This window comes from Tinamus guttatus, unplaced genomic scaffold (genome assembly GCF_059628265.1).
Source record: "Tinamus guttatus ecotype Peru unplaced genomic scaffold, ASM5962826v1 Tinamus_guttatus_pri_ptg000190l, whole genome shotgun sequence".
Classification (NCBI taxonomy): Eukaryota; Metazoa; Chordata; class Aves; order Tinamiformes; family Tinamidae; genus Tinamus; species Tinamus guttatus.
Window position 1 is genome coordinate 1,000,003 of NW_028288724.1, and position 69,957 is coordinate 1,069,959.

Below are 69,957 nucleotides of genomic sequence, written 5' to 3' on the forward strand. Positions count from 1 at the left end.
ACACTCTGCAAGGGCCTGATTTTCCTGGTGATCTCATCTTGAATATACTAGAAATGTGGTTGTCCTATCCTATATGTGTGTTGTCACATCCTATATATGTGACATGGCCCTTGCAGACCTATTGTTACTGCATTAAATCAAGTGTCTGCTCTGAATTACAGAAGCTCTTACATAAGCCTGGGTTTGCATAGGCCTGAGCTTCTTTTTGAGTGATGTTCTAGGGAATGCAGGCATCAAGGGTCACTGCATGTTGTAAAGGAGATTCTCCACCCAGCCCTTAGGTAATAGTTTAGAAGACTGTGAGTCTCACAGCTGCTGCATCAGAGCAAGTAGACATTTCTACATGTTGGACATCTGCCCCTTCAAAAGTCAAAATGTGTGTGTATGCCTGGATGGCTGGCTTCCTCCCTTCATCTCCACTGACTGCAGTGGGAGCTTAGACAAGCTTGCGTGCCCCATAGCTTGGTCAAGGAAACCTCCTGAGTTTGTGGAACACACAGGAAGGAACTGAATCCTACTCCATCCCAGAAGCTTCTTATTGGACAATATATTTATATATTGAGTAATACTATTGTGGAGCTGGGCCTGGCCCCCTGGGACCCATGGGACCCCATGGCAACCTGGCAGGCACTGCAGACAGACATCTCTGTCCAGGAGCAGCTCCTCTTAAAGGAGCAACAGGTCTCAGTGCACTGCCTGCAGGCACCAGTATGAGATGACAGTAAATGGCAAAGCGATGTGAGAGCAGGGTTCATCTCACTGGGATAGAGATGCAGAAAAAAGGTGAGCTCAGCCCTGCCTGCACTGCACCGTTTCTCTGCCTTGGCAGCCAGGGAGCTGCTGTGACGGATTCCAACACAAACATCTCTGTTAAGGATAGCAAGTCTGGGGGAAGAGGCCTCACAAGCCTCATGTCTCCTGCATGGTAAAAAGAATATTCCTACTGGGGCTGCACAACAAATCCCCTTCACTCAGCTCTGGGCACACATCCCCAGATATCCCCACCGACACACATGGCAGTTTGACATCTCCATTTACGCACCCTGGGAGGGTAGTACTCATTCCTCTGAAGTCCATGCAGAGGCCCCTGCACACAGCACAAACCAGTGGTAAGAAAAGGGAGCTGAATGAAGGTAAAGGAGAGGGGGAATGTGGGAGATAATGTGAGGAGTCAAAAGGGATTTGCTCAGAGAAGGCCTGTCATAATTTGTCAATGCTTTTTCCCCCAGAACAAATGTCTAACAACAGCTTCCCGGATGTGTTCCTCCTCCTGCGACACGGGAGTGGCAGCTCTTGCACTTCACACTCTTCCTGGGCATCTACTTGGCTGCCCTCCTGGCCAATGGCCTCATCATCACAGCTGTAGCCTATGATCATCACCTCCACACTCCCATGTACTTCTTCCTCTTCAACCTTTCCTTTCTTGACCTTGGCTCCATCTCCACCACTGTCCCCAAATCCATGGCCAATTCCCTCTGGAACACTGGGGTCGTTTCATACTCGGGGTGTGTTGCCCAAACATTTTTGTTTACTTTTTTTTTGTTTCAGCTGAGTATTCCCTTCTTACTGTCATGGCCTACAACTGCTTTGTTGCCATCTGCAAACCCCTGCACTACAAGACCCTGATAGACAGCAAAACTTGTGTCAAAATGCAAGCAGCTGCCTGGGGCAGTAGTGTTCTCAGTGCTGTCTTGAACACTGCTAATGTATTTTCAATAACATTCTGCCAAGGCAATACTCTGGACCAGTTCTTCTGTGAACTTCCTCAAATTCTCAAGCTCTCCTGCTCAGACTCCTACATCAGAGAAGCTGGGATTCTTGTGGTTAGTATTTCCTTAGCTTTTGGGTGCTTCATTTTCACTGTACTGTCCTATGTGCAAATCTTCACTGCTGTGTTGAGAATGCCCTCTAGGCAGGGCCAGCACACAGCCTTTTCCATGTGCCTCCCTCACCTGATTGTGGTCTCCCTGTTTGTCAGCACTGCTGTGTTTGCCTACCTGAAGCCCCCCTCCATCTCCTTGCCCACTCTGGATCTGGTGCTGGCCATTCTGTACTCAGTAGTGCCTTCAACCCTAAATCCTCTCATCTACAGCATGAGGAACAAGGAACTCAGGGACACGCTAAAGAAACTGATCCAGTTGGTACTAGTTCAGCAGCAATGATGTGCCCATCCCTCTTCACAAGGGTTTTGTAATATAATTCTGGCCACTCTTGTGCTATGGGCACACTCTCAGTGATAGTACTTGAAGAGAGCTTGAATTCATCCCACTGCCCCAGAAGTACAAATCCAGCCTGTCTGACCCAGAGGCCTGCAATAAATATGTCTGTCTATCATCATGTCAGAAATGGCCTTTGTGTAATAAAGAGATTTTCTGTGTAGAGTGCTTGAATGGTTGTTTCTTCTTCTAGTGATGGAACCAAGAATGCCTTCCAGGATGTTGACCCTGAAAGAGCCTGTTACTTTTCCGGGGCTCTCCATGAGCTCAAGTCAATGAGCTCATGGGGTGATGTGTTAGGCAATGAGGACTGGATTTAGGTCTCACTTGTGGGTCCCCAGTGCTCCTGGAAGTGGTGACAGGTCAAGTGGTATCTGCCTGGGACTGTCCCCCATATGACAGGGCTGGTGACAGATGCCCACAGTGGGGACCCTGTGGGCACAGGGGCGGGAGCCTGGAGAGTGTTTTATGTTACCTTCAATGAAGAACCACGGGCTGGATCTAGGGACACACCTGAACACCATTTGAAATGCTCTGTGAATGCTCAGAGCACCATCTATGGCCACACACTCCTTGGTGCGGGGCTGTCAGGTACAATGATGGCCCTCCAGCAGGGTGTTCTTCCCATCCAACTCACCATGGTCAGTGCATGGCCAGACCTTGTGGCCTCAGTGCACCACAGCCCACTCACTCTGCAGAACACTACCAGCTCAGGGCCGTGCAGGGAGCACATGGGAGGGTTCAGGAATAGCCAAGAAGACCAGCGCTGATATGCCAGCCTGGAGAAAGGCTTTCTGGGGAGCAGGGATGTCCCTGGCAAAGAGTAAAGGAGTAATTGTGAGACTGAAAACTTACACCTTGAATGTTGATTGGGATGCCACTTTTGCCTCAGTACACAGAAGACCAGCAGCAGGCACAAGGCTTGCATGTTGCTCATGAGGTCACTGCTGACTTAGTCCCTGATAGGCCAGTAGCAGGGACCAACCTTGGATGAAGACTGTGAGATCACTGCTGCCTCACCACCTGATCTGCCAAAAGCAGGGATGTGATGTTAATGCTGATCATGAGACGGCATCCTTCTCTGTAGACTTGATCCCATTAGCAGGCACTTGGTTGCTGAGGGTTCTTGCAAAGTCACCCTTGGATTCCGTGTAGATTGTGAGGTCACTTCTGCCCAACTATTGGTTAGACCAACATCAGTGAAGTGCCTGTGAAGTCACTTCAGTCTGCGTGGCTGGTCAGCAGGAACTGGGCTGTGACATGGACTGTTAGGATGCTTCTGCCTCTGAAGACAACAGGGCTGTTCCCTATGGGGCTCAAGCTCTCCAGGGAAGCCTGAGCTGCCTCCATGCCGGGTTCGGTGGGGGGGGCTCATGATAGGTCCTGCTGCCATGGATCCAGAATGGAGCCCAGAGTCCACTGAATAATTCATCACCGTGTTCATCCATGCAAGCAGGGTTTGGTTTGGTTTTGTTTTCCACATACTGAAGTCTTCTCTTGATTTTATACCAAGATTTCTCAACTGGTACTTATGAAGTGCGTAACACATAGTTCATGCACTTATGTGGTGACCATGTTCTGCCTAAGTGCTCTGTCATGATATATAAATGTATACAGGTATACACATATTATATATATTGTTTTGGTGTTGCAGAACTACATAAGGCATTCCTGACAATCATTTTTCTTAGGAGGAGTTTTCACTATTGCAGAAACAGACAAATCATAATATTCAAGAGTGCTTTGCAGAGACTGGTACAGTCTCAGATGTGTGGTAGGATAAAGTTTCAAGCAAATAGCATGTTCCCATTAAAACAAGAAATGCAAGATCATATATATCAGCACTCATTTCAAAGCTGTGCTAGTGCAAGTGAGGAATAGGGACTATTCAGGGTAAATGAGCATCTTTGGTCTTTCAAACAATACAAATCCTATCATAAAAGATGATGCATTCAGTAGTATTGAGGCTTCTTTGAAGATGAGTCTCATCACATGCCTAGTAGACAGAAGGAAACACTGCTCGACTACAACAGGTAAATACGTGTGTCAAACTCTTCAGAGTGCTGGGTCTTTCTATACAGCCTTGGCTGTTTTAAGTGTGAGTGGATGTACAGCAGAGAGGAGAGGAAAGAAAAAAAATTCAAGGAGGCTTTTATAAACATGTGCAAGAAGAAAGCACGAAGATAAAAGTAGGAATTATAGTTCCAATGAAATACATTGTAATCATTGATCAAATTGACTCAGCTTCTTTTTCCCACACAGAAAACATCCAGAGAGTATTTGGGTATGTTGATTTAAAACACAGCATGTCTTAAAACATTAAGGACCAAATAAAGTGTTGTGTATCTTTTTAGATAAAACACACACACATATATATACATATACATATATATGTATATATGTATGCGCAGGGCACAAACCCACACACATATATATATGGGTTTGTGTAGTCATCTTTGTCCTTCCAACTTGCAGGATCATCAAAACAACAGTGAGTTATGTCGTGGGAATAAAATTTGGCAAGAGCTTGGTAAAAGCGCATAACAAAAACCTTAACACAATGTTGGCATTTGCTCCAGTGACAGGAAGGCAGGCAAGAAAGCAGTGGATACTGGCAGAGAGAGACACTCAAAATTTGTGAGGGGTTAAACAGAACAGATTTAATAGAAGACTTGGACTCCAGGTGGCATGGGGAGCCCAGGGAGGCATGCAGGGTGGTTGCTGACAGGAGGATGCTGGACGCATGAGTTGGATGAGCAGTTGCAACTTGCCCAATGTAAACCAAGGGCTCCCTTTTATCTGCTAGAACAATTTCCTTACCTCAGCTGCGCTAAGCCAAGAAGCAGCCGGACGTTGTTGACAAATTGGATATGCCTGCCTGGTCCAGGTGGGAATTTGGCCAGTGGGTAGTTTCACACACTGGGGCTGCTTCCATGTTCTCTGCCAGACATTGCCTCCTCACCAGGTCTTTCCAGGTGTTATCACCTATTGACATTTAAACCACAAAGCTTATGTTAATCCTTTGCTATTTCAATGTGGAAATCAGTTAAATACACAGGTGCAAAGGGAGGCCAGGTTGTCCGCACTGCGTCACTTTTCTCCATTTCTATTTTTGTTTCTTCTGAACTACTAAACTCAGTCATGTCACTTGGATTTTTGTCAGGAGGCTGCAATGCTATGTTGGCAAAGAGAAACAGTGTCCACAAATGTGTTTCATAACCCTAAAGTGAGATCAGTGGGAAGTTTATTTGCAATCTGGGACAGTTAACAGCATATAGGGTAAGATGAAACCAGTGGTACAGCTGAACAGCATAAATATCTTACATGTCCTTGTGGCAACGCTTTAACTTTATTTTCGCATCCAGTTTGGAGTTCTTTAGATACAGCCCATGACTTCCAATTCCTTTTTTCTCCCAGAAATGCAATTCTTCTCCTCTCTCCCTTCCCATTGTCTTTGAAAACTGCTGGACAGTTCCAGCTGAACTCAGCACGTGCAGTGCCCCAACGTTTCACAGTGCTGGCTCCATGGCGGTTGGTTCCAGGCACTGCTACCATCCCCAGAGCTGGGGGACAGCAGAGAGAGGAGAAAAAGAGGAAGGAGGCAGAAGGCAAAGAGGCAGGAAAGGAGCTGTGTGAGGGGAGGCTGAGCAGAAGGACAGAGCGGAGTAGGCAGGAGAGCAGGGCGCAGATATGTGGGACGGTGCCCGTGGTGCCTGTGGACAGCACAGCACAGCACAGCACAGGGCGGTGTGGCTGCTTGCTCACTCAGGGCATGGGGCAAACAGCCCTCGGGCAGCGACGCCAGCAGTGAGGCAGCTTCCTGCACTGGCAGCAGGCAGGGCAGCTTCCTCTGCAGCCTGGGCCTGGAGGCAGGGCCCACGCTGCAGCTGCCCTGGGGGGATGGAGGCCATGTCCTGAGTTGCAGCAGCTCCTGGGGAGCCAGTGCGAGAGAAGTGCAGAGGATTTGCTGTGTTTGTGCCGTATTTTGGAAGGAACCGCAGTTGGGAGCTGAGGGAAGGCTTACCCCCGGACTGGGACAGGAGGCCCTGCTGTCTTCAGTTTCATCGTCTCTGCTCCCATGCAATCCTCCCATTAAAGTTAGTGCTAAGAATTACTCACAGGCTTTTCTCCGATTCCTAGTATGTCATAGACCAAGGTGTAGGTAAGACCTAGGCAAAAGCTCTTTTTAATTTTTTTTTTTGGTGTAGTAGCTGGTGTCTGTTGGCTGTTTTGCTCACTCTGAGCCTTGGGAAGCCATAAGGTGAATTGGGGAGGTCGTTCAGGAGCTGGCACAGCCTTGGAGGAAGACCGGGGGAGCTACAGGTGGCAACAGCCCCATGGTCAGGGTACAGAGAGTGAGGTCACCAGTGTTTATGAGAACTCTGACAGGATAAAAACAGCAAGTCCTTGTGAGTAGCTGAGCAGCCAGCAGAAGCCTCATGGCTTGACTGTTGATGAGGTCCTTTCTTCCTGAGTACCTGATGGGCCAGCAGCTGAATGAAGGCTTGCCTGTTTTCCTTGTGATGTCCCTGCTGAATGAAGAACTGATTGGATAGCAGCAGAGCTGCAGCTGGAAAGTGACTGTGAGGTCACTTCTACCAGAGCACAACTAGGTCTGTGCTTCTGAGATCACATCTGCCTGAACAGATGATACATCGGCATTTGTCTTAGGGCTGAAGAAATTACAGTGAGGTTAATTTCTTTCTCAGAGGCTTACAGGCCAGGAGCAAGAACATGACTATGACAACATCTCTTTTTGGGTCCCTGATAGACCAGGAGCTTGCACCTGGTGAAGAATGGACTTTGAGAGATCACCCCTGTCCCAGCAGCACATAGGCCTGCAGTGTTAGGAATCTCTGATTTCCAGGGTTTGTGGGCTATGGAAATGACCCCTGTCCGGCAGCAGGGAGCTTGCTTGGTTTTCCTGCATTGTCTGTGCTGGGTTTCTCCATGTGTACTCCTGCTCTAATATCACCTTGGGGACTGTAGTATGTCAGAGGTTTCCAAGCATGTTCTGACTGGAAATTGAGTGCAAAGGCTCTTGGAGGAGAAAGAGTTAATTTCACCCCCAAAGAAAGGCATGATAAAAATGTCCGCAGATGCCTCTTTTTGGTAAAAGAATAGGCGCAAGAGAGAGGAAACATTCAACAAAGTGAAGCCACTTAGGACTGCTTAATTTGCTTCCTTAAGGTGGAAAGGGAACATGAGCAATGATGAAAAGGGATGCTGTGAGAAAGCCCATTTTCAAAGTCTTTGGGGGAATAAAAACTCCTGCCCTGCCTGGTCCTGTCCCCACTGTGTCCCTCATCCACCATGCCAGTTAACAGTCAGTGAGCAAGTCATGTCCTTGCTCCTTGCCCATGAGGTACTCGAGCACAAGTGACCTCACAGTCAATTGCAAGCCATGGCCATGCTACTGTCCTGCCAAGACCAGAAAGAAATCAGCACCTGAGCCCTGTACCCATGCCTGGCCTATGAGGCACTCAGGGAGCTGTGGCCTCACAGTCACCTTCCATCTCATGTGCATTCTCACAGTCACCTTCCATCTCATGTGCATTCTAGTGTCCTATCAGATGCTGAGTCCTCACAGCAGGACTGCGACCTCACAGTCAACACTCCTGCCACGTGGCCACGTGCCTGCTGCTGGCCTATCAGGCATTCCAGCTGCTGCAACCTCACAATCAGCACCAAAAGTTATGCGCCTGCTGCTCATCTGTCAGGGTCTCTGGGGGAAGTGAGCTCACAACATCCAAGGCATTTACCTGCTGCTGCCCTGTGAGGTACTGAGGGAGCCCTGACGTGAGGATCAGCATCCAAGCCATGAGCCTGCTGCTGACCCATCAGCTACTGCAGCTGGAATGACCTCAGAAGCATATATCCCATCCATGCGCCTGCTGCTGGCCTATCAGGCACTCAAGCAGCAGTGACCTCACAATCTGCCGCCAAGTCACAGACTTTCTGGGAAGGTGAAGATGAAGAAGCTAAAAGCAGGGTGCTCCAGAGAGGATAAGAATAGCATCCCATGAAAGCATTTTAAAGTAAGGTGCTAAAAAGAAAAGAAAGACACAAAAATATTTGAAGTATCTAATAAAATGCCCAGCATTTCTCAATAAAAAAGAGCACTTGTTCTGTTAAAAAAGTAAAATACATAACCATACATGAAAGCCTAATGTAATGGAAATGTATGAAAGTGTGCAGCAGCAGCAGGTGGAGTGAGACGCAGCATCACTGATGAGAAATTGCACTGCACTTCTAGGACTTGCACCCAGCACCCATGAGTGCAAAGGCAACAGGAGCTGCCCCTGCAGCCCAATCCCTGGGAGCAGGTCCTGGAGCTGCCACAGTGGCTACATGCAGTGACACTGCTTGGGGCACTGAGCCCAGAGAGAAACCACTGTCTTCCTGGTTCGGTCGCTGCTGCAGGGAGAGCACGGCGCAGGCTGCCGAGGTCACGTGGGCTGTGGTTTGTGCACCTGCAGGCGAGGCTTTGATCTGCCGATCAGCCCCGGCAAGGGAATAACGGGCTCTTGGGTGAACACTGTGAGAGCTGGGGGGCTCTGAATGCCTGGGCTGCCCTGTCTGATGTCAGAGGAGTGAAATGTCCCAGCTCCCTTCTCCTGACCAAAGCACCAGCACCAGGCTGTCCAAGAAGGGATGGACGAGAATGCACTCATGGGATGTGTCTCTGGCCATGGCAAAGAGACCTTTCACTGCTGCTGCTCCCAGCTCAGAGGGGCTATAGCAGGATCAGGGGCTGTTCCTCCTTCCTTCCCTTCCTGACACAGCCCATCCCAGGGACAATCCCAACTCCACAGTTCTTATGGTGTGAGGGAAAATGGACACTTGCACTTTGGGCACTCGGGCAAACACAGCATGTGAGATCCCCAAAGTTCCCAGTCACCTGAGTGGAATACAAAGTGTGACAGACCCATTTCCCTTCATGATCTGCCCTGTCCCACTCAGATAGGCCCCAGGATGATGCCCCAGAGCAGTGGCCATGACATCCGCAGTGGAGCCGTGCCACATATATGGTCATAAACAGCGCTCGAGAAGTTCATTGGAGGGCTAGGTTGTGTCAGAAGGGAGATTACCCCCGATAACGTCTAAAAAGGTGCCTGCTCCTTCGATTGGCTCGCTGGGGAGCTGGGCCAGCACCTGCAGATATATATTTGCCTCCCATCTTTTTTGCCCTGCACAAGTTCCCCAGGATTTTTGGCAGGGACAAGGTGCATCAGGGCAGTGCCGTCAGGGCAGGAGGCTGCGGATGGAGGCAGAGGGACTCCGCATTTCTTGGGTGCTGTGGCTGCTCGTCTGGGTGCAGCTGTGCTGGGGTAAGTGCCTGTTCCCTAACCTCTGGGCATGGAGCAAGGAACAGCAGTGGGGTCATTGGGATCCCTCTGGAAATGGTGGATCTTTCCTCAGAGCAGTGAGACAAGGGTTAGAAGTGCTCAAGTCAAGACCCTGTGGACCTCTGGGTGGGAGAAGGGTATTGGTGCTTCCAGGGCTCCTGTGCTTCTGGCAGTCAGTGCCCGGGTGTTATAGACACCTCGTCCTTGCCACCCTCTGGGGACATCCTGTTCCCCCAGCACTGTGCCCCTGGAGCTGGTGCTGACTCTGCTGGTGACTGCAGCACTCAGTGATCCTAGGGCACAGCCAGCCCCGGGGTTGCCAGGAGGGTTTCTGTGCTGTTCACTGCCCCGGGGCCAGGGTTGCCTGGCCCGAGGAGGGGCAGTTTGTGCCATGCAGAGAACAGGAGACCAAGAGGCTTGTTGTGCTTACCCTGCAGCAGAGAGGTGCCTTTTACAAGGGCCCTGTCCAAGGGCAGGGATGGAGCTCTTCCCCATAGGTGAGGAGGGAATGAGGGTTGGGATGGAAGATGGAGATCATCTTGGTGTTCCCTGGGGACCTGTAAAGCCCTGAAAGCAAGTGAGTGGACTCTGAGGAGATGGGTGCCCACCCGCCATTGTGGGTGGGGGCAGAGAAACTGGGTCCCTGGGCATCCCAAGAGCACAGAGGGGAGAGGGCTCACAACCCAGGGCCAGGGACTCAGCCCTAGGACCCTACACAGTCACTGTGCTGCGGATGGTGCCCTCCTAACTGGCCCCGTGTCTGTGTTTGAAGGTGCTGCAGAGGTGAGGCTGGAGGATGGAGACAACCACTGTGCTGGGAGAGTGGAGGTGAAACACCAGGACCAGTGGGGGACTGTGTGTGATGATTACTGGGACATGGAAGATGCTGCTGTAGTTTGTAAGCAGCTGGACTGTGGATCTTTTGTCCGGGATGGGTATTTTGGGCCAGGATCTGACCCAATATGGCTGGACTCTGTAGGCTGTCAGGGCAATGAGACTGCCTTGTCTGAGTGCGCACATGATGGTTGGGGTAACCATGACTGTGATCATAGTGAGGACGCCGGAGTTGTTTGTTCAGGTAAGGACTCATCCAGTTCCCCACCTCTGGGGTCAGGCCTGGGATCAGGGGACTAAGCAGGCTGTGCCCTGAAGGAGTAATGTGTGGGTAACTCTCACTGCCCATCTGCGGCTGTTGCTGCTGCTGTCCCTGGGGAAAGGCACAGGTGAGCCCACCATAGGGTGCACAGATGCCATCAAGGTCCTGGGGGCTCATCCCACGATCCGTTGGTGCCTCAGGCTAGGAGATGAATTCCCCACCCTGCCCTACAGGGTCTAGGTCTCCATCAATCTCCTCAGGTTCTTTCAGGACATTTCTCGCAGCGCTGGGTGTCCCTGTGCCCCACACCTCAGGATGACTTGCTTGGCACCCCATGGCCAGGGAAGTGGTACGAGACAGCGAAGGCTCCTGGAATCATTCCCCTCACAGACAGGAGTTCCTTGGCTGACCCAAAGGGGCTTTTCAGAGGAGACAGGAGCAGAGCCTAGGGCAGAGAAGCAGGACAATGAGCAGGGCATTCCTTGTCCAGGGCCACCCCACAAGGATCAGTCCCCCATGAGCTCTGGGTTGGTGTCTGTGCTGCTGGCTGCTCCTTCCCACATCATCACAGGCTCAGGCTGGTCCTGCTGCGTCCGTGTCACTGACAGTCCCAACAGTGCAGGATACCCAGGAAAGAGGGAGCATTTAGGGCTGCTGAGGCAATTTCCCAGTCTAGCTCTGAGCTCTGCAGGGCTGAACAGGCTGCAGCAGCCGTTAGGGCTGTGGTGCTGGGGACCTGTCCTGGGCAGTGAGGCAACCTCTGGGCCAGCAGCGTTTCCCTGAGTGGTGCCTGTGCTTTTCGGTCTGTGATTGAGACAAGCTCCAGAGCACTGTGTGGATGTGAGAAGAGGTGCAGGGGATGTTGAATGGTTTCTGTCGTCAAAACCTACTGAGAGCTGCTGTTTGACATTAATGGAACCCTTTGGATGTGGCTGCTATGTAACTGTCCGAAGCCTGTTGCAACTCCCTCTCATTGTGGGGGTTTATTTTTATTTTTTTTTTCCCCCAGGATTTGTTCAACTGGTTGGAGGAAACAGCCTCTGCTCAGGACGTGTGGAGATCAGAGATAGAGACCAGTGGAGAACAGTCTGTGACTCACACTTCGGTGTGAAAGCTGCTGACATTATCTGCAGGGAGTTGAAGTGTGGCACTGCCCTGTCCATCCATGGGGGAGCTCACTTTGGAGAGGGGGTCAGTCCCATTTGGGATGGAGAGCTGCAGTGTGTGGGGAATGAGCCTTTCCTCTCATCCTGCCCCAAGAGGTCCCTCAGCAACCAGACCTGCAGCCATGCCAACTACGCTGGTGTCACCTGCACACGTGAGCATTTGGGGAGGCGGTGTGAAATGCCATGCATAAGCTATGTGCTAAGATACAGGGGAGAAGGGCTGAGCGTGGTTAGAATACTGGTGAGGTGGAGTTGTTTTCTCTAATCTTAAAATGATTTAGAAGGAGCAGAAAGGGCTGCTATCCCCTTGGCATTTCCTCTAGTACCCGAGGGTACAAGAGCACAAAACCATCCCCACTTTCCCTCCTTTTTCCCCGGACTACACAGGATTCAGGCTGGTGAATGGCAGCACGGCGTGTTCCGGGCGAGTGGAGATCGAGGTGGAGGGGACCTGGGGAACCCTCTGTGATTCTGGCTGGGACATCTCCGATGCTCATGTTCTCTGTCAACAACTCAACTGTGGATTTGCTGAGTCCATTCCTGCAGGAGGGCACTTTGGGAGAGGAACTGGTCCTGTCTGGAGAGATACTTTCCACTGTAATGGGACCGAATCCCATTTGGGACAGTGCCCTGTGACTGCTCTGGGGGTGTCCCCATGCTCACCTGACAACATTGCTGGTGTTTTTTGCTCAGGTGAGTTCAAGGAAAATGGAGGATTAACTCAACTTGCACCCTATGTGTGACATAGAAACGCAAAGCAGGGGAGTGTCTGTCAATGACAATCTGAATTTCCTGCTCCAGAAACTTTGGGTTCCTTTGGAAGGATTCAGAGAGTTTTGCCTGTTCATGCAGATCACGTTTCCTTGGCGGGGATGAGAGCTGAGCAGGGAGCAGGCATCTCTGCCACTCCAGGGCATCTGGTTCAGGCCCTGGGGGTACCACCAGGCCTGGGCTCTTCTACTCTCTCCTGGGACCCAGGCCCAGGAGGGAACTGTGGGACACAGCTCGATGCCCTGTAGCTGTCAAAGATCCTCTGCTCCCTCCTGCAGCCCATACCCCATCCCAGACCAGAGAGCAGACCTGTAGACCCTGGTCAAACTGCCCGCAGAATCTGCCATGAGCGCGCCCAGCAGGAGCAATCATAGGATCACAGAATTCTTAAGGTTGGAAGGGACCTTCAGAGATCATCTAGTCCAATCCCTGAGGCTGAGCAGCACCTTGGCCCTGGGATTTGCCCTTGCTCCTTGTCAGTATGAACCTCAGACTTGTCCTGTTTTGTAAGAAAGGCCCTCATTCCTCTGCTTCTTGCTAAGGACGCAAGCTCCACATCCCAGATCCACAGGGATGTAGAAGGGCAGAGCTGTCCCAGCGGCAGCCAGTCCCAGTTTGGAGATGGAACAAGGCTACTGCTCACCCGCACCCAGGTCTTGTACAGGCCACCACTTCCTCTTGCTGAAGCTGCTCTGGATTCATCCTTAAGCACTTATCTGGTGGTTATGGGGTTTGGCTTGACCTCCAATGCTTTCCCATTTCTGTCACTGAGATGATACTAGAACTCAGCAAGGTTTAGGGTCCGGAAAACAAAATCCCTTGGAGAACTCCCATCCTTGAGCTCCTCACTGTGAGGTGGATATGGATAGGTGAGCTCCAGCATGTCCAAGGGCATGAGAAATGGGAGACATAAGGCAGAGTTCAGGACATTTCGTCTCTCTCTGTGCAGGGCTCTCTAGATCCCTGCGGCTGGTTGGTGGAGGGAGCCGCTGTGATGGGCGATTGGAGATGCCCCTGAATGGGACGTGGGTCCGCGTCCTGGATGACCAGTGGGACCTGAACGATGCCAGCGTGGTGTGCAGGCAGCTCCAGTGCGGAGAGGCAGAGCAAGCCTACAACCCACCAAAGCCTGAGCGAGGGACGGGCCCTGTGGGGCTGAGAAGGGTCCAGTGTGCAGGGAAGGAGACTCATCTGACCCTCTGCAACACCTCCCTGCCTGCGGCAGTGCCTGCAGGAATTGCCGAGGACGTGGGCGTGGTTTGCTCGGGTGAGTTGCTCTGACGGTCCCCAATGTGCTGTGCTCCGCAGGGCTGCGAGCCCCTGACAGCCGGGTTTCTCCTGGGTGCAGGGAGCCGGCGGGTCCAGCTGGTGCACAGGGCAGGGCGCTGTGCTGGGAGAGTGGAGATCTACTACAACGGCACCTGGGGGACCGTCTGTGACGACTCCTGGGACCTGCTGGACGCCACCGTTGTTTGCCGCCAGCTGGGCTGCGGGGTGGCTGTGAATTTCACTGGTTCTGCTCATTACGGGGAAGGCTCTGGGCAGATCTGGCTGGATGATGTGAACTGCTCCGGGGATGAAGCTGCTCTCTGGGACTGCCCGGCCAGGCCCTGGGGGCAGCACAACTGCAGGCACAAAGAGGATGCAGGAGTTGTCTGCTCAGGTCTGTGTGGGCAGTGGTGGTGGGAGCCTGGTACTTCATCAGGGGAGAAGGTCGAAGCTGGACAGGGTGGAACTGCCCCTGGCTACCCTGAATCCCCTTCCTGTCTGGTCCTGGGGACACCCATGCACAGTCCCCACTGGATCTACTCAGGGCTATAGGGAGAACTCAGGTGTCCCCACAGAGTGGAGGGGGGAAGGTAGTACTGCACACTGGATGCTTCTCTCTGCTCCCTTGGTAAAACAGTGTCTTGCTGGCAGTGCCCTCTGACTATCTGAGCCCTGGGATGTCTAGAAGAGTCCCTGCTTCTTAGAATAACCCTCCTTACTCATGGATGCCATAGAACGCCCTGGGGAATTGTTGTTATGTTTCTCTCTGCTCACTCCAGGACCAACTTGTTCCCCCCAGCTTTGTGTTTTTCCTTCCAGAGTCTATGGCCTTGAGGCTGGAGAACAGTGATGGCTGCTCTGGGCGCCTGCAGGTTTTCTACAACGGGACATGGGGGAGTGTTTGCTCCAACTCCATGACTCCGAGCACCGTGTCTCTGGTGTGCAAACAGCTGGGCTGTGGATTTGGAGGGTTCCTTGAAACAGGCCTGCCATATGGCAAGGTATCTGGCCACACATGGCTGGATCGTGTTGAGTGTGGGAAGAGGAACAGCTCCTTTTGGCAGTGCCCCTCTGCTCCCTGGAACCCACAGTCCTGTGATGACCAACGAGAAGAGACCCACATCACCTGCAATGGTAATACTGGATCCACGTGGTCACAAAGCTCACAGCAGCTCCCTGTTCAGCAAGGCACAATGTTGAGAAGGGGTCTGGAGTGGCTTTTACTTTCCATATCAGACCATTCTGCTGTCAATGACACAAATACAACATATTCAGGAGCAGTAGCTGCCCTGAGCTACCCACATGGCCAACGAGGGGAAGAGGCACATGTACCCTCCACCTCACCTTGGTGGTCTCTTCTACCTCACCTTGGACACCTCTCGGAGGTGCCAGTTGCTCTCTGCTGCCCATACACATGGCCCAGACAATCACCTTTTAGCTTTGGAAGTCCATGCAGAGCATTCCACTCATGTCCATGGTTTGCTGAGGGAATGGGAAGGGGGAGAGAGAATGCGGTGCTGGTGACTCAAGGTTATGTAGGAACCGGGCCGTGCCCAGGGCAGTGCTGACACGGGAGCTCAGAACAGTCTCCTTCAGTGCCCTCCTAACTGGCCCCGTGTCTGTGTTTGAAGGTTCTGCGGAGGTGAGGCTGGAGGATGGAGACAGCCGCTGTGCTGGAAGAGTGGAGGTGGAACACCAAGGCCAATGGGGGACCGTGTGTGATGATTACTGGGACATGGAAGATGCTGCTGTAATTTGTAAGCAGCTGGACTGTGGATTTGCTCTCCAAGCCCCTCAGAACGGATATTTTGGGCCAGGATCAGGCTCAATTTGGCTAGACTCTGTAGGCTGTCAAGGCACCGAGACTGCCTTGTCTGAGTGCACACATGGTGGTTGGGGAAACCATGACTGCGATCATAGTGAGGACGCCGGAGTTGTTTGTTCAGGTAAGGACTCATCCAGTTCCCCACCTCTGGGGTCAGGGGACTAAGCAGGCTGTGCCCTGAAGGAGTAATGTGTGGGTAACTCTCACTGCCCATCTGCGGCTGTTGCTGCTGCTGTCCCTGGGGAAAGGCACAGGTGAGCCCACCACAGGTTGCACAGATGCCATCAAGGTCCTGGGGGCTCATCCCATGATCAGTTGGTGCCTCAGGCTAGGAGATGAATTCCCCACCCTGCCCTACAGGGTCTAGGTCTCCATCAATCTCCTCAGGTTCTTTCAGGACATTTCTCGCAGCGCTGGGTGTCCCTGTGCCTCACACCTCAGGATGACTTGCCTCGCACCCCATGGCTAGGGAAGTGGTACGAGACAGCGAAGGCTCCTGGAATCATTCCCCTCACAGACAGGAGTTCCTTGGCTGACCCAAAGGGGCTTTTCAGAGGAGACAGGAGCAGAGCCTAGGGCAGAGAAGCAGGACAATGAGCAGCGCATTCCTTGTCCAGGGCCACCCCACAAGGATCAGTCCCCCATGAGCTCTGGGTTGGTGTCTGTGCTGCTGGCTGCTCCTTCCCACATCATCACAGGCTCAGACTGGTCCTGCTGCGTCCGTGTCACTGACAGTCCCAACAGTGCAGGATACCCAGGAAAGAGGGAGCATTTAGGGCTGCTGAGGCAATTTCCCAGTCTAGCTCTGAGCTCTGCAGGGCTGAACAGGCTGCAGCAGCCGTTAGGGCTGTGGTGCTGGGGACCTGTCCTGGGCAGTGAGGCAGCCTCTGGGCCAGCAGCGTTTCCCTGAGTGGTGCCTGTGCTTTTCGGTCTGTGATTGAGACAAGCTCCAGAGCACTGTGTGGATGTGAGAAGAGGTGCAGGGGATGTTGAATGGTTTCTGTCGTCAAAACCTACTGAGAGCTGCTGTTTGACATTAATGGAACCCTTTGGATGTGGCTGCTGTGTAACTGCCTGAAGCCTGTTGCAACTCCCTGTCATTGTGGGTTTTTTTTTATTTTTTTTTTCCCCCAGGATTTGTTCGACTGGTTGGAGGAAACAGCCTCTGCTCAGGACGTGTGGAGATCAGAGATGGAGACCACTGGAAAACAGTCTGTGACTCACACTTCGGTGTGAAAGCTGCTGACATTATCTGCAGGGAGTTGAAGTGTGGCACTGCCCTGTCCATCCATGGGGGAGCTCACTTTGGAGAGGGGGTCAGTCCCATTTGGGATGGAGAGCTGCAGTGTGTGGGGAATGAGCCCTTCCTCTCGTCCTGCCCCAAGAGGTCCCTCAGCAGCCAGACCTGCAGCCATGCCAACTACGCTGGTGTCACCTGCACACGTGAGCATTTGGGGAGGCGGTGTGAAATGCCATACATAAGCTATGTGCTAAGATACAGGGGAGAAGGGCTGAGCGTGGTTAGAATACTGGTGAGGTGGAGTTGTTTTCTGTAATCTTAAAATGATTTAGAAGGAGCAGAAAGGGCTGCTATCCCCTTGGCATTTCCTCTAGTACCCGAGGGTACAAGAGCACAAAACCATCCCCACTTTCCCTCCTTTTTCCCCGGACTACACAGGATTCAGGCTGGTGAATGGCAGCACGGCGTGTTCCGGGCGAGTGGAGATCGAGGTGGAGGGGACCTGGGGAACCCTCTGTGATTCTGGCTGGGACATCTCCGATGCTCATGTTCTCTGTCAACAACTCAACTGTGGATTTGCTGAGTCCATTCCTGCAGGAGGGCACTTTGGGAGAGGAACTGGTCCTGTCTGGAGAGATACTTTCCACTGTAATGGGACCGAATCCCATTTGGGACAGTGCCCTGTGACTGCTCTGGGGGTGTCCCCATGCTCACCTGACAACATTGCTGGTGTTTTTTGCTCAGGTGAGTTCAAGGAAAATGGAGGATTAACTCAACTTGCACCCTATGTGTGACATAGAAACGCAAAGCAGGGGAGTGTCTGTCAATGACAATCTGAATTTCCTGCTCCAGAAACTTTGGGTTCCTTTGGAGGGATTCAGAGAGTTTTGCCTGTTCATGCAGATCACGTTTCCTTGGCGGGGATGAGAGCTGAGCAGGGAGCAGGCATCTCTGCCACTCCAGGGCATCTGGTTCAGGCCCTGGGGGTACCACCAGGCCTGGGCTCTTCTACTCTCTCCTGGGACCCAGGCCCAGGAGGGAACTGTGGGACACAGCTCGATGCCCTGTAGCTGTCAAAGATCCTCTGCTCCCTCCTGCAGCCCATATCCCATCCCAGACCAGAGAGCAGACCTGTAGACCCTGGTCAAACTGCCCGCAGAATCTGCCATGAGCGCGCCCAGCAGGAGCAATCATAGGATCACAGAATTCTTAAGGTTGGAAGGGACCTTCAGAGATCATCTAGTCCAATCCCTGAGGCTGAGCAGCACCTTGGCCCTGGGATTTGCCCTTGCTCCTTGTCAGTATGAACCTCAGACTTGTCCTGTTTTGTAAGAAAGGCCCTCATCCCTCTGCTTCTTGCTAAGGATGCAAGCTCCGCATCCCAGATCCACAGGGATGTAGAAGGGCAGATCTGTCTCAGCAGCAGCCAGTCCCAGCTTGGAGATGGAGCAGGGCTACTGCTCATCCTCACCCTTGTACAGGCCACCACTTCCTCTTACTGAAGCTGCTCTGTATTCATCCTTAAGGACATACCTGGTGGTTCTGGGGTTTGACTTGACCTCCAATGCTTTCCCATTTCTGTCACTGAGATGATATTAGAACTCAACAAGGTTTAGGGCCTGGAAAACAAAACACCTTGGAGAACTCCCATCCTTGAGCTCCTCACTGTGAGCTGGATAGGTGAGCTCCAGGATGTCCAAGGGCATGAGAAATGGGAGACATAAGGCAGGGTTCAAGACATTTCCTCTCTCTCTGAGCAGGACTCTCTGGATCCCTGCGGCTGGTGGGTGGAGGGAGCCGCTGTGACGGGCGAGTGGAGATGCCCCTGAATGGGACGTGGGCCCGCGTCCTGGATGACCAGTGGGACCTGAACGATGCCAGCGTGGTGTGCAGGCAGCTCCAGTGCGGAGAGGCAGAGCAAGCCTACAACCCACCAAAGCCTGAGCGAGGGACGGGCCCTGTGGGGTTGAGAAGGGTCCAGTGTGCAGGGAAGGAGACTCATCTGACCCTCTGCAACATCTCCGTGCCTGCGGCAGTGCCTGCAGGAATTGCCGAGGACGTGGGCGTGGTTTGCTCGGGTGAGTTGCTCTGACGGTCCCCAATGTGCTGTGCTCCCCAGGGCTGCGAGCCCCTGACAGACGGGTCTCTCCTGGGTGCAGGGAGCCGGCAGGTCCGGCTGGTGCACAGGGCAGGGCGCTGTGCTGGGAGAGTGGAGATCTACTACAACGGCACCTGGGGGACCGTCTGTGACGACTCCTGGGACCTGCTGGACGCCACCGTTGTTTGCCGCCAGCTGGGCTGCGGGGTGGCTGTGAATTTCACTGTCTCTGCTCATTACGGGGAAGGCTCTGGGCAGATCTGGCTGGACGACGTGAACTGCTCCGGGGATGAAGCTGCTCTCTGGGACTGCCCGGCCAGGCCCTGGGGGCAGCACAACTGCAGGCATAAAGAGGATGCAGGAGTTGTCTGCTCAGGTCTGTGTGGGCAGTGGTGGTGGGAGCCTGGTGCTTCATGAGGGAACGAGGGAGAAGCTGGTCAGGGTGGAACTGCCCCTGGCTACCCTGAACCCCCTTCCTGTCTGGTCCTGGGGACACCCATGCACAGTCCCCACTGGATCTACTCAGGGCTATAGGGAGAGCTCAGGTGTCCCCACAGAGTGGAGGGGGGAAGGTAGTGCTGCACACTGGATGCTTCTCTCTGCTCCCTTGATAAAACAGTGTCTTGCTGGCAGTGCCCTCTGACTATCTGAGCCCTGGGATGTCTAGAAGAGTCCCTGCTTCTTAGAATAACCCTCCCTACTCATGGATGCCATAGAACGCCCTGGGGAATTGTTGTTATGTTTCTCTCTGCTCACTCCAGGACCAACTTGTTCCCCCCAGCTTTGTGTTTTTCCTTCCAGAGTCTATGGCCTTGAGGCTGGAGAACAGTGATGGCTGCTCTGGGCGCCTGCAGGTTTTCTACAATGGGACTTGGGGGAGTGTTTGCTCCAACTCCATGACTCCGAGCACCGCGTCTCTGGTGTGCAAACAGCTGGGCTGTGGAGACGGAGGGTTCCTTGAAACAGGCCTGCCATATGGCAAGGTATCTGGCCACACATGGCTGGATCGTGTTGAGTGTGGGAAGAGGAACAGCTCCTTTTGGCAGTGCCCCTCTGCTCCCTGGAACCCACAGTCCTGTGATGACCAACGAGAAGAGACCCACATCACCTGCAATGGTAATACTGGATCCACGTGGTCACAAAGCTCACAGCAGCTCCCTGTTCAGCAAGGCACAATGTTGAGAAGGGGTCTGGAGTGGCTTTTACTTTCCATATCAGACCATTCTGCTGTCAATGACACAAATACAACATATTCAGGAGCAGTAGCTGCCCTGAGCTACCCACATGGCCAACGAGGGGAAGAGGCACATGTACCCTCCACCTCACCTTGGTGGTCTCTTCTACCTCACCTTGGACACCTCTCGGAGGTGCCAGTTGCTCTCTGCTGCCCATACACATGGCCCAGACAATCACCTTTTAGCTTTGGAAGTCCATGCAGAGCATTCCACTCATGTCCATGGTTTGCTGAGGGAATGGGAAGGGGGAGAGAGAATGCGGTGCTGGTGACTCAAGGTTATGTAGGAACCGGGCCGTGCCCAGGGCAGTGCTGACATCAAAGCTCAGAACAGTCTCCCTCTGGGGCCATGCTCCTGCTCCTCTGCTAACCAGGGAACCTTTTGGGGTGAGCAGCCAGGGTAACCCTGGAGCTCAGCACTGTTATACACTGCATTATCGAGGGGTTCAGCTTTGTCCATGAGCAGTGGGAGGTGCTGGGAGGTTCAAGTAAAGGTCAGTCCTGATCCTGTCCACATGACCCCCATGAAGCAGTCCCTTCCTTCACTGTAGCGTTTCCTTCTACAGGGAGACGACCAGAAACCCCTCCATCCATAGCAGCAGAGTGCCCCAACTCTACGAGCTGCACAGGTAACTGCTGCTCCCTATGCCTTTCTCGCCTGGCCAGGCTCTCTCAGCTACCCCAGTGACATGGAGGGTTCTGTGTTTTCCAGAGATGGAGAAGATTCGTGCTGTGGGAGGAGAGGACGGCTGCTCGGGCAGAGTGGAGGTTTGGCACCACGGCGCCTGGGGGACGGTGTGCGATGACTCCTGGGACATGAAGGATGCTGAGGTGGCCTGCAGGCAGCTGGGCTGTGGCCCTGCCATGTCTGCCCTGGGGGAGGCTGCATTTGGGGAGGGGACAGGTCCCATCTGGCTGCATCAAGTGGAGTGCAGAGGGACGGAGCGGTCTCTCTGGGACTGCAAGGTGCAGTGTGGGAACAGCGGTACCTGCCAGCACAAGGAAGATGCTGCTGTAAATTGCTCCGGTGAGTGGTAGTGCTTGGTCCCCTTGTTTGGGGGGATGTGTTCCCAGCTGGGCTTTCCTAGGGCCCCAGGGCTCCTCAGAGCAAGGATGTCCCTGCAGAGGTTGGGTGCCTGGTGCCAGGTGGGGAGCAGCTGTTGTGGGGCAGGGTGTCCTCAGGCCTCTGCCTGTGGGGTTCTGCAGCCCCCCAAATGCCTGTCCTGGGCTGCCAGTGCTGTCCTCCCCATGGCCCAGAACAGAGAGCCCAGGGCCTGTCACGGGCATACAGAGAAGGACTGTTCTGATGGCACTTGGAGGGGACATCCACAGGCACAGCCACATCTCTCTCCCTGCTCTGCAGCTGCACCCAGGATGACAACACCAGCCCTGCGAGCAGGTAACCTGCCCTTCTCCCTGGGTTGGGTCTCCCTGGGGCCAGGCTGTGACGTGCAGCCCGAGGGAAGGGGCCTGTGCTGGGGTGCAGGGCCCCAGAGAGGAGGCCCGGGGTGAGAGTGGGTGACTTTGTGGAGGGCTGTGAGTCACCCAGCAGTGTGAGAGCTGCCCCACGACTCAGCACAGGGCCCCCCCAGCCCTGCCATGTGTGAGGGGTCAGGACTGGGGTGTCCCTAGGCCCCCACGTGCCCTAGGCAAGGACCTGCCTCATCCATGTTGCTACCCATGCAGATCCTGCCCAGAGGCGTGTGAGGGAGACCGGGGGAGTCTCCGTGCCTGTTGTCATCTGCATCGTCCTGGGGGCCCTGCTCTGCCTGCTCCTGGCCCTCCTGGCAGGGCAAGTGCAAAGAGCCAGGGCTCAGCGCAGAGGTGGGTCCTTCCTCAGTGGTGCCAGGGTGGACGATGCCTCTTAGCAGCGCTGTGGGGGCTGTGGGGTGTGTATGACAGCACAGAGAGGGCTGTGGTGTGGGTGCTGCCTCCTGCCCTATTCCCTGTTCCTTCACTGTCTGTCTGTGGGACACCTGCAAGCAGGAGTTGTGGGAGTGTTGATGCAGGAGGAGATGGTGATGGAGGAGAAAAGAAAAGGCAGTGAGGGGATGGTGGAGATGGGAGCAGCAGGGAACATACAAGGATGCTGCTGGCTGTGCTCTGGACAACGCTGGGGGAGGCTGTGGGGCAGGAGCGGTGCCAAGAGGAGCTCAGGGCAGGGGGTCTCTCAGAGTGGGAGTCGGTGTCTGGGCTGCTCCCTTTTTCCTGCCCTGTTCGCCCAGATCAGGGCAGGGCCATGATATGGACCCATCTGACAGACCGCGAGGAGCTCCCTGGGGAGAGGAGCCGTGGGAGCTTCTCCCTTGTCAGAGCAGGGACTGACCTGGGGCCAAAAGGGACATTGGGGGCTGTCTCTGAAGAGACAGCATGAGGTGACGTTGCCCCAGACCATCTCTACAGGGCCGTTGCTGTCACAGGGGATCTGGCCATGGTGCCTGGGCAGAGCAGTGGGTCTGGGCTGTGGGGTCAATGCTCGTTTGGCTAGGGTGGAAGGGCTGGGTGCCCACATTGGGGTTCTTCTCCTTTCTCCATGTGCCTGTGCTGATCCTGCCCATGTCCTCAGCTTCCAGGAGGTCTCTGGAGCCCTTCTCTGAGGCCGTGTACCAGGAGATCGACTACAGCCAAGTGTGGGAGAAGCAGGCGAGGTTCAGTCCTCCAGGTCTGTGTGGTGGGTTCTGGGAGGGAGCACATGGCAGGGCCCTTTCCACTGGTCCTAAGCCACGATGGGACTGTTGCAGCCCTCAGGCCAACTGTCCCCTCAGTGCTGGGGTCACGGGTTCCTTCAGGAGAGCAGCCCAATGCTGGGCTCAGGTGAGGAGCTTCCTCCCCACCAGCTCTGCCCATCCCAGTCTGGGGCACAGCTCCTCCCTGCCAGTACCCATAGGTTGTACCTGGCGGGTAAGGGAAGCGGGTGGCCAGGGCAGCTCTGAGAGGCCCTTGGAAATGTGGTTTGCCCCATGGGAGCAGGAGAAGCCCTGGGCTCTCCTCCCCATGCAGTCCTTGCTAGGTGGGTCCCCATCCCCAGCAGGGCTGACAATTAACAGGGTCAGCAGGGCTCACCCCCATAACACTCGCTGCTCCTCTTGCCAGGCTCCCCTTCAGAGGGCTCCCTGACTAAGCTGCAGCCTGAGCCCAGGGAAAGTGAGGAGCTTCCTGGGTCAGCACCAGGTAATAGGCAAGGAGGCAGGGGAAGGGTTGGTCTCTCCTCCCCATAGCTGTGTCACTGAGTGTCACCATTGGGATGGGGCATTCCTGCCTTCAGGAATGACTCTGGAGTTCTGCAGTGTGGGCAAGAATTGGATGTGCCCCACTGAGATGGGTGCCTGAATGGGGCCTTATTGGGCTCAACTTGTCCCTGCCTCCATCAGGCTCTGAGTTTGTCCCAGGGAGTCCCCAGCCCTGGTGCAGACCCCAGCTCTGCTATCCCTGTGGCAGGGGGAGAGGGTACCCCACTGCCTCATACACACTCCCATACCCCTGGATCCAGGATGCTGGATCTTTTGTGGCCCTGCCAACACCAGTGTCTCTGTCCTTTGTTCCGTCGTGTCCTTCCTTCCTCTGCTCTGTGGGAGGGCTCCTGTTTTCACCAGCTCCTCTCTAGTTTCAGAGGTCCCCGTCCTGCCCAGAGGTGACCCAGCAGATGGCTATGACGATGCCAGAGAAGTATTTGACCCTGAGGAGGATCTTGTTCCTGGGCAGCGAGACTGGGAAGCGCCCAGGGAAGCAGAGGAGAGTGATGGGCTTGAGGAGGGACAGAGAGGTGAGGGGGAAATGGACCTGCTGGCTCCTGGGGTGCTGTCCCCAGTGCCAGGGGAGTTGGAGCAGCCTGAGAGCCCCACCTCCCAGCATGGGAAGGGAACCTGCCCCAGGAGTTTTCCTGGTGAGGAGAATGGGGTGGGATCAGGGGACTGAAGGTCTCAGGCAGTGAGAGACAGGGAGGAAGGGGATTTACAGCCTAGAATGTGTGTGGGGCAAACTGCAATGCACTGGCCTTGCTGCTTGCAGCGGGGAACGTGCGCTGCTGGGGGAGTGCCAGAGCTCCCAGAACAGTCAGAGCTGCCCCATCCTTTCCCTTCACAGACACAGCGTATGATGATGCTGAAGGGGCGTCCCTGGCACATCCTCATGAGGACACCAAGGCTGTGAGACTGGACCCTGGTGCCAGACTATCCCTGAATCCCGGTCTGAGAGAGCCCATCACTGCCATGAGGTTGGGTGCAGCTGGGACAGAAGAGAGCTCTGTGCAGCTTGGAGAGCCATGAGTGACAGAGTCCCATCTCCCTTCTGCTACTAGTAGCAGAAGAGCTGGGCATTTCCTCTCTTATCATTTCTCTACTTTTATCACATGCATTGCTATTTGTTCTTATTAAAACCATGTGGGAGTTTGACCCAGAGATTGTGTTTCCCTCCCCAGGTGTTGGATGTCTCCCGAAAGGTGATCAGGGAAGGCGAAGCACCATGAACCAGCAGTGGGGAAGGGGAACATCTTGGGAAGAGCAGGCTCTGAGACAGGCCATGCTCCTGCAAGAGCCCATGATCTCTGGGGTGTGGGAATAGTGATGAGTCCAGCTGAAGGATATTTCTGCTGACAGGGACATAGAATCACAGAATCATAAAGGTTGGAAGAGACCTTTAGAGATCATCTAGTCCAGCCTCCTTGCACACACAAGGTCACCTACGGCATGTGGCACAGAATTGCGTCCAAGAGGGTTTTGAAGATCTCCAAAAAAGGAGATTCCACAACCTCTCTTGGCAACCTGTTCCAGTGCTCTGTCATCCTGTCAATAATTTTTTCCTTGAGTCCTTGTGGAACTTTTGGTGTTTCAGTTTGTGACTGTTTCCTCTTGTCCTATTGCTGGCCACCACTGAAAAGAGGATGGCCCCATCCTCCTCACTCCTTCCCTGCAGGTATTTATATACAGTCACCAGATTCCCTCTCAGCCTTCTCTTCTTCAGGCGGAACAGGCCCAGCTCTCTCTCAGCCTTAAAATCAGTCTCAGACATTCCCATCCTGCAAACCTCATGGAGAATTTCCAGCCATATGTGCCTGTCTGCAGAGTCCTGTTATGTCCCTCTGGGCAAGATGGTCCAGTGTCCTTGCCCCCACTTGCTCATTTCCCAGGGGCTCTGTCTGGGCTACCCTGGTCCCCAAGACAGGGGACACCTCAGAGCTGCAGCACAGAGCTGCACAGAGCCCCGAGCACTGGGCTACGGCTCCATAGCAGTGAGCCTCGAGGTGACAGCAGGCCCTGAATACTAGTGCATATTTCCATGGCCAAGAAGATATCATGCCCATCGCTAAAACAGGTGCCCACGGGAGCTGAGACAAGATGCCTGTGCCTTGGCTGGGTTTTAAGCAGCTTCTCCCCAGTGTGAATGGGTGAGAAACCTCTCCTGTGGGAGCTGAGCAAGGAGGAGGGCTCGATGGTTGTGGGGCATGTGGCACTCAAACTGCCTCCCTCCTCCATCCCAGTATTCACTGAGCAGTGCACAGAGGCCTTCAGGGGATGCACCAGAGCTCACTCAAGGAGCCCTGGGATGCACTGAAATTCAGACAGCAGCCCAGTGGGGGAAATGAAAGGAAATCAAAGGCCCATGAGATACACTGAAAAGCAGAACAAGGCCCCCAAGAATCATCAAAAACCAGACAGAGATCTCTGGCATACACCAAAAGGCACCCGAGGCCCCAGGAATGGACTGAAAAAGAGACCCTGGGACACACTGAAGGGCACTCGGAGGCTGCTTGGACACACTGAATGGTGCTTGGCTGCCCCTACAGTGCCCCAAAAAGCAGATAAAGACTAATGAGAGAGGCACTGCAGGAACACCAAAACACACATGGGGGCACTGTGGAGAGCTGCAAGCAGCACATGGAAGGTCCAGGGGAGCCCTAAAACACCAAAGAGTGGGAGTCCAGAGGGGTACTGCCAGAAGAGTGAGTACATCAACAGGACATGGAGGCCTTGGGGGAGCACTCAAAGCCATGCAGAGGACCCGGGCAGGCTCCATTTGCAAAAGGAGGGATCTGGTGGGGTCCAAACAAAGGGAAACTGGCAGGGCACACAGGAGGTTAGCATGGATCACCGGCAATGCAGCCCAGCTCTTGGCCTGCTCCCGGCCACTGTCGTGAGCTATCCATCGTCTTTCCTAGACAAGGTAATGACAGAGGAGGGATGACTTTCTGGAAGATGGGATCTTTTCTCCCTGCAGCCAGCACAAGCCAGCTGCACCACTAATGCCACTGGACGCTACTGGAGCTCTAACCTGCCCTTGCTGCCTGGGCGCTTGTGACTCTGTCTAGGAGGCTTTTGCTTCCTGCCCCTTGTCTCTCGTACATCCCCAGGCACTTGCCCGGTGGGACTTCTTCTCCAAAAGGAGCCAACCACTCCATGGAGGGCACGTGTTGTCATGATGAGGGCAGGTGGGGAGCAGAAGGAAGAGGTGGCTTTTCTGTTTGGCAGAAGAAGTGGTCTAGTTCAAAAGCAGGACTCTGGCTGAATTTGGCCACCTTGCTTGCTCCCTAACTCTACTTGGCCGGGGGAGCTGTGAGCCTGCATGGGAAGATGCAGAGCCACCACATCCTTCACTGTGGTGGAGAAGGGCCCATTTCAGAGCAAAATGACCGAGCTGCCCAAGAGCACCTAAGTATTCTGTCAGGCTTTGTTCACTGAAAGTGCTCTAACTTCCCTGGGGCCCAGTGTAAGGATATGGAGTTTGCTTTAAAGAGTTCACGCTTCCCTTTAGAAATGGTATGCTCACACATACAATTTATAAAAGCTGTTAACAGCAATTCTGCCCCTCAGAGGCCCTAACAAAATGAAATTCTGACTAGAAACACAAGCAAAGGAGTGCTTTACATTCCTCCGTGTTTTTTTTTTAAATTTCTGGTAGAAATTGTTTTCCTTTACCAACACTACATGTTTCCATGCATCACTTTGCCATGTAAATATCTGGATGGAGAAAAAAGTGCAAAATAAAGAAGAATAGGGGGTATATCTAAATGTCCATGACTGACAAGAAGGAAAACATGCCATAGAAGCATACATTCTTTATCTCAAAAGAATTCTCAATCATGAAGTACTCCTTCAGCAAAAGAAAAGATGGTAGAAAATGACTATGTGCCCAAGAGGAAAGACATTCTTTTTCCTTCACAGGAATGCATCCTAGAGTCCTCAGTGGACATAAAATAGGGCTTCTAACAGTGAACACGATGGCAATATGTTACAAATAAATAATTTTCAAGAAATCTCCTTCAAAGTGAGTAAATAAAACTATTGCTTGCATACTATCTCTCACTAATCATTGAGGCTGTCTTCACTGCAACAGTGAAACTGGGGAGTGTTTTATGGATTTGAATCCAATGACTTTTAACCTATTGTAATGTCTGAGCTTATTTTTTGTTCTTAGTATCTTCTCTTCTTCATGGAAAGAAGGTGTTTTGAGCATTCCTCAGCAGCCATTGGACATTGTCCCCAAAATTTTCAGTTGAATTTCCTGAGAAGACTCACAAAAATGTTTTTGTATCTGCATGCACTGGTATGCTATGTCCCATTCTGAGGAAGGGAATTTATATTTAATGAATATGTTTTGGATTGTCTTTATAATATCCCCATATGGAAAAAAAAAGACAAAAAAGTTTATTCCTTTCAGTACTACATTCTAACAAGAAAATTATTCTCCTGAGATTCCCGTATTTAATAGCTGCATATATATGTGTTTAATGTAATTAATCATGCATAATTAGAATGGCTATCATGAAGAGGATAATGACTGGGGAAAAAAAGAAAACCCTTGCATGGCCAATGACTTCCTTCAAGGCTAGTTTCACTGCCTTGTTTCTGAGACTGTAGATGAAGGGGTTTACAAATGGGTACAGGATCGTGTTCAGCAAAGCTAAAATTCTGTTGGTCTCCACAGGAACATCTTCTGAAGGCCATTCATAAAGAAAAATGCAGCTTCTGTATACAATGGCTAAGCTGGTGAGATGGAAAGAGCATGTAGCAAAAGCTTTCTTCCTCCCAGATGCTGATGGCATGTGCAGAATACAGTGGAAAACGCACAAGGAACTCAGCACTACAGATGACATCAAAATGGAGTCTGCTTTCCGAAGCAGGCTGACATCAGAGCTGGAGAGTTTGAGTAAGGAGGAGTTGTCACTAAAGAAATGATGTATCTTGTTAGAGCCACAGAAAGTCAGTTTTGAGATCAAAACCAAATGGTAACTAAAAAGAGTGTAGCCTATGACCCACTCAGCAAGAACCAGGTGAGTGCAGAGCTGCCGCTTCATGATGGCAGCATAATGCAAAGGTTGGCAGATGGCAACGTAGCAGTCAAAGGACATGACAACAAGGAAAGCAAGCTCAATACAATCCAGGGCAAAACAGAAATAGGATTGGGCAAAGCAGCTGCTTACTGAGATTGTTCTCCTACCAGAGCTCAGAATCACAGCTCAGAATCACCAACAGATTGATGGTTGTGGAGGATGTAAAGCAGATTTCCAGGAATGCCAGATTGCTGATGAAAAAGTACATGGGGGTTTGCAGGTGGTGATCCACATGGATGAGAAAAATGATAGTTGTGTTCCCTATCACTATTGTCAGGTGTACGAGTGGAAAGATCAGGGAGAGAAGCAGCTGTAGGCTTTGGTTAAGCCCTGAAAAGCCCTCTAGGATGAACTCAGCAACTGCAGTTTCATTTCCTGCTCCCATGTGTGATTGCAGCACAGTCTGCTGAGACAGGAGGAAGCAGAAACCATAGTGTGAATGTCACAGTTTGCGTGGGAGGGTACCTCTTTTCTATATAACACAGACAGAAATATTCCTCTAAACCATGCATCACACTCTTATCACTCTGCTTCACATTTCACTTGGAGATTTTGCTGACTTCTTTCTGCCTTTTGCAGTGACTCACAAAGAATTTCCTCTCAAGAGCCTAAAGAGTTTGGGAGCTGTTTCATGCCCTGCCTGGGATATTCCAAGTTCACTTAGACCTATAGCAAACATCCATCACATCTGTGTTTCAAAAGAGAAAATTATCTTCCAAAAAAAAAAAAAGAAAAATCATACCATTCTCTGCAGATACCAAGTCATCCATTGAGAAAAGTGTTTTGAAAGTTATTCCTTCTACTTTTCAGTACTTGCCATTTTTGACTTGAAAAATTTGTGAGTTTGATTAACTTCGAACAAGTTAATATCGACTATCTCCTTTCTAATCTACTGCTTTCTTCCACATCTTCTTCCTCTCTCTCCAGAAATTTGAAGGAAATGTTATTAAATGTCCTGACCTAAATGCCTTTCTTTCCCTTTAGGGGAAGGGGGAAATCTTACCATCTTGAAGAGCACAAAGGCTGTCCCTTTGATTCTTTGCAATAGGAAGCATCTGGAACAACAACAAAATACCAGGTAGGTTTATATTTTAAATGCCTAAAAATCAGGCGCTTCACCCTGCACAAGTTTGCTTGCCCTCATAGCATAGTGCCAGGAGAGAGAAGAGTGTCTGGAGGAGACTGGTTACACTTCTTACAGCTGCTGATCACAGCCTGGAAGGACCCGGCCGCTACAGCTCTCTGTCTCTGTTAACATATTTGGGGAGCCAAGGGAAAATGAGTATGGGTATCAGCTGCTCACGGACGCCTCTGATGTCACTATTTCAGAATCAAACCTCTCAATTCTTTATTTTCCAAACCAAAGATTATATCTGAAACATTAATGATCTGGAAGTTTTGCTGAAAGTGAACCACTGCCTGTAATTATGTGAGCAAAATCTCAGGCTCAGTCACCTATAGCCATTTCACTGTAGCCTCAGTGAATCAGAGATGAGAGTCTCAGCCTCCATTTTTCCAATGCTGTTTCTTCCATCATCCAGCTTGATGTCTCTCTCCAGTTTTATCCTCCTTGGAATAAAAAGCTGAATTCTCAATATTTTATTTCATTGTGCCAATTTTACTCCCTGTGTAACCAAGTTTAATATTTCTGGATTGTTAGCAAGGTAACCTCTAACTCATATGGTGTTTCTGATATGGTTACCTTGGTAGAGCTGGTGCTGCAAGAGTCTGCTGCTCAAAGGTTTCCCAATACACTAATTATCTGTAAAGCTTGTCCTTTTCTCATATAAAAGTCCCTTAGCCACCTTAGAAATCCAGCCGTCCCCACAGGGCAGTCTATAGCCTGTCAAGGTCTCATTCTCTTACCTGCAGTGCCCAGTGGTTTCTTATACCCTCTAGTTCTTCATGCCCTCCTTGTTCGGTTATATTCACCTTGAACCAGAGCCAGGGCATCTGCCTGCACACCCTACTTTGTGGGTGGAGCTGTGGGCCAGGATGGGAAGACCCAGGGCTACCACATCCTTCACTGTGGTGCAGAAGGACTCAGCCCAGAGCAAGAGGACCGAGCGGCCCAGGAACACACAAGGGCTCTGTTAGACTTTGGTCACCCAAAATGCCACAGCTTTGCTGGGGCTCCACATGAGCAGATGGATTTTGCTTTAAAGAGCTCCCCCTTGTAGAATTCCCTTCAAAATGGAATGCACACACACACACAATTTATGAAAGCTGTTAACAGTAATGCTGCCCCTCTGAGGCCCTAACAAAATGAAATACGAATGCAAAGGAGTGCTTTCCATTCCTCTGCACTTTTTGGTTACCCCTGGTGCAACACACACACCAGAAAAAAAAAAAAAAGATTTCATCAACAATACATGCTTCTGCCCATCACTTTGACATGAAAGGATATGGATGATAGAAGGTTAGTTTATTAGAAAAAAACAGTTTATTTGAAAACATTCTCAAACATGGAGTACTTCTTCAGCAAAGAAAAAGATGGTAGGACATGCTTATGTATCCAAGAGAAAACACTTTTTTTTTTTAACAGGAATGCATCTTAGAGTCAACAGTGGATATAAAATGGGGCTTCTAACAAAGAACATGCTGGCACTATGTTATAAATATATATACTCTGAAGAAATCTCTCTCCAAAGTGAATAAATAAAGCTATTGCCCACATGCCATCACAGGCTAATGAGTAAAGCTGTCTTCATAACAGCAGTGAAACTGAGATTTATTTATGTATTGAATCCAATAAATTTTAACTTATTGTAATGTCTGAGCTTAATTTTCTTGTCATCTTCTTAGCATCTTAAACATAGCATTTTCTGTTCTTCAGGGAAAGCAGGTGTTTTGAGCTTTCCTCAACAGCCCTTGGTCATTGTTCCCAAAGTTTTCAGATACATTTCCTGAGATGATTTATGAAAGTTCCTTGTGTCAACATGTACTTGTGTTCCAGTTTGAATAAGGGGGGTTACATTTAGTGAACATATTTTAGATTTCATTTATAAGAGTCCCTTGTAACCATGACACAATTCACACTCTTCCCTATCACCACTGCAATCCAAAGAGAACACAAATCTGCTGAGACACCTGTATTAAATAGCTACATATATATATGTGTGATATAATAAATCATGCATATTTAGAATGACTATTATGAAAAACATCATGGCGGGGAAATAGCCAAAAGTTTGCATGGCCAATGGCTTCCTTCAGGGCCATTTTTTTTTTCTGAGACTTTAGATGAAGATGTTTGCAAAGAAGTATAGGACCATGTTCAGCACAACTACAATTCTGATGGTCTCCATGAAAACATCTTCCATCACAAGCATCTTCCCAAGGATGGACTGGTCCTGTTTTTATTTTATCTCTCTCTGACTCTCTCTGACTCATGTTCCTGTCTGAGAGTGTAGTGATGTATTTGCAGCTCAGAAGAGGGTTCTCTGTGCCAGACCCTTGGGAGAGTATATCCTTCAGGGGAGGGCTGAGCTCAGCCCCACATCTTCTCATGGGGTAGGGTAGGGACTGACACGGCCCCAGGGCTGGCGCAGTGAGTGCTCACCCCATGGTGGAGGGCCCCTTGGCCTGAGCAGAGACAGCACCGCTTGTGTCCACACAGGCTGTGGAGAGCCTGTGGGAGAAGAGTGTTCACAGAGTGAGACCCCATAGAGATGGGTCATGCACATGGGGGCTGCAAACAAAAAACCTATCCCCACAGGAAACTGGTGCTAGCCTGGGAGCACCGAGGGGAAGAAGCAGGATATGGCACCTGCTCATACTGCACTATGGCCCTGGGGGCTCCATCTCAGTCTTGGCCACAGCTCTGTGTGTACAGAGCCCGAGGGAAGTGGAGGTGAATGAGGATGCCTGATGGAGGGCAAGATTGCTGCAGAGAAGGAGCTGAAGTACAAAGGTGTCTGCCTTAGAGCAGGAACCCGTCTGTGCCCCTGTGTCCCCCTGCCCTGGCACATGGAAGGAGAGCTGATCTGCTACAGGGTAGGTAGGACAGGCTAGATTGATGGGTTGAAGCCAACAGTCTGAGGTTCAGTAAGGCCAAGTGCCAGGACCTGCACTTGGGTCACATCAACCCCATGCAACACTACAGGCTTGGGGCAGAGCAGCTGAAGAGCTGTGTGGCAGAAATGGATTTGGGGGTGTTGGGTGACAGCGGGATTAACGTGATCCAGCAGTATGCCCATGTGGCCAAGGCTGCCAACTGCATCCTGGCTTGTATCAGGAACAGTGTAGCCAGCAGGACCAGGGAAGCGATCATCCTCCTGTATTGGGCGCTGCTAAGGCCGCACCTCAAGCACAGTGTTCAGTTTTGGGCTCCTCACTGCAAGAAAGACATGGAGGTGCTGGAGTGTGTCCAAAGAAGGACAACAGAGCTGTGAAGGGGCTGGAGCACAGACTTTATGAGCAGCAGCTAAGGGAGCTGGGATTATTTTGTCTGGAGAAGACTCAGGGAAGGCCTTATCACTCCCTACAACTACCAGAAAGTTGCAATGAGGCAAGGGTTGGTTTCTTCTCCAAAATAACTGCCAACAGGACAACAGGAAATGGCCTCACATTGTACCAGGGCAGGTTCAGGTTAGGAACCACAGATATTAAGAAAAAATCTACATGGAAAGAGTGGTGAGGCATTGGAACTGGCTGCACGGGCAATTGGTACCAAGTCACCATCCCTGGCAGTGTCCGAAAGAACATGAGATGAGGTACTTAGGGACATGGTTTAGCAGGCCGGGTGTCGAAGGGCTTAGAGTTGACTTGATGATCTTGAAGGTCCTTTCCAACCCTAATGATTCTATGATTCTCAGCTGAAGAGGAGTCACGAGGGTGCCTTTGCAACCTAGAAGGCCAAGAGCGGCTGGGCTGCACGGGCAGGAGTGCAGGTAGCAGGGCAGGCCGAGAGACTCTTCACTTGTTCAGGCCTTCTGAGACCACATCTGGACACTGTGTCCAGCAGTGGGATCCTGGAGTGAGTGCAGTGGAGAGTCAGTAAAAGGGACAGGAAGCTGCTGTGCAGGACATATGAGGAGAGGCTGACCGTGCTGGGGTGATTCTGTTTGGAGAAGAAGAGGTATATGCCTGTGCCTCCAGTCCAACACTCTGATCTCTGCTGCTTCTGCCCCGGCAGACGTTGAGAATCTCCAGGACAAGCTCCTCAGGAAGCTCCACAGGAAAAAGCTGTGCACAGCCCTGAGCATGGGAACACCAGAGGGATGAAGGCTGGGCATGCTAGAAGAAGATACAGAGGTTCTGGGAAAAAAAAATCCAAACAAACAAAAATGGGAGAACTGTGTTGGGCAGAAATGGCAGGATTTGTGTAGCAGGAGCTGCAGGGCTGCACTCTGTGGGAGGAGATGGTGAACTTCCCTGTGACAGCCACAGGCAGTTCCAGTCAGCTCTGAAACAGGTGGAAACAAAAAGTGCAGGCAAAAAGGCCAACCTGGCACCTCTGCTCACACATATTTAAGAAAGGGTGGTAAGTGCTAGGGGCAGGGGGGACAGGAGAAAATACGAGAGAACACACAAAAGGGGACAGAGGAGGCACAGGTATCACCAGACTTGAGAGGAGACATGAAAGGAGACACAAGAGAAGCCTTGGGAGGCTGCCCCTGAAGACAAACGAGGAAAGACCTGGGGAGACACAACAGTGAGGCATGTGAGAGGAGGCACAGGAGAACACAGAAGGGCCATGTGAGGAGAAATGTCTTGAGGTGTCTTTTTGGCCAAAGTAGAGGATGTATGCGGAAGAGGGCCGTGGTAGGGACACAGCTGGTGACACCCTCTTGGAAGGAGATACTCCATTCCTGAGGATGTTCATCTGAGATGCAAGTGCGTCCCATGGGCAACGCATAACAGAGCAGGGTCACCCCAAAGAGACTGTGGTGCATGGAGGAGAACTAAAGAGTAAGAAGAAAGCTGCAGAGGAAGAAAAGAGCAAGAAGCAAGGAGTGGCAAAAAGGGAGCAGGTACTGACACTCAACCCCCTACTCCTGAGCTCGTACTGTTGGTTCTCTCCCATGTTCACAGGCAGCAAGCAACAGTTCACACCACACCAAGGAGAAATCCACACCTGCCACACCAGGTTTAATTTGCAAGAACAAAACTAGTCACTGGTAGCTCTCCCGCCAGCTCAGGAGGTGCCTCTTCTCCCCAGGTGAGCTAAGAAGGGAGAAGGAAAAGTGCTAAGTGCTATGCACAGGGAGAGACACAGAGAAATACTGCAGTCTAGCTCAGGCTATACATTTTTGGATGTGTTTCCAAAGGCACTTTCATGCTCGATGTGATGCGACGCACAAACTGTGTGTCGACACAAGCTCCACTGCACAGCTGCTCAGCCTGGGACTGAATCCACTGGGGCCAAGACTGTGAGTGAACCTGTTTCTTGACTTCAGCATTCAGGGAGAGGCTTGATAAGGTGCAGATGAGCATTGGAGGGGTCCCTTTTTGTCCAGCTGCTCAGGACTTCTAAGTCCCACATCTTCTGAGGGCCTAGCAGCTGCCCCTTGCATGAAAGGGATGTCTCATCCAAAACCACAGTGGCTTGCTTGGGGTGAAACATGGCTGCAGCAGCAATGACACCTGCTGTCTTTCACACCAGCTCAGAAACCTTCCTGCCTCTCTCCTCTCAAAAACCCCTGCAAGCCTGCTTCCGTATGCAGCAACGGCCCCTTCACCTCCAGAGGAGTGCTGGGCATTTACCTGGGGCTGCAGAGAGCCCAATGATGTTGGTCTCTAAGGCAAATCAATCCCTGCCACAAAAGCTCCCTGAATATCCTATCCAAACCAGTGGCTCCAGCACAGTGATTCTGACACATTGGTGGGTTACTTCCCCTCAAGTCTCCTTGGCTAGTAATGATGGGACCTCACTGGGATCATTGACCCCATTCCTGATATCTCCCTACCGCTTAGGAATCCTTCAGAAATACAGGATGGGAAATACTGCGGTCTTCTTCAAGCGACTTCTTCCAATTCATGTCTATCTTCTCAATTGCCTGCTTGTATTTCCTCAAGGATCCAGAAGGATGATAAATCTTTCCAGAAGTTTCAATTTCAGGGTAGCAAAGTAACCCCTCTCCCAACATCATGCAGCGATAACGTAGCTGGAGGGATACAGAAAGGCATCGCAAGGAGTATTGTTTGCATCTGTTTCTTTCCACTGTGCAAAGGTCATCTCTTGCCCTCTCTTCTTGGCTTGTATGAAGGCTTGTATGAAGCCTTCTTCTCAGCACTCTTAGGTCTTTTAGGCTAATACTGGAAGGGCTGAAAATCACTTGTTTCATATGACTATTGAGGTAAATGATCACTGAATTAAATAGATAGTGTCTATCCCCTCTCCCTGAAATGCCCAACAGGTACATTTCCACTAGAACAGGGTCAGAGAGGGGGCTTCTGAGGTGCTTTATGAGGAGGCAGTGCATTGTAAAACCAGAGCATGACCTGTTCCTTTTAAAGCAAGGCCTGGGCAAAATCCATCTATGGTCAAACACCAAAAGAGGTCCTTTATACCCTCTACCCCTAGAAATACTCTCCTCCACAAGACCCTGTGTCCCAAGGAGCCCCTCAGTCACTAGCACATACCTCTCCTCCTTCATTTACATGGCTCAAATCTGGCAAGCTGTCTTCAGCCATTTTCTTCCTCCTGTCTTTCTTTGCCTTTCTTGAAGAGCTCTCTAGGATGGCTGGGAACACACTGCAAATACACGCCACAAGAAGTGATATTAGCACAGGGGGAGTTTGGTCTCCATCCTGTGCCCACAAGCTGGGCAAAGCAAAGCTCAGGATGCCCAAACCCAGGCTCTTTTCATGCAGCAGAGGAAGGAGATGGGTCACCTGCAAGGACAGGCTCTAAGAAGCACCACAAACCCCTCCTGGAAATTCCATTTACCACTGTTCAGTGCTCCCAGATCTCTTTTTTTAGAGTCATTTTTTTTTTTCAGTGATGATCCAATGTGAAAGAAGGAAAAAGTGATCAAGGGTGTAAAACATTCCTGATATTTACTGAGCCCTGGCACTCTCCTGTGGTAGCCACAAGACAAGTTATATATGAAAGCAAAGGCTTCAGCATCACTTAATTAAACCAAAATTGTTAGAACAGGCCCTGTTCTTTATCCGTGCTGGAACTTCACCTCCCCTTACACAGCAGCATCCTTTCCACTCAAAGAAAGATTTCCTCCACATTCAATCCTGTCTCACTTAGGACAGAACAGTTTCCATAAACAGCCCTGTGTGTTGGACAAAGCTCAGAAAAACACCACCCTTGTCCAGAAGGCATACCAAGAGCATTCACACTTCTCAATCTCACTAAATGTCTGTAATCTCCTAACATGATTGTCTAATTAAAAAAAAATCATTCTGTTTAGTTTGATCTAAAGGGTATGAGAAAAGAGTCGTCATCTTCCAGAAGCTGGACTTGCATTGAGGTAACAAAACTTCTGTTACCCAGAAGAGGAGGGAGAAAAAGAAAACCAACAGAAGGATTTCACAGGAGTGTGCTACATGCTGGCCATGCAGCAAGGGATCAGGAGTCATTGTGTCACATGGTCAAAGGCATTCAGAGTTCCTATAAATGCTGTGACCAAAGAAATGATCTCGCTCAAACAAGTACATGAATACAAGGTCACCCTCATCCATTTCTTCAAGTCTCTTACCTGCCTTTGCCTTTCCACCACTTTCTTCTTATCTGTCTGCTGACAGGATAGGAGCTGACAGGAGGAGGATAGACTGTAAGAAACCTCCGCCTCAAGACATAGTGGTCAGCAAAGAGATATGCTGTAAGCAGGAGACAAGAAAACACTTTGAGACAGTGTCATGGAACAGGAAAGATACTCAAGGCATATCCTCAAGTATGTGGTGAAACTGAGAAACCCCAAGGTGATTCCTTTGAAGTCCTGTCTCCTGAGTGGTCTTAGGCCCTTGTGGACACTAGCTACTAAACTTGCAGTTTTTCCTGTGCCACATCATTTCTTGTGCTATTGGTTTTCTTGTGCTCTGTCCCATTCACATAATGAAAAAGGGGGCTTGCTGGCATGTGCAGCTGACTGAACCAAGTCTTGGATCCTTGGAGCCATACCTCCTATGCTTACAGTTCTTCTGTTGACACAGTCAACCCAAAGGCATTGTTTGTGGGAATGGTTATGAGAAATTAAAATGGGAAGGTTAGAACTCCTCATTTTGAAAATGAAAGGAAGACTTGGCACAGCTTGACAGACCTTTTACCTCTGTCAGAAAAATACACTGATTCCACAAAATAGGTCAACCCTTGTTTTATGTACAGCTCCAACCACAACTTTGATTTACACTGCCCAGTGATCGTCCTCAAGTTTGACTCCCTTCTGCACCTCTTCCGAAAACAGAGGGGCAGTTTGCAGAGCAAGAGCATGCAGAGCTATACTCGGTAAACAGCATCCCCTCCAGTGCTTCACACTCCTTGAGCCATCATACAGTAGCCTTGGCTCCAGTGTCGCACCAGTAAGCTCAAGGCACAAAGCCCACCAGCAGTCAGCTGTGCCACTACCTGGTAGGCGACCGAACTCAGCTTTTCCCATCTCCTCTTCCTGGATGGGCTTCACAGGCACTTTTCTAGCTTTCCTCTCAAGCTTGTACCTGGAAACAGGAAAAAGACACCAGTCAGAAAGAAGGGCATTGTATTTCCTTTGTACCTCATGTGAATAATGGGGACACATGGTCGGTCGTATGGGAGCTACTGTGAAGTCTGTCATTTCCAAGCAGAATTTGCAGAATATGTCAAATCCTGGATGACTATATTAGCAAGTTGAGTGACATAGCAAAGCCCTTGAGTTGCTGCAGCTCATGAGGTGCTTTCCTTTCCTTCCTGTAAGAAAGCACATTCTAATGCAAATCTCTGTACTGCTCTTGTGACCCTCTTTCATCTCTTATTCATGTTTATGGCCAGGCAGAACATAATAGCCTCATTCCCTACAGCTTTCCAGCACCATTTCTAGCTCCTGTCTCCCCCTTCAAATTGCTTCCAGGCCTCCCCAGGCTCATGTCTGTGCATCTCTCAAGAGGAACTGCCAGCTACCACACCATGATTAGCTCAACCCTCAGCATGATGGCAGCCATGATAGAGCTCTCCAGAAACCCACTGGGCACAGGCTTCCATCTGGTCCAGAAAGCCCTCCTTGCAAAAGCCTTTGGAACATACAGTCTGGAGAGGTTTTCTTTCTTTCTTTCTTTCCTTCTTTTTTTTTTTTTTTCATGCAGCTTTCACAGAAGGTAGGGAAACATCCCAAGCTGGCAACCAGTGTTGATCTGCACTTTAATCTGCCTCCTTAGATGTGTTTCTCAGAGCAAATTCTATAAACATGAACGATCATATGCTCTCTTATTTTTAATATGTGAGAGGGGGGCGCAGTGGGGAGAAGGGATCTCATCAAAAAGAAAGCAAATGATGGAGTGAAACCTTGTGGAGAATTATGCCTCAGTTCCTCTCTAGGAACAGAACTGAATGCCAGGAATAGGGGTTCTAACTAGTTCAAGGGTGGTAGGATAGCAAGGTAAAATACTATCACTCCCTCATGTTACTCCACAGAATCCAAACTAAGACAGAAAAAGCCTGGAGCTCACTGGGTACCCGTCATTTAGTAGTTAGTGTCAAGTGACTTTCTGAGCAGCCTTCACAAGGACTGGCAATGCAATGCTGCCATGAGAAAAGGCCATTAGAAGCTGATCACTTGGCCAGCCAGGGGCTTAGGAGCCAACATACATACTCACATTGGAAAGACAATGACATGATCAGAATGGGTCTGAGAAAGAGCAGTTTCAGGGCCTAAGAGGACAGAATCCCTCATCTCCGCCATCTGCAAAGGGGAGAGACACATGTGAGATGATGTCAAGAAAATTACTGCGTTGTTAACAAGGGAGGAAAACTTTTCCACTGCTCAGAGAAAAAGCTGGTTCTGAAAGGTTGAAACCAAGTCCTCTGGTTCCTCTCAGCACTCCCAGCACTCAGCACTCACTAATACAGCATAATAGCTGGAGAAAAATAAGGAGAAAGGGTAAGAACAATGTTGAGCTTTTCACAAGACTGAGAATCCAGAGCCTAAGGCAAGAGGCCAGGTCTTTCCTAATGCAGAAATCAAGGGAGGCAAATACATGAGAAGACATTTCACTAGCTGGACTGCTGTGTTTTCCCTGTTGTCCAGACTGGATGCCTCCTGAGTTGAGGAAAAAAGGGGCCAGATGTGGTCACAGTCTCTTCCAACATTCAGACTGCTGCCCCTCCACCAGTGAGGAAGAGAGAGACAAACTCATTCCTTTACCTTTCCAACTGGGAGGGCCAAACCTCTGGGGTGCGTTCAAAGCTGAGGGTCCCGCTGAAGGACCCACGGGAATAAAGGCTGGAGAAAAGGCCCTAGTCCAGAGAACGGCCTGAAAAGATGCCACAGACTAAAAGAGCAGGAAGAGAGAGAGCTCGGAACCAGGACTGGGCTACAGCCTCCTCGCATCTCTGCCTTCACCCTCAATGGGCTTAGCTTAGCCTGCTTTCACATCTCACCTTTCCAGATGCACCTGAAAGCCTCATGTGAAGGACAAGACTTCGCTAGAGACCTGGGGAGAGGCACTGGGCTCCAATGATTCTCTCTGGGACATACAGTGGCCACTACTAAGAAAGCATCCTTCTCTTGGCTTTCTCCTAAGCACATGGGGATGAGATTCCAGCCTGCATGGATCTTTGAGTGAACCCAGTACAGCTATTGCCAGGGTTGTTGTCAAATCCTCTAAATGCTAAAGACAAACTGTCCAGGAAGCCTACATTACTCCAGGCCAGGACTGTCCATGTGCCCAGGAAGGTCATGAAATGCTACTATTAGTTCATTCACTCCTACTTTCACTCACTTTCACTAATACACTCACTCCATTCATTCACATAATGCATTCACTCATACTCCTGCTGGGATTCCAAAAGGACTGGAAGCAGAAATGGAGAAATTGAAAAGTTACCCTAAGAAGAGCTGCTACCAGCTGCTCTGTTCCATTCAGTCTTTGCAGAAAGTCTCTGTAATATCTCATTTTCACATCCGTTCCCTGAATAACAAGCATGCCAATGTCCTTTAACACAAAGGCCACATTCTTTCCGCTTTCCAGGCAGCGGCAGAAAAGGTGCATGGTCTCTTCTATGCAAGCCTCCACTGTCTTGCGAGGAATGGAGAGGTCGGAGGCAATGCAAGTGTACTGCAGGGGTTCCATTTCTTTATGACCTAGGAAGCAACACAAGAACACAGTGACTCACAAAGCACTTCAGCAGACTAAACAGAGTAGTGGCAGCTTTAACAGCTTCAAGCAAGACATTCCTACAGAGTTGTTTGTCTTCTTTAACTTGCTGGGAAAGCTAAGGTGGGAAGTTGACACTATCCCACCCCAGGAGAAGCTCCAAGCATGCAGCAGTGGGATGTGCCAAGCATACAGCAATGCTTTCCTCCCTGCACAAATCAAAAAAAAAAAAAAAAAAAAAAGAAGCGCGCTACCATCTCCTATGAACATGAGACATGATGTCAGGACAAGGAGCAGAAATAAGGGGCCATCTGCCATACTGGGGGAGTCGGTGTCAGTACTTGTGCCAATGCTCAGAGCATTCCAGGCTGGGAGAGATTTAGATGTGCCATGTCACATGGATTCAAGAAAGAAAGAAAAAAAAAAAAAAAAAAAAAAAGCACCCTCAGAATTGCCCAACAAACATCCCTGCTTTTGCTGTCAGAGGCTGTCCCCAGTACAGGCCAGAATGATGTCGCCATCCCAGAAAAGATGGAGCCCTTTGAAAGGAAAGACCCAATCCCAACACAGCTCAGAGCTGCTGCCCTCACAGGCATCACCAACATCCATCACAGCTTCAGTGCTCCCAGGTGTGGCCAGCAGGCACAGAAAAGCTGCCCCCTGCTGGATTTGCATAAACATTATGGTCCCCATCTTTGTTTCAAGGCTCTCTACAGCTCACTTGGACCCACTCCTAGGTAGGAGAAGAGAATTGTGGTGTTTGACTTTACAAGGTCAGCTGTGGTAGTAAACACACACCAAAATTTTCAGCTAAATCTGATGAGAAGCAGCAATCCCAGTACCTCTAGCAGGATTGAGTTGTCGTGTGCAGAATGATGAGCAGAATAAAGGAGCCTGTGTCTTTACAAATGTATGAAATACTCCACATTCTTTGGTGAAAAGGACTAGGCAGTACAGGCAAGAAGGTCGTGTTATACATATGCGATTGGGTGCAGTTGACCTTGGGGGAAAACAGGAGGGGGGCAGAGAGATGTCCTGATGATGTCGTGATTATTTTTAAAAATCCGGAACTGTTCTTCGGATGCAGTGTCAGAATTTTGGAGTTCTAACAGTCACTGCTGAACAGAACTTATGCACAACCAAAGATGTCCCTCAAAAGAGGAAGCAAAAGTTTCAGCAGGTCTTCTTACCAGGAGCATAGGCCTTATCGTAGGTGCAGCTGTGAACTTCCACAATATTCTTTGAAAGACGGAACACGGGTCTGCGAACAGTCACCAGACCGTGTTTCCCCAAACTGACACGCTCAGTCACAACACTGAAAGTTCCAAGCCGAATAATTCGGACTCCCTGGAAGCAGGAAGAAAGAGAAGAATTATGGGAGTGGTAGGTGGACAGGCTGGTGAGTTGTCAGTACATGCAGAGGGTGCTTAGTGCCCTCCCCAGTCCTGCAGTGGAAAGGGGACGAATGGAGGATTTTAGATGTTCTTTAGATGCACATTTCAGGTGTTTTCATTCCCCTCTTCTTCATGCTCTCAAAAAATGAAAGTAAACCCAGAGAACTCATCCCTTAAATACATCAGGTGCAGAAGAAGGGCTCCCGGGGAAGATGTGGTATGGCAGATTCACCTTGTTCAGCATCAGCTGCTGTAGAATGTAGTTAGAGACTCCTTCCCAGATAGCAAGGGTCTCTGGAAAAGAATAGAAAGACAGATAAGGCTCTGTTTGGCCCTGCTCACAAACGTGCAACACATGTTTAGCCAGGGAGGTGACACTTATAATCCTACTCAATGAGCAAACTAAGCCCAATCCTGAGATCAGTAAGCAAACTAAGTCCAACTGGGGGAGGGTCTCAGCAGCTGAGATGGAGATGGCATTAATGGATTAATGGGGAGGCCTGGCAGCTCAGGTAGGCCTTCCCCACTGGGAGACCCTATGGCAGGGACTTCTGAGTGAGTGTCCTGGGACAGTGGGGATAGCATCAGGGTTGGGAGCCAGGAGTCCTGGCAGCCACACTGCCAACTGAGGCAGAGGGGACCATGAGCCTGGGCACTGGCAGCAGTCCCAGCCCCAGCCACGCTCCTCCAGCCCCAGGCTTTCCACAGCCATGTTCACAGTCCATCATCTCTGTGAGACTTCCCAAGATAGAGCTCCGTCGGGGCTTACCCTGTGCTGGCAGGTCTGGCATTCGCTGCCCACGAGACCTGCCATAGCCAGGGTCCCAGAGCTCCATCCTACTTTCTTTGCTCTGGATAACGAGCAAACAGGAGGTGATGAGGAAACAGCTCCTCTCCTGCTCCTCCTGTACACGTCACCTCAGCCCTGTGCTACTCTGGCCGCCCCTCGCTGGTTCCCGCTCAGGGTCGTGGGCTCCTCAGAGCAGAGCAGAGCTGAGAGCAGTCCCAGCACGTGGGCTCTCCCAGGCTCGTCGCGACGTGTGAGGAAAGGTCGGAGCGTGCGCTCTGACTGCTGTGCCTGTGACACGGGATGTCCCCTGTGAGCACTGGTCATGTCACAGAGGGGTCAGGCCCTCCTCACTGGGGGCCCGGCCAATGCTGGCCCTGCAGTGAGCAGGGGCTGCACCAAGTGCTCAGGGGCTGCCGCTGTTCGACAAAGACTATGCCATAGAGATTAACTCTCCTCCCACCACCAGTTCTGACCTCGCTGGGCACTGTGGCTGCACCCACACGTCCATGCCCATAGCCGTGCATGCAAAACCTGTCTGCCAGGGAGGACAGCGGGCATCATGCCACACTCACCCCATGGCTGCACAGCACAGGTGGCTGCTGCCACCACCGTAGGAAGCACTCATCACTGAGCCCACCAAAACATCCAGCAGCTCCTTGGCAGCCACCACAACGCTCTTCTCGCTGCTACAACCAATGGCTCTTTGTCTTGACAGTTCTCTCAGCCACAAAACCTGCAGGAACCTGTTCAGCCGTGGCCAGGTGCAGACGGCTTTTAGACATCGTGACAGTAGCACCCTGGGGTCTGGGGTGGGATAGGGACTGAGCAGAGCAAGAGGCAGAAGGAAGAGAGCTCAGCATCTCCTAGCACTAAAGGCTCTGTCCACAGAGTAAGCAATTGCTGTCCCAGGTGGTTTGGGCCACAAAACTCTGTGCAAGACATACAAATATATCTTTTTTAATGGTATGAGCCTGAATATGAAAAAAATGTCCATCAAAATGAAACAAGAAATAAATCTCGAAAAGGATGTAAGCAAGGAGGTGTTTAGTGAACCCTTTCCAGTCTCCAGCATTCTTTGTTTTTATAGTCCTCCTTGATATTGTTTATTTCTTTTGTTGTTGGTGGTGTATTCTTTGGCTTACTGGTCTTTTGAGGAGATTTTATGTGTGGTCTTTTTTTAAGCAAAGTGAATTGGAGTGGAATGCCATCAGAGGGTCATGGAGATCTGGTGCCGTTGCAGGTGCCCTTGTCCCCTCTGCCAAACCTCTCTCTGCAGCCCTGAGGGGCTCTTCCCAGGATGGGCAAGATAGTGCAATAACTCTTTCATGCAAGACACCCTGTCTGTTACCATAATTTGCAACCAGGGAGTCATTTGGTGCCTGCTGCTGCCCATTTTCCTCTCCAGTCATGGAGGGAGTGCACCTGAGAAGCTCCTATTGCAAATATGGAGTTCATTAGCCTAGAAATGAACATCTGTGGGTTTTCCCCGGTTCCTCACAGATTCTCACAAACCCTTGGCTTTGCCCCTCTACCCAGGGCAGAGCTGCCTTGTATTTCTCCACAGCCTGCAGACAACCTGTCTGTACTCTCTGTTCAGCTACTGCCTCTCGGGCTCCCTGGCCCTGCTCCTCTGATAGACTGCCCTGCATGTTTGCTATATCGCTCCCAGGATCCCTCCTGGACTGCCTCCATTTGCCTGTGCTCCCACACAACCCCAAGAGGCACCCAAAGGCAGTACTGCTCTCATGCATGATAGGCCTTGGTGTTTATGCCGTATGTTTCCTCCACTTTTCCCAAAGCTTCCACATTATCTCAGGTATGAACAATGCCATATCTCCCCAGGAAGAAATCTGCCCTCACATGATTCTAGAAAAAGGAGGGAAGGGAAAAGCGCAAGACATGCAGGAAGCAGAGCTGGCAGGGAGGGGGCACATGACAGGCATTTTGCTCTTCTCCATCACCGCAGCATGAGCCAGAGCCCAGCAGCAGGGAAGCAGCCAGCATGAGCCCCCTGTCAGAGGATGGTCTGCTCAGGAGGAGACCACACTCACGTGGGTGGGCCGGAGGTTGTGGCCACAGGGCTTCCCAGCAGGCACCTTTGTGCTGGCACCATCCACCCCAGAGCAGCCTTCCCATTCCATGGCCAGAGCCTGCAGGAATATGTGTCCCACGACAGGGTTCTTCCCTTTGCTGGGCGCTGCTCACGCTCATGCACGTGGACACGGACCACACATGGACAAAGAGTGACAAAATACAGAGAGACATTTGGGATCCCCAGGTGCTTGCCAGGACCAAGACCAGACCTCCACCCCTGCAGCCAAAAGTCTGTTCCTGGCTGAAGGAAACAGTGTGGCTGCCCAGAAGCTCCAAGCAGAGTTAACGACAGGAGTTGCTGGCTCCATAACCAGAAGGGGATGGATCAAAAGGATCCACTTGCTTCACAGACATTCATGCACAGAGTGTCATTTTGAAATTTGGACTTTATTGGGAACTTTTACTTAGGGTAATGCCCATGTGGGTAATTCAAACCTTTTGAAGAGGGTTATTGGTTTCTGTCCAGCTGATGATGGGTGTCCCTGTCACAGGTTGTTTCAGTGAATCCTGACAATGAAACAGTCCCACAGTCCTCTGTAACCAGTCCAGAGCATGCACAATGCATTCTTGCTGACACACAGCTATATCAGCTCTATGTATTGTCCTTGGATCTCAGCTATAACTTCATTTCCAAATAAATTGACCCACTGCAAAAAAGATGACCCCATCATCTCAGTGTCATCCCCCTTTACATGCCTTTCCCTTTTCCATCCCCCTGACCGATCCTTTCAGTTGGAGACAGAGGGACTTTCCTGATGCTCTTGATCACCTCACAATGCTCCCAGCTGCTAAGGGCCAGTCTGGTGGATGGAAGGAACTCACCTCACAATCCACATCCCCAACATGGTGCTGTAGCCCACGTCTCCCCTCCCCTTGAGCTCTCCTCTCCATGGGGAAGCTTTTCTGACCCGCTTCATGACCTCAGAGTGCCTGCCTGTCTGCTGCCCAATCCGATTGCTGCAACAGAGGTGACCTCAGCAAGCACCTCCCAGCCCGGCCACTTTGACCCGCCTCTGCCTCCCCCCTCTCCAGGAGCTCTCCTTGCTGCTAGGCTTTTCTCCTGTGCTTGATGACATCACAGTGCCCACCAGTCTGCCTGCCTGCTGCTGGTCAATCAAGCTGCACCAGTGTGTGTCCAAAGGTGCCTCCAAGCACCTTTCAGAGCTCCTGAGAGGCTCTAAGCACATTTTGGGATTTTCCCTTGGCCTCTGTGTTTCTTTTGGTTTGCTCCAGGAACCTTTCCATGCTTCCCAGAGGTCTCAGTGTGTCTATATGGGTCTCCTAGGAACCGCTGTCTTGGGCCTCCCTTTGCCTTGTGGGCCTTTCAAGGGAGCACTTCTTGGAGTCCCTCAGTGGCCTCTGATTGCCTTTGGTTTCATCACAGAGGCCCACACTTGATTTTTGATGTATCCCATGAATCTCTGCTTCTTGGGACACTGTAGGAGCACCCAAGCACCATTCAGTGTGTTCGAGCCACCTCCGAGTGCCTTTCAGTGTGTCCCAGGGTCTCTTTTTTGGTCCATTCCTGGGGCCTCAAGTGCCTTTTGGTGTATGTCAGAGATCTCTGTCTGTTTTTTGATGATTCTCAAGGCCTTTATCTGCTTTTTAGTGTATCCCATGCATCTTTGAGTTCCTTTCATTTCCCCCACTGGGCTGCTGTCTGATTTTCAGGGCATCCCAGGGCTCCTTGAGTGAGCTCTGGTGCATCCTTTGATCTCGAATAGAAGGGCTCCAGAGCAGAGACTCACGCCAAGGAACCTTGCCTGGAGGATCAAAAGTGCCTCAAAAGCCACAAAGCAGGAAAGCGCAGAGAGCCAGAGGCAGCCCCAACCCCTAGCCCTGAGCAGGCAGTTCAGAGCCCTGGAGCAGAGGCAGCTCTGACTCAGCAGGGGCGGAGCCAGGAGGGGGCGGGGCCCAAGACCCCATGCAGTGCAAGAGCAGCGGTGAAGAGAGGGAGGTGCATCAGCCAGGGCATGGTGTGGCAGTTACTGGGGCAGTTGGCACAGGCAGGGGGTGCAGCCTCCTCCTGGCTCAGGAATAGAGCTCTCCCCACAGCCTTTTCTCTCAGTGAGGAATCAGCCAAAGCCATGGTCTCTACTAGACAAGAGAGCCAGCACCATCACTACTGGGGCGACATAGACTGAACGGCCACATGTACATGCAGCAGCCCAGGTCTGCAGCTGAGGGGAATGTCTGAGCTTCTCCATGTTACCGAGGAGTAGCAGTCACACCACCTGCTTTAGGCGTGAGCAAGGAGATGAAGTGCTTAGCCTGGTGGTGGAACTGAAAGAGGAAGTAGAAAGGCTGTGGAGCATCAGGGAGAGTGAGAAACAGATAGATCGGTGGAGGCACACCCTGCAGTCATCCCAGGAAGTGCACCCAGGGAACACACCAAATCCACCCAAGGATCTCCTGTCCTTTTGCTGTAGGGTGGAGGGGGCAGAGTTGACATGTGCAAGAATGGAAACAGATCTTTGTTTGAGGTGGCAGGAGAATCCCCTTCTGGCCCACCTGGCCTCCACAGGTTTCCATACACAGTAGGCATGAGGCCCTGGAACTCGAGGACCAGGCAAATGAGGTCACAGACCAAGGTCAAAGAATCACAGAATGGTTGAGTTGAGTTTGGAAGGGACCTTTTAGAGATCACCTAGTCCATCCCCCCAGCTCTAGGGACACCTAGAGCATGTGGCACAGGGTCACATCCAGGCAGGTTTTGAAAATCTCCACAGATGGAGATTCCACAGCCTTTCTGAGCAGTCCGTCTAAGGGGTTGTCTAGGGCTAAGCAGTCACGCCTTGCCTTAAGACTGCATCTTCTATGAAGAAAAGAAGGGTAATAGTTGTTGGTGGCTCCCTTCTGAAGAGAACAGAGGTCCCAGTATGCCAACTGGACTCTTTCCACAGGGAGGTCTGTTGTCTCCCTGAGGCCCGGGTAAGGGACATCACAAAAGGGCTCCTGAATCTTGTGTGGCCCTCTGACTACTACCCACTAATGCTATTGCAAGTTGGCAGTGATGACATTGCCAAGAGAAGCCTGAAGTCCATCAAAAGGGACTTCAGGGCATTGGGAAGATTAGTTGAGAGAACAGGAGTACAGGTGGCGTTCTCCTCTATCCCCTTAGTTTCAGGGAAGGACGCTGAGAAGAACAGGAAAAATCACCTGCTCAACTGGTGGATAAGAGGCTGGGGTCATTAGTCGAATTTGGGTTTTTTTGTCCTTGGGGAAGACTAAACAGCACTAGGCCTCCTGGAAACAGATGGTGTTCACCTGCCTTTCAAGGGGAAAAGAATCCTTGCTCAGGAGTTGGTGGGGCTCGTTTAGATAGCTTTAAACTAGGTATGAAGAGGAAGGAAAATAAAACTGGGATCACTAGGGATGAGCCTAGGGGCAGCATGCCAGGGCTAAGGAAGATCTCAGCAGCTCAGCTGAAATGCATCTATGCAAATGCATGCAGCATGGGCAACAAGCAGGAGGAGCTAGAGGCCAGGATGCATCAGGAAAACTATGACATCGTCACCATCACTGAAAAGTGGTGGCACCACTGTCATGACTGGAGTGCTGCAGTGGCTGGCTACAGGCTCTTCAGAAGGGACAGGCAAGGAAGAAAAGGAGGTGGAGTAGCAGCGTATACTAGGAAGTGCTTCGATTGCGTGGAGCTCCAAGTGGGTTATGGAAAAGTTGAGTGCTTATGGGTCAGGATCAGGGAGAAGGCCAAAAAAGGCTGATATCCCGGTGAGAGTCTGCTGTAGGCCACCCAAACAGGATGAAAATCGAGAAGAGCCATTCTAGCTGGTCAGATGGTGAGCAGAAGTCTCACGATTGGCAGCTGTTGTTGTTATGGGGGACTTCAACCTACCAGATGTTTGCTGGGAATACAATACAGCAGAGAAAACAATCCAGGAGGTTTGTGGAGCGCATGGAAGAGAACTTTATATTAGACAGCTAGTAAGTGAGCCTAGGAGGGGAGGAGCCCTGCTGGACCCGCTGTTTGCCAACAGAGAAAGGCTGGTGAAAGACGTGGTGGTTGGAGGCCATCTTGGGCATAGTGACCACAAAATGATAGGGTTTACAATTCTTGGTGAAGTCAAGAGAAACATCAGCAAAACCGCTACACTGGACTTCCAGAGGGTAGCCTTTGGACTGTTTAGGACCTTCGTTGAGAGAGTCCCTTGGGAGATAGTCCTGAAGAGTAAAGGGTCCAGGAAGACTGGATTTTCCTCAAGAGGGAAATCTTAAAGGTGCAGGAGCAGGCTGTCCCCGTGTGCCAGAAGATGAGCTGGAGGGGAAGAAGACTGGCCTGGCTAAATAGGAACCTGTTGCTGAGACTCCAGGAAAAAAGGAGAGTTTACCACCTTCGGAAGCAGGCGCAGACAACTCAGGAAAAGTGCAAGGAAGTTGCTAGGGTATGCGGGGAAGAAATCAGAAGGGCAAAAGCTTGGATGGAAATCAATCTGGCCACTGCTGTAAAAGACAACAAAAAATGCTTCTACAAATACATTAACAAGAAGAGGAGGGCCAAGGAGAATCTCCATCCTTTATTGGATGCGAAGGGGTGTATTGTGACCGAGAATGAGGATAAGGCTGAGGTACTTAATGTCTTCTTTACTTTTGTCTTTAAGATTCAGACCAATTATCCTCAAGGTACTTGGCCCCGAGAGCTGCAAGACACCTTTAGAGTGAAGAATAAACACCCAAAGTCCAGGAGGAAACAGTCAATGACTGGTTACTCCACTTGGACACCCACAAGTCTATCGGACCAGATGGGATCCACCTGAGCGTTCTGCAGGAGCTGGCAGAAGTGCTCGCCACACCGCTCTCCATTATCTCTTACCAGTTCTGGTCTACAGGTCCCAGGCAATTGGAGACTGGCCACTATGACACTCATCTGAAAGAATGGTCAGGTGGGAGATCCTGAGAACTGCAGGCCTGTCAGCCTGACCTTGGTATCAAGGAAGGTTGTGGAGCAGATCATCTTGAGGGCAATCACATAGCATGTGTCCCTGGTGTGACAACCAAGCAATCAGGCCCAGCCAACATGGCTTCATGAAAGGCAAGTCCTGCCTCACCAACCCGATCTCCTTCTATAACCAGGTGCACTGCCTAGTGGATGAAGGAAAGGCTGTGGTCTACTTAGACTGCAGTAAGGCCTTAGATGCAGTCTCCCACTGCCTTCTCCTGGAGAAGCTGCCAGCTCGTGGCTTAGACAGGTGGACTCTTCGCTGGGTAAAGAACTGGCTGGATGGCCAGGCCCAGAGAGTAGTTGTGAATGGAGTTAAATCCAGCTGGTGACTTGTCATGAGCGGTATTGCCCAGGGGTGAGTGTTGAGGCTAGTCCTCTTTAATATCTTTATGAATGATCTGCATAAGGCAATTAAGTGCACCTTCAGCAAATCTGCAGCCAACACTAAGATGGGAGGAAGAACTGATCTGATTGAGGGCAGGAAAGCTCTACAGAGGGATCTGGACAGGCTGGATCGATGGGCTGAGAGCAACTGTATGAGTTTCAACGAGGCCAAGTGCCAGGTCCTGCACTTCAGTTACAGCAACCCTACAGGCTTGGGGCAGAGTGGCGGGGGAGCTGTGTGGCAGAAAAGAATCTGGGGGTGTTGGTCATCAGCCAGCTGAACATGAGCCAGCAGTGTGTCCAAGTGTCCAGGTAGCTCCTGGCTTGTATCAGGAACAGTGCAGCCAGCAGAACCAGAGGAGTGATCGTCCCCCTGTATTCGACACTGGTGAGGCCACACCTTGAATACTGTGTTCAGTTTTGGGCTTCTCACTACAAGACAGACATGGAGGCCCTAGAGCATGTCCAAGGAAGGGCAATGAACCTGGTGAAGCATCTGGAGCACAGGCATTATGAGGAGCAGCTGAGGAAGCTGGGTCTTTTTAGTCTGGAGAAGAGGAGACTCAGGAGACCTTACTGATCCCTACAACTGCCTGAAAGGAGATTGTAGTGAGGTGGAAGTCTATCTCTTCTCCAGAATAACTACAGATGGGAGAAGAGATGACATCAAGTTGTGAGAGGGGAGATTCAGGTTAGACGTTAAGAAGAATTTCTACATGGAAAGAATAGTCAAGTATTGGAACAGGATGTCCAGGGAAGTGGTGGAGTCAGCGTCCCTGGCAGTGTTCAAGAAATGTGTAGATGAAGCAGACAAGGACATAGTTTGATATGCATGGTGTTGAATGGTTGAAGTTTGGACTTGATGATCTTAAAAGTCTTTTCCAAGCATTATGATTCTATGATCTCTCGGCTGTGCAGTCTGGTGGAGGGCAAGGCTGGAAGCCCAGACACCTGCTTTTGCTCTCCAAAAGAGATTCCCCTCCATTCATAACAGGCCCTGGATTAAGGCAGATTAGGTTAGGGCAAAGTGGAATATCCTCTAAGGAGATTGGGAGAGCCAAAGAGCACCCAGTGCCAGCCCTGGGGACCAAGGGGGATGGCAGAGGCAGAAGGCAGCAGGCTGTTGTGAGTCCCTGGTGAGCACCGTGCCCCAGCAGCTCTGTGTGGGGCTGTGGCAGGAGGTTAGGGAGACCCGGCAGCCCCCACACCAGGTCCTGTGCTCAGCTTTGGAGGAACAGGGCTTTCCTGCCCCAGAGACCCAGGACTCATGAGTTCATGGCCGCATTCAAATCCTCACACTGGGGCCAGGCAGGTGCCATCCACAGTGTGTGTTTTCAACATGCTCCCAGCCATGAAAGGGAGCTCCTCTAAGAAAACAAAGTAGGGCACATGGGAGGACTGTGCTGGAACCATGAACTAACCTGAGAAAATGGTTAAAAGGATTGAGAGCTGGCCAGGAGAGGTACATGCTCCTGATTTACATGTCTGTAGTGCCATACAGGCCTAGAGAAATGTGTATATTTATGAGTATGAATGATCCCTTTCTGCACATTCCTTTTACCGTTGACCACCCTTGTCAACCTTGGGAAGACAAGTCAGTTCCTAGGCACTGAAAAATAAAATATTAATTCAAATAAAACTATGTTCATTAAGTCCACGTTGAAGTCCACTTTCTACTGGGACCTGCAGGAACCTTGTGAGAAATATTTTAGATAGATAGCAGGTTGGCCCATCTCTGCTGATGAAAGAGGAAGCCTGATTTCCTGCTTCAAAAGAGTCTCTGGATCAGATTCAAGAGGAACTACTAGGGGCAACTGACATAAACCAGGACATTTTTATCTTTTAATATTAATATAAGAGAGAAAAAATAAACAAAACATAGATTTGATGCCCTATGTTGGGAATCCTGAGTGAATGAAAACAGGAAATATTTTTTTGAGAGCTAACACTGTACCCTTTGAATAAATTTCCTAAGAGCATCCTTGAACTGGCTGTTCCCCTATAGATGAGGTGTTCACTGCTGGAGGCACCACTGAGTACAGAACAGCCACCACCAGATTCAGACCTAGGGAGGAGAGGAAGGAGGGCTACAGGTAGGCAACCATGCCAGTGCTGACAAGCAAGGAGACCATGGCCAGGTGAGGGAGGCACATGGAAAAGGCTTTGTGCTAACCCTGCTCTGAGGGGATCCTCAGCACAGTTGTAAAGATCTGCACTCAGGACAGCATAATTAAAGCTGGGAGGTTTTTTTGGCTGCATCAAGAGGACTGCCCTTGGGCAGCATTGGCGAGAGCCCAGCAGAGCTACCTGGGGTGGTTAGGAGCTGGAGCCAAGGTTGTCTGAGGAGAGGCCAAAGGTGCTGTGTCTGTGCAGCCAGGTGAAGGCACAGGGGGATTTGGTGCTGCCTGCAGCTGCAGCTCCCTAAAGAGAAGATGGGGCGAGGATGGAGCCAGAGCCTTCCCAGAGGTGCCTGGGGACAGGACAAAGGGCAGAGACACAAGTTGCAGCAGGGAAAGTTCCCATCAGAGCGTGCAAAATGCATTTGAAGCTCAAGGGTGGTCCAACACTGGAGCAACATCTCAGAGCCATGGAGAATCCATCCCCAGAAAGAGTCAGAGCTTGACCTTTCCAGGCCCTTGGAAACCCCCTCTCCTGCCACCACTCCAACTAGCAGACGCAGGTTGGAGCAGAGACCTCCAGAAGCTCTTTCCCACTCCAGCTGCTCTGTGACTCGGTGACTGGTTGAATGAGTATTTCTGCAGGTCCCCCTGGCTTCATTCACGTTGCCTGCACTATACTTCCTCTGGAGATGGCCCTGACACCAATAACACAGGGAGAAAGAGCTTCCCAAGGTCTTATTTGAAGCAGAAGTTGGCCGTCACTGACTAGGTTTGTGTGGGCTCACGGGTGCTATGGGACACGATGTGACATCATCTCTATAGCACTCGAGACACAGTCTCTGTCGCTTTGTCTCTTTGATCTCAGGGGACCTGCCTGGCACATGCATCCACGCACCACTCCTCTCACTGCTCCATGACACAGCAGCAGCAGAAAGCTCTGTGCAGAGCCCGACTAGCCATCTTGAGTCACAAGAACCATCTCCTGGGGGCTGTGACCTCTGGGCAGGTGGTGATACCTGTGTTATTTGGTGTCAGGGCCATCTCCAGGGAAAGTATAGTGCAGGCAACCCCAGGGGGACCTGCAGAAATACTCATTCAACCAGTTACCGAGTCACAGAGCATCTGGAGTGGGAAAGAGCTTCTGGAGGTCTCTGCTCCAACCTTCTGGGGGCAATGGGCTGCAGGAGCGCAGGGCAACCAGCTGCCTGTCCCCCACCACCAAAGAGGACATGGCCTGAGAGGACATGGCCTTGGCACAGCCAGCTCCCCAGCACTTACCGCTGCTGGCCTCAGTGCTGTTCACTGTGCTAGGACAGGTCCACTGCCCCCAGAAGGGATCTCAACTTGCATATGTACTTGGCTCAACTTCTGGTGTGGGCCTGAAGGAAGAGGATGACTACTCCTCCTCTTTGTGCTCAGGGACCACCCGGATGGGCAGAGCAAGAACATGCACCCATGTGCCATCAGCTGGCATTGCTTGGGATTCATGGCAGAAGGGAGCTGGATGGATGGCGGTGGGAGGAGGTTGTTGCTGGGGTCATCCCTTCCCTCCTTGCTCTGCATCCATGTCCCATGGTTGAACACAGTGCAAAGAGTGAACGGGACATCAGCCCTTTGCCTCTTGGAAACAGAGAGGACCAGGCATCTACTCAATGGCAGACAGTGCAGAGGGCAGATGGCTGGGGGTGACAGCTGGGCACCACACACATGGGATGAGGCAGCTTCCACATCCTCTCTGCACACCCCAGACAAGGCTCACCGCATGACTCCCTTTGATGCTGGGGACATGATGTGCTGCTTGCTCGCCTGGTGAGGAGGGCCTGCAGACAGGGGAGGCGCCGCTGCTCTTATTTCTGCAGGCAATGCTTCTTTCAGAGGCAGGCTCATGATTTCAGTCCAAGAGCCTCCAGTAGAGGAAGAAGATGCTGAGGTTACTTCCTCTAGCTGAGTTCTTGTGCTGGCAGATGTAGGGAAAGACTCATAGAGCCGCTCCAGCACCTTCCACTTGCACTTGACATCCTTCAGGAGCTCCACTCCTGTGATCTCAGGTTTCCACAAGTTGTAGAAGGAATTTCTGGGGAGGATCTGAAGGAAGAGAGGGAGATTTGTGAAGGGAGTTGCTTTTTCCACCAGGAAAGGCCTCCTGGGTCTCTGCCAGCACTGGGACAACCAGGTTGTAGCAGCATGGCACAACTGCTGGCCCCAGTACCAGGAGGGTTAGCACCAGCCCCAGCCCATCCTTTGCACTCACGTGCTTGGGTCTCACATTGAGTGACCCTGATGCTGCCAGGGAGAAATGTTGCCCTTTGCCCTCCTCTTCCTCACCCTCACTTTCCTCCAAGCTCTGCTCCTCCCTCTGAAAAGTGCCTTCTTGGAGCTGGGCCAAGCTCTTCCCGGTGTAGTCTTGGCAGCTCCTGTCGAGCTCCTCCAGCAGCTCTGTCTTCATGGTGACCATGGGACAGATACTGCGAGGTGTTGTCTGGGTACAAGCACAGAGGCCTTCCTTGAACGTAGCAGATGATGCCTGAAGACTGCTGTTTTGTGCCCTGCCCTGCCGCTGCTTGTGGTTGTGTCCCTGGCCTACCACTCTTGCCTGGAGAAGCTGGCGCACCAGACCTGTGGACCTCCCTTTTTCCCTGCTGAGCATGAGGATCAGGCCCTGGCTGAGCTGCAGGGGCTGTGCTTTCGCCAAACTCAGTGCTCTCGACCTGAGATGGGCTTGATCCATGGTGTATGCCAATGTCTTTTGGTGGCACAGTTGAACTGAACTCCTTCGTAGCTTCATCTGAATCAGGGTGTGGGGTCACCATGGGGACAACACTCACCATGAGATTGCCTCTTTTCCCAGCATCTAAGGATCTATATGGGGAGCAGGATGATTTTTCCACTTCCCTGCTTTGAGCTCCCCAAGTTTTTGTAAATGCTGCTCTTCTTCAGGTGCTTCATAAGAGACACACCCTGCAAGTCCTCCTATGTTGTTCTGCTGGCTTATCCTCACCCCTGCTCTCTCATCTGACTCTTTGCACTTCCCTAGGCAGAGCTCCCTGCATTCCAGCTGTTCTCTCTTCAGTGTTCCTTCTTCCACATCACCCTGATTTTTTCTTTCTCTCTCTCTCTCTTTTTTTTTTCTTTTTTGCAGGACATCAGTTACTCAGTCATTTTTGAGACACCCTTTCCCTTGGGTCAGTCTCAGTTTAAGGCTCTTCTGAGCAGTGTGGCCACACAGTTGACCATCAGGTCAGCAGACAGGAACATTCTCCTTCCAAATGAAGCATGACAGCTTGCACCTGGGGTCTCTCCCTGTGGCTTTGGCTTTAGAACCTCCTGCAGCTGCTGAGCCAGTAGCAGAAGCAGGTGCTCCCCTCTCCTGTGATCCTCTCCATTCTCAAAGGGCTCCTTCTTAGTCAGAAAACCCTCTCACAACAAAACTGCAAGGACTGCCATGGGAGAAGGGCTAGACTGTAGCTGATGGAACACATGCTGCTGACTTTTACACCCCCCTCAGCTCCAATTATATCCTCCTTGAATCAAACAACAACTCTGTTCTAAATATTTTCTTTCATTGGTCCCACTTTCACTCCCTGTGTAACCAAGTTTAATATTTCTGGATTGTTAGCAAGGAAATCTCTAAATCATATGGTGTTTCTGTTATGGTTACCTTGGTAGTGCTGGTGCTGCAAGAGTCTGCTCCCCAAAGGCTCCCTAATATACTAGTTATCTGTGAAGCTTGTCCTTTTCTCATATAACTGTCCCTGAGCCACCTTTGAAATCCAGCCGTCTCTCACAGGGCAGTTTGTAGTGCATCAGGGTCTCACTCTCTTACCTGCAGTGTCCTGTGATTTCTTATACCCTCTAGTTCTTCATGCCCTCCCTGTTCAGTTATGGCCACCCTGAGCCAGAGCCAGGGCATGTGCCTGCACACCCAAATTCTGCTTTGCGGCGGGAGCTGTGGGCCAGGATGGAAAGACCCAGGGCCACCACTTTCTTCACTGTTGTGCAGGAGGATTCAGCCCAAAGACAACCGTGTTTTGAGCTTTCCTCAACGGCCCTTGGACATTGCTCCCAAAGTTTTCAGATTAATATCCTGAGATGATTTCTGAAAATTCCTTGTGTCAACATGCACTGTCAGCCTATGTCACAATCTGAAGTGGGAGTTTACAATCAGTTAATATATTTGACATTTTATTTATAGTAGTCCCTTGTACCATGATAGTTCATCCTCCCTCCTGTCACCATTACAATCCAAAGAGAACACAAATCTCCAGAGGCACCTGTATTTAATAGCTACATATAGATGTGTGTGATATGATAAATCATGCATAATTGGAATGTCGATCACGAAAAACATAATGACAGGGGAAGACGCTGAACTTCTGCATGGCCAAGGGCTTCCTTCAGGGCCAATTCCACAGCCTTGTTTCTGAGAGTATAGATGAAAGGGTTTACAAATGGGACAGAGCCCATGAGGTAGAGGGGGGAGCCTGGAGGGAGGAAGGAGGGAGAGGCAAGTGAGTGTCAGAGCAATGGCGCAGTGATTGTGAGGTCACTTCTAGGGTGCAGCCTGATTGGCCAGCAGCAGGCAGGCAGGTGGTAGGGCACTGTGAGGTCATCAAGGGCAGGAGAAAGGTACAGCAGAGAGGAGAGCTCCTGGAGAGCGGGGAGGCAGAGGCAGGTCAAGATTGCCTAGCTGGGAAATGGTTGGCGAGGTCACCTCTGTTGCAGCAATCGGATTGGGCAGTAGGCAGGCAGGCACTGTGAGGTCATGAAGTGGGTCAGAAAACCTTCCCCATAGAGAGGAGAGCTCAGCGGGAGGGGAGGAGTGGGCTACAGCAACATGTTTGGGATGTTGATTGTGAGGCAAGATCCATCCATCAGCCAGCTGGGAGCACTGTGAGGTGGGAGCATTGGGAGCTGGGAGCATTGTGAAGCCCTGCTGTCTCCAGCTGAAAGGATCAGTCAGGGGGAAAGGCAGGTATAGGGGGATGACACTGAGATGATGGGGTCACCTCTTTTACAGTGGGTCAGTATATTTGGAAGAAAGTTACAGCTGTGATCCAAGAACAATACATAGACCTGATATAGCTCCGTGACAGGACGAATGCATTGTGCATGTTCTGGATGGATTAAAAAGGACTACGGGCCACGTGCATGGTCAGGGGTCACTGAAACAACCCGTGACAGAGACTGCAGTCATCAATTGGAGAGCAACCAATAACCCTCTTCAAAAGGTTTGAATTACCCACGTGGGCATTACCCTACATGAAAGTTCCCAATAAACTCAAATTTTTAAAATGACACTCTGTGCATGAATGTCTGTGGGCTCTGCTTGGTGCCTCTGAGCAGGCAAATTGTTTTCTTCAGCAAAGTACAGACATTTGGCTGCCTGGGGAGAGGTTTGGACGTGGGCCTGGCAAACATGTGGGGATCCCAAATGTCCATCTGCATTTTGTTGTTTTTTGACCATAAAGTTTAATCTCCATATGAGGAAGAACAACTTTGCTGTGAGGGTGACAGAGCCCTGGAACAGACTGCCCAAAGGGGCTGTGGAATCTCCTTCTCTGGAGATCTACAAAACCCACCTGGATGTCACCCTGTGTCATGTGATCTAGGTGTCCCTGAATGAGCAGGGAGGTTGGACTAGATGATCTCTAGAGGTCCCTTCCAACCTTAACCATTCTGTGTGATTCGATGTGTGGCCCATGTCCATGGGTGTGAGAGCCCAGCAAAGGGAAGAGCCCTGTCGTGGGACACATATTCCTGCAGGCTCTGGCCATGGAACCGGAAGGCTGCTCTGGCGTGATGGTGCCAGCACAAAGGTGCCTCCTGGGAAGCCCTGTGGCCACAGCCTCTGGCCTGCCCACGTGAGTGTGATCTCCGTCTGAGCAGACCCTCCTCTGACAGGGGGCTCACGCTGGCTGCTTCCCTGCTGCTGGGCTCTGACCCATGCTGCGCTGATGGAGAAGAGCAAAGTGCCTGTCCTGTGCCCCCTCCCTGCCAGTTCTGCTTCCTGCATGTCTTGTGTTTCCTGCTTCCCTCCTTCCTCTAGCACTACATGAGGTCAGATTTATCTCTGGGCAGATGTGGCATTGTTCATATGTGGAATAATATGGAAGCTTTGGGAAAAGTCGATGAAAGCTATGGCATAAACTCCAAGGCCTAGCATGCATGAGCGTGCACCTGCCCAGATGTGACCCTGTGACCCGTGTTCTGGGTGGCGCTGCTCAGCAGGCGGGTTGTACTAGATGATCTGTTGAGGCCCCATCCAACCTCAACCATTCTGTGGTCTGTAAGAGGCAAGGAACTATCAGAAATGCAGCTTGTGGTCTATAAGGAAGACACAGTCTTCTTAAAGTCCCACTTAGAGGCCCACACTGTCCATCTCTGCACATTTTTCCTCCCATTCTAACACCCGTTTAACAGACTTCTCTATGCCCACATAGATTTGAAGGGAAAGGTCAGCGAGACCATCTGAACAGGCCATGATGCCTCCATTCATAGCAACTCTCTTGCTTCCACTCTGCTCTGCAGTGGCTGAGTGGACGCTGAGGAGCCAGGGGCTCTACCCATGGGCTGCAGAGTGCTTAGTCCTGCTGTATAGTGGTGGCAAGGAGGGAATAGACTAGCTCTCACATACAGAATTTCTATCAGGTGAAATGTACTGCTCATTCAGAAGGCCTTTTCAGCATCTTCATCTCCAGTTTAATGAGATTTTGAGGAACAGAATAACAGGTTTAGGGATATATATATATGAGTACATATATACATATTTATATATATGTGTGTGTGTATATATATATATTCATACATACACACACAAAGACATTTATATGCATCTTTTTTTCTTGCGAATATAAATGTTCTTGCTGAGAGGAAAGGATTCCCTGACCCTTGGTGCAGAGTGAGGACAGCTAGTCTGTCTGTTAGCTTTGTCCCAGCTATCTGGTGCTTCCAGCTCTTTCCACTGGAGTGTGATCACACTTATCTCACACACCTGAGAAAGAAACCAGCCTCTACTGAGTGCAGAGGAATCTAGTTTGCAGGTGCAGATCTTCAAGCTTCCCTCCCTTTCTCAGAGCCCCCCAGTGAGGTGGGCACACTGCCCTTCTAGCCAAGGACACACAGGGTCTTTTCAGCTGCCCATGTATAGCCTCTCCCCACGACTTCCACACTCTTTGCATTTCTGTACCTTCCTGATAGTCTCTCAGGTATTGAAGATGCTATGAGAGAGCAGAGCCTTTGTGGAGGGCATCTCACAGCCTGGCAGAGCATGACAGGGAAACAGACAAATGTCCTCAAGATGGTATCTCCTTGAGGGAGAGCCATATCAATTCCTACTCCATGAGTCATGGAGCCCCATAGGGTAGAAGGGGACTTGGGCAAGCTCACTCCCACACAGACCCCTCTGTGGCCTAGCTTGCAGGGCAGCTCTCTGGACTGCAGCTGAAAGCCTCCAACGCTAAAGAACTCAAGCACAGAACCGGATCAGCTTGGAGAAGAGGGAGAACAAGGAGCACTAGAGTCAGGCAGGCAGCAACATGGCAAGGCATTCACTCTCAGCCTCTTTATTTGGCATCATGAAATGGGCCCATGGCAGGAGACACATGCCTCTCCTGTGCAGGGCTGTGAGTGCAGAGAAGGCGGTTTGTGTCCTTGACTCCATGGCTTCCAGGCAGAGGTTCTGCTGGATGGGAGAGGAGATGTGGGGGACTTGATCAGAGGAAAGTGTCTGCCTGAGCAGGACTGGCCATGACATGCCCAAATCCATCCTGCTCTGAAAATTATCTTAGTTCCTCTCATTCTCTGTCCTTCTGTTTTGCCTGGAGCTGTCCCTGCCAGAAGCTGTTCCTCTGTCCCAACAACTTTTCCGTCACTCACACTCACATAGATGCTTTGATGTTATGATCTCCTTCCATCTTGTGTGTGCTCGGTTGTGCCTTCCTGAAACACCCTGACCCTGGGCACTGGGCAGGGACATTTCTGTGCATGCAGGTCCTGAGGAGCAGGTCGGAGGAAACCTGATCCTCTCATGCAGAGCTTCTCCCTGCTTCTCCATGAGAACATGCCCAGACTGGCTGAGCACTGACACTTGCAAGTGGCAGAGTCCCTGCCCTGCCTGTGCACACAGCACCCTGTGGCACAGGACACTGCTCTGAATTACAACCCTGAGAAGATCTGAGAAGAATCCTCCAGTTCTTCTGACCATGTGGCAGTGAATTCCAGATTGTAACATCTCCTCTTCCTCCCTACTGCAGAAGTTGGGAGGATTATTCTTAAAAAACAGTCATGGAATGGAGGCTTATAAGACTCCTCCAGTGTTCTCTGTAGCATTCATCTACAACCAGACATTTCCCATGCAAAAGGCTGTGAAGATTTCTGCCACAAAGAGCTCTCCTCTGCCCTCCTCCTCCAGACTGCCTTTCACATCTCTCTGCCTTCTCTCACCTTATGGCAGCAAGAGCAGGCAGTGGTTCCTGAGAGTGGTTCCTGGTGTTACTCTTTGCAGAGGAGCTTCTCCTGGGCAGAATGTTGAGGATGGTGGGGAATGATGCAGTTCTCCCATAAGAGAGAAGCACTAATATGTATTACTGAGGTAAGATACGCTAATTTAACATAGTTCCATGATAAATAAGACAATGATTAAAAATAAACAATGGCAAGGTTTACTCGCTTATGTACTGCATGGAGAACAGGGTCAGATGAAAGTGTCAAGGAGACCCTCCTGTTGAATCATCAGTTTCAGAATGACCCCCTTGCTTTCCAAACTCCTTGTCAGGGGAGCCTGGCAGTCGCTGAATCCAATCCTAGTCTCAGATGTGGTCAGCAGTTGACATCAAAAGGATTATGTGCACAATCGATCAGAGAGACAACTAAGGAATGTTTCAAAGGTTTGCAAAGCCTCAAGAGTCACTTACTGAGGATCTGTCATGGGTAAGGAATCTTAAAAGTCGAGGAGTATCCTTGAGTAGTGTCCCTGCTCCAGAGGAGGTTCTGCAGTACAGCCCGCTGCTGTGAAGGAGAGCTCATGGTGCTCTGGGCAGCCTGCGCTATTTGTGGAGGGGAGGAGAAGAGATGATGCACTCATAGTCATATTTGCATACTAGATGGATTTTAGTTGGGGCATGCTCAATGAGCCCCTGCCTATGTACTGTTTATGGAGCGGTCAGGTTGGAGGTAGAGCACATGAGGAGGAGATCGTAAAATCATAGAATCATAGAATGCTTAAGGTTGGAAGGGACCTCTAGAGGTCATCTAGTCCATCCCCCCTGCACACGCAGGGTCACCTAGAGCACGTGGCACAGGACTGCGTCCAAGTGGGTTTTGAAGATCTCCAGAGAAGAAGAGTCCACAACCTCTCTGGGCAGCCTGTTCCAGGGCTCTGTCACCCTCACTGTTAAAAAAAAAATTCCTTAAGTTCCTGTGGAACTTTTGGTGCTTCAGTTTGTGGCCATTACCTCTAGTTCTGTTGGTGGCCACCAGGGAAAAGAGTCCAGCACCATCCTCCTCTCTCCCTCCCTTGAGGTACTTATAGACGCTGATCAGATCCCCTCTCAGCCTTCTCTTCTCCAGGCCGAACAGGCCCAGCTCCCTCAGCCTCTCCTCATAGGGCAGATGTTCCAGGCCCCTGATCACCCTTGTGGCCCTGCGCTGGACTCTCTCCAGAAGCTGCACATCCCTCTTATACTGTGGAGCCCAGAACTGGACACAATCCTCCAGATGCAGCCTCACCAGGGCTAAGTAGAGGGGCAGGATCACATCCCTCGACCTGCTGGAGACGCTCTTCTTAATGCACCCCAGGATCCCATTGGGCTTCTTGCCCACAAGAGCACACTGCTGCCTCATGGTCAACTTGTCGTCCACCATGACTGCCAGGTCTTTCTCTGCAGAGCTGCTCTCCAGAAGACCACACGTTCACACAGAGGTGCCTCTTGGCAGTGCTGCCAGGTTTCCATGAGCTCCCTCCATCCCAGGAGCCTGGCAGAGACCCTGTTGAAGACATAAATTTCTCTTCCTGCTGGGAAGCAGTTACCAAGGTCACCCTATGGTTTCTCTCTTAACAGTGCAGAGAGACTGATTCCACCATTGCAGTTTGTCAAATCGGGGGATAGTTAACTACCAGAGGTGGAAGTAACCCACTCTGGAGATGCCTCTTCCTATCTCTTAGCTACAGTGGATCCCTAAACAGGAACAAGAAGGGAGCTCATTTTCCCAGGGTTCAGATGTTTCTTGAGATAGTCAATCTGGACATTCCATGCCACTTTATAAACTTTTGGGATGGAGTGGGATTCAGCTGGCTCCCACAAACACGCAGGAGGTGTGGGAGCTGTACTCGAGCTGCAGGGTACACAACAGAGATGTGTGCATGCAAGCTCCTTGTCCAAGCTCCTATTATAAATGAGGGGAAATGGAGATTGGGAGCCAGTTGCCCACACACCAGGTGACCTTTGAAGAAACAAGGTGGTCCCAGATTTGTGCCGGTGTTTCTTTGCTTTGACAGAACAAGTGTGAGACCTTGATGTTTCTAGAGCATCACATGGGGGCCAGATGTGGAATTTCCTTGGCTATCTGCAATTGTTCTAGAGGCCTATTGCTACTCTACAGCTCCATGCACTACAGAACTGAGACACAGGCAGACCCCTACAGTGCAAATAGCTCATGTAATTCAGTGCAGACACTTAATTCAGTGACATAAAAATAGGTCCTCAGGGCCTTGTCAAATGGCTGCATTGTCCAGCACAACCACATGTGTCTAGCAGGTACAGCATGAGATGAATGGGAAAGCCATTCCCTTCTTGGGTGGTTGCTGGGTCAGTGCCCGTGGGCATCCCAGGTTTCTAACCTGTGCCCAAACAACTCAATTCTGCCATTGTTTTTAGGAAAAGTCCATCCCATCTACAGCCAAGCATGCTTCATACATGAGAGGCACATTGCAGCAAAACCTGTGCTGTAGTTTCTACATTCTCAAACTCTTCTAGTTCTGCGCTTGCTGCACCTCTTCTCACCCACAGATGGTGTGACCAGGGCCTGTGTAGATGATCTCCACAGAGTGGCTGGGTTACAGGCTGTCCTGTAGTGTGGCTGGATTGCAGTCTTCTTCAATGGCACTTTGTCCTACCTGGAGACTGGTTCACCTCTGTCACAGGGCCCAAGGTGCTATGAAGTCAGCTCAGGCAGAAACCCCTCTCCTGCCATTTCTGAACAGCCCAGTTCTCTTTCTCACTGGCCTCAGGTACTGCAGCGTTTGCTCTGTTAGTGAGAGTCACATTCCACTATTCCATTGCAACTGGCTGTCTATGCCAGGATGTCACTGCTCTGAAGTGGAGGCATTGCACACATGGCGCTCTCAGCCTTTGGAAACAGGTTTCCCCATGGTCAGTGCACTCTGTGCCACAGCAGAAGCTCTACAGTCCATTTGTTCATAAGTCAATGCAGCTTGGGGCACAAACAGGAGCAGATGGAGATTCACAAGGTCTCACAGGGCTGAAACCTTCTTAGAAGAACTGGCATGTGATGAGATCACTCAAACAACTGTAGGGCTATGATAGCACAGTACAAGTATACAATGACCATCAATGGTGCTGCATAGGAGGATGCTTTTAGAGCTGACTCTGTCATAGCAAGGCCACTCTATCATCTTTGAAAGCTTGTGGAGAGTGGGAGAGGTCCCAAAGATTGCCAAAAGGCATATGTTACATCCGTCTTCATAAAAGGCCCACAGGACTTAGTGGGGACCTGCAAGCATTTCAGCCTCAATTTGGTGAGGAATGTACCATGAAGTGAATCCTTTCACATCACATTTCTGGGCACATGTAGAGGAAGAGTCCACATGGTTCTCCCAGGGCAAGTTGTGCCTCACCAACTTTATTGCCTTCTCTGATTAAGTAGCTGCATTGTACATGAAGAAGAGCAAACATTTTTTATCCAGACTTTAGCAAGGGGTTTGTGTGGGAGCATATCTAAGTAACTGAGGCTTCCTGATAGAAGACAAATACGATGAGCCAGACTAAGACCAAGGCGAAAAGATCGTGGGAAAGTCACCACCTGCAAGAACACAGAAGTAGGAGAGGAATAACCTGTAAACAAGCATATCAGTGCAGGATAGAGGACTGTGTGCGGGCCAATCATGTAAATGTATGCCCCGATATCTACAGCCAACCTAGTACAGTAGAAGACGCGTGGACAGTAGTATGCAACCAATCGCAATGTAAGCGTACGCGTGGCTAGATGACTTAACAGAAATGTAGTAGATAAATAGAATGCTGTAACGCCAACAAAGTGATTTCTGCTACACTCATATTGAAGCCTTCAGGAGTCATGTCTGGCCTCCTGCAAGTTTGACATTGTCTCCTACCATAGTTTTGCATGCAACTTAGGGATTTACCATCTAGAGGGTTAGCTGCTTGGATGGAAAGGCTCAGAGGGCAGTGATGAACGGATAACCCTCTTGGGGAGCCCAGAGAGAAATGGAGCAACAGTGATGACTTCAGGAACCTGACCCTTTTATAATCTGTATTAGTGACACAGAGGAGACAGCACTTGCCATGTTGTGCCTGTGGTGCTTCAGGTCTCTCTGAGGGATCTCTGTAATCATGCCCTGGCTTTGTGTTTCAAGGAGAAACAAGTGAGGACAGAGAGACATGAGTAGAGGTAGGGAGGTCCATGGGTGAGAGTAAGGTGACAAAGCAGTTTGCTTGTCTGCAATTTTCAGGGAAAGAGGCACAGGCATGGGACACCGCAGGACAGCTTGTGGTGGAGATCACTATGGGCACTGCCAAAGCTGCAAGGACCCAATAGAACTGTCTTTGTCTCTCTCTGTCACTGAGGCCTTAAAAGAAGATGCTGCTTCCTTAAATCCCTGTGGCCTCATAGCCTCCTTCAGGGAAACCAGGAGATGCCATGTTGCTGTCCTGCACTTGTCCTTGCATGTTCCTACCATCATACTGCCTCCAGAAAGAGCCCTGAGCAACACATGGAGGAAGGGATCACCCTCCCCACGGGCTGGGTGTCAGTGCCTGCTCAGTCTACTGGATAAAGCACGTGGAGATTGACTTGCCATTAGAGCCACCTATACATTGCCTTTGTCTATCTACAATCAGCACTTCTAACATCCTGCTTTATCAGTGCCTGGGGAGCCTTCTTTGGTAACAACCCTCCGTGGGACTCATTAACACTCCAAGAAGCTTTTGGGTTTTCTTCTGACTTCAGCTTCTTGAGGGCTTTGTTCAATCTCCTCTCAGGATGTGAGGTTCATGGACTCAGCACCAAATACACCCAAGGGGTCATTGAAGTGCAACAAAGCTCTAAGGACCCATGACTCTCCTAATTTTTCTTCAGTTCTTCAATTCTTGATGACTACTTGGAGAGTTTTCAGCAGTGTATAAACCAGAGGAACATACCAGTGAGCACCTGAAAAGAGGGATACCTGCTTTTTAAACTCTCTTTATTATTCTTACAGATAAATGATATCTCCAATTCATATTGACCCACATGGTCTTGTAATGGAATCCGGACATGTAGGAAAAGCAGTATGTTCAGTATGAGGATTAGTGGACAAACTTTCTCTTCACGTCCCAACATTCCATTTCCCTAATCAGCCACTGGGGACTTGCATCTCTCCTGTTAAAATATAACTTTTTCCATTCAAGTCTGTACCTGAATGTCTGTACCTCTATACCAATTCCAACCTGCTTTCCGTAGACAACTAGTTGCAGATACAGGAAGTTTTCTTCTTAACTACAAATATAAAAAGAAATTGTACAGTTGATAAAGAAATAAAATACATTCCTCAACTGTATGTTACATCCAGACTTCCTCCAGGGAGGAATAACCTTCCTTCACAAGGAATTCCCTTCCTAGAAATATTTGTGAGAGACAGGGAAGGAGAGCCAACTATGGAGTTGACTAAAGAAGCAAGGAGACTCTGGAGCACGTTTCAAACTCCTTGGAGCTCCAAGCAGCAGCTAAAGGTTGAGAGGAATCTTAATGAAAGAAGAGAAAAGAAGGGAAAGGGGATGCGTTGGAAAGTGCATATACTTAGATAGTGTGATGCAGTGGGAATTTTAGAAATGATCAGTGTACTCAGGACATTGAAAATATGTGATTATAGAGATTACATCCACAGTTTAAAAGATATAGCAGTGGTAACACAAGTTGAAGGGTGGATCAATATGCCTCTCTCCTGAGATTCATAGGCTACCTGAAAACTTCCACTATTTCAGCATGGGACACCAATGACATTAGATTACTCAACCCTTTCAGCTGACAAAAGGGTGTTTGCTCAACATTTTTTAAATATTGAAAACCACTTCTCAGCTTTTCAGGCCGAGCTCAAGTGTCTAACCACAAGCATCCTGTGACACTTGAAGAGGCCCTGTTGCATCTAAGGCACATACTTGGGGCTGCCAATTCTTGCAGAAGGCATGTGGGAGACTAGAGCCCTCTAGGTGCAGGTGGAGGTTGGGCAAAGGAGTCCTGGGCCCCTACAATGACACCAGACATCCGTGATCTTGTGACTGCATCTTATACCAGCTCTGATAATAACTTTCCTTTTCAAAACAAGAAAAAAAATCATACAAATCACAATAGTTTTCTCATCCTCAAAGCCAGTATAGTAAAATAAAGAGTGGGAAAGGAACACAAAGTTTTTTAAAAGCTGAAAAGTGTATCAAAATGTATTCTTTGTATTAGATCATGTTCTCAATTTCTTTCTTTTTTTATTTTTATTGACATTTTCTAAATATTCCTGTTATAATCAAGACTGCATCTTTACAAAGTTATTGTGTGTCTCCTGCAAAGTTCAATGTCCCTGCAAACACTCCCTCCCCAGGGCTGTCAATCCACTGATAACTGCACAGAGTGACTTGCATCCTGAGGGCCAGAGTTTCTGGGTCAGGATGAGCAAGCAAAGAAACATGTGCTGGGTGTCATCCTCACACATGTGATGTCTTCTTGCAAAGGCCTGCCCCTTCTTCAGGCAACATGAAGAAGACACACATTTGCAAGACCTTGTCCTCACAGGGACTTGCCCGCCCTCTATATCTGCAGGAGGTGCAACACAGCAGGGCACAAGCCCTCCAAGAGGTGGACAGTAGAGGTGGTTCAGGTCAGTCTCTTCCCTTCGGTAACACTACAGCAATGAGCACACTGCGGAACGTGTCCAGAGGAGAGCTCTGAGGAAAAGGAGACATTCTGAGTACCCATTACTCCACTAGTGGAATGGACACAAAGTGCACTCCTTCCTGCTCCTCAAGTGACAGGCCCAAGGAGCCACCCCAGATGTAGGCGACCAGAGAGCAGGAGTGAAGGTGGTCAGATGTCATGAAATTCAGTAGAAATGACCAACTCCAGCTTTGAATAGGACAAAAAAATCAGTTTTCCCTGTTCTATTAGGAACCTGCTTTGAACCAGTCCCTCAGCTAATCACCTCTGCTAGGGCACAGGAAAGCAGATTAGTGCCTAATGGCCTCTAAGATGGTTGTGGCTTGTTACCCAGATATGATGTCACAGTCTCTGATGTCATCATTGCTGGTGACCCTGCAGAAGATGGTCAAGCGCAGACCCAGTTGCTTGCCTTCCCCCACCTTTCAAATCAGGCTTTCCCTTTCTGGTGCTTCCCACCTGCAATATGTGTTTGGGAAAAAACACAACCAAACCACCAAGCAATCAACTAAGAAAACTTGACTTGAAATTGAAGGAGTCTGTGTGAATCAGCCTCTGGTATGGAAAGAAATCTGAAGAAACTAAATCTCTGTTGTCTGAACATGTCTGCCCCTGTGAAAGTATCTGCAAGTCAAAGAGATGGTTGAAAAAGAGAGTTGTCTGTGTGGGAGATACATATAGGTCTGTGAGTATGGAGAGCATTTTCATTTTTGCAGCATGCTTGGAGGATGAAATTCTGCTTTCAGTCCTGGGACACATTCCCTGGGTCTGCAGTGTGGTGCCGCAATGGGTCTCCTGATGGAAACATCACAAACTTGTGAAAGATAAATCTCACATAGAAATTGAGAGTGGCTTCACCCCTCACCCAGCATTTTGTTTAAGCTGGAGGAGTAGACAGCCTTGGAAGGTGTTTGTAAATCATGGTCTTACTGAGATGTTCATCAGGTGCAGCCAATACCCCCACCCCAAAACCCATCTGTTTTGAAGCCTCAATATCTCTGTCAGTCTTTTCCACCTGTTACCTCCCCCTGAGCAGTTCACACCAAATATCTCAACCTGGCACAGGTGCACACAGTCATGAAAGAAGAAAAATGCTGCCATTCAGTTCCTGTGTGTGTGAACTGGAGTGTGCAAGCACACACTAGACGGCTCACCTGACAAATGCAGATGTTCTGGAAAAGGGACCAGGACATGCAGGGTGCAGAAGAGCAGAGCCCAGGTTGTGTCCTGTGTTGCAGGGACACACTGGGGAAGCTGTGCCAGGTCCGTCCTCCCAGAGCAGCCCCTCATATCAGCCCTTCCCAGCACTGGCTCCTCACCCCAGCAGTGCTGTGGCAAATGGCCATCTCCATTCTCCTGCACGTCTCTCCATGCCCACCACGCTCTCAAAGACAGCATGAGAGCCCTGGCCCTGCAGTCAGTCCAGCAGCTCCTGCTGCCCCAAGGACAGAGCAGCCTGCCACAAGCTCATGGCCTGGATCCAGCCTGTGGTCACTAGCAGATCACACAGGGACTATGAGCTTGTCCTCTCCAGTCCTCTAAGTTCACAGGCAGCACAGCAGACCCTTTTATTGATTTGGGTTTATTTTCAACAACATCTTCTCAAGAAGATGTCAGGTATGTGTCTGAGGAGATCCCCTTGTGTTTTAAAGGTGTCCTGCCCCTGTCACTACTCACAGGAATCCAACGGAAACATAACCGTAACACCACAAAGTTGTGATTTGCTCTTGGGCCTTATACACACACCAGAGCACAAGTGGAGAGTGTGGGAATGAGGAGAACAGCAACGAAAAGAGAAAGTCCTGCTGATGGAAGTGGAAGTGTGTCCAGGAAAACTGCAGCACCCATGCAAAGGCTGCAGCCAGGAAATGGCTGCTGCAGCAATGAGGGCCTAGTCCTGAAGAGCAGAGGGTCTGTCCCCACAAGTTGCTTCCAGGCTCTCCTCCTCTCCACTCCCACTCCACTGTGAGCACTGGAGTGCTGGAGAGGACAAAGACCAGCCCACAGAGACACAAGGCTGGCACCCTTGCAGGAAGAAGCGTGAAATCACACCCTGACTCTGGCAAGGAGAGCTGTGCTCTCCTAAGGGACATGGGACCTGTGCTCTCAGCCCATCTTGACTTGCCAAAGCCCTTGGTGTCATTGTTGAAAGAGACACCGCAAAGAGAAACCCTCTGCATTGCACTGAGTGCATCTGAGTGAGCTGAGACTAGCAGGCTGTGAGGT

The 69,957-nt window shown here is 50.6% G+C and overlaps 2 protein-coding genes and 1 pseudogene across 2 annotated transcripts; 1 reads left to right on the forward strand and 2 right to left on the reverse strand.

Moving 5' to 3' along the window:
* The first annotated feature begins 9,428 nt into the window (after positions 1 to 9,428).
* On the forward strand, positions 9,429 to 24,529 carry LOC104569219 (antigen WC1.1-like). Its single transcript, XM_088523487.1, has 21 exons — positions 9,429 to 9,547; positions 10,338 to 10,643; positions 11,671 to 11,979; positions 12,215 to 12,520; positions 13,548 to 13,865; positions 13,947 to 14,261; positions 14,687 to 15,001; positions 15,499 to 15,813; positions 16,827 to 17,135; positions 17,371 to 17,676; positions 18,693 to 19,010; positions 19,092 to 19,406; positions 19,832 to 20,146; positions 20,831 to 20,893; positions 20,977 to 21,291; positions 21,628 to 21,663; positions 21,951 to 22,088; positions 22,831 to 22,926; positions 23,358 to 23,435; positions 23,875 to 24,027; positions 24,348 to 24,529. The coding sequence occupies exons 1-21, from the start codon at positions 9,481 to 9,483 to the stop codon at positions 24,527 to 24,529; spliced, it is 4,875 nt and encodes a 1,624-aa protein (XP_088379613.1). The 5' UTR covers positions 9,429 to 9,480.
* Positions 24,530 to 27,993: 3,464 nt separating this feature from the next.
* On the reverse strand, positions 27,994 to 29,381 carry LOC148594884 (olfactory receptor 6C3-like; annotated as a pseudogene).
* Positions 29,382 to 37,243: 7,862 nt separating this feature from the next.
* On the reverse strand, positions 37,244 to 43,063 carry LOC148594885 (coiled-coil domain-containing protein 81-like). Its single transcript, XM_088523488.1, has 7 exons — positions 42,997 to 43,063; positions 42,460 to 42,521; positions 42,024 to 42,180; positions 40,564 to 40,820; positions 39,334 to 39,419; positions 38,114 to 38,202; positions 37,244 to 37,368 (listed from the first exon to the last, which is right to left on the reverse strand). Exons 1-7 carry the CDS (start codon positions 43,061 to 43,063, stop codon positions 37,244 to 37,246), a joined length of 843 nt encoding a protein of 280 aa, XP_088379614.1.
* Between the last annotated feature and the right edge of the window lie 26,894 nt (positions 43,064 to 69,957).

Excerpts from the sequence above, each read along its gene's own strand:
- LOC104569219 (XM_088523487.1), top strand. The coding sequence starts at position 9,481 with ATGGAGGCAGAGGGACTCCGCATTTCTTGGGTGCTGTGGCTGCTCGTC. Across the intron at positions 11,980-12,214 it reads CGCTGGTGTCACCTGCACAC|GATTCAGGCTGGTGAATGGC; the intron begins GTGAGCATTTGG and ends CGGACTACACAG. Across the intron at positions 17,136-17,370 it reads CGCTGGTGTCACCTGCACAC|GATTCAGGCTGGTGAATGGC; the intron begins GTGAGCATTTGG and ends CGGACTACACAG.
- LOC148594885 (XM_088523488.1), bottom strand. The coding sequence starts at position 43,063 with ATGGAGCTCTGGGACCCTGGCTATGGCAGGTCTCGTGGGCAGCGAATG. Across the intron at positions 42,181-42,459 it reads AGCAGCTGATGCTGAACAAG|GGAGTCCGAATTATTCGGCT; the intron begins GTGAATCTGCCA and ends TCCTGCTTCCAG. Across the intron at positions 39,420-40,563 it reads TGGTAGCAGCTCTTCTTAGG|ATGGCGGAGATGAGGGATTC; the intron begins GTAACTTTTCAA and ends TCCCCTTTGCAG.